Source organism: Rosa chinensis, chromosome 4, assembly GCF_002994745.2.
Source record: "Rosa chinensis cultivar Old Blush chromosome 4, RchiOBHm-V2, whole genome shotgun sequence".
NCBI classification, from domain to species: domain Eukaryota; kingdom Viridiplantae; phylum Streptophyta; class Magnoliopsida; order Rosales; family Rosaceae; genus Rosa; species Rosa chinensis.
This window is the reverse complement of record NC_037091.1, coordinates 5,890,662-5,960,835: the sequence shown is the minus strand read 5'-3', so window position 1 is coordinate 5,960,835 and position 70,174 is coordinate 5,890,662. Positions and strand designations below refer to the sequence as shown.

The window sequence follows — 70,174 nt, the reverse complement described above, 5'->3', positions numbered from 1 at the left end:
GGAGAAAAGATTCTTGTTACCTGTCATATGCTTGCTAGCTCCACTGTCAAGGTACCACACCTCCTCCATGTAGTTTCCATGGCATGCTGCGACTAATAAAGTGTCTTGCTCATAGTTTCCAATGTTGCTTTCATGCATAAAACCAGCTCCGACTTGCTTGTCATCTTCTTGCATGGACCAGTAATTTCGCTTGACATGACCTGGTTTATGATAATAAGAACCTCCAGAACGTCCTCTTTCATGATAGTAGCCACGACCTCTTCCTCTACTTGGAAACGTGGTGTCTGTATTCTTGTCACCTTCATATTGATTACTCGCCAAGTCTCTTCCAATTCTTTGAAAATTATAACCTCTTCCACGAGAATTAAAGCCTCTTCCTCTTCCTCTTGCTCTATCATCTCTTCCATTCCAATGTGGAGATCTGTGACCATGATTCCAATTGCCTCCCGTAGATACGACTTGAGTGCTTGATCTGGTTGAGAAGAGGCAGGTTTCCTCTTATTAATCTTAAACTCGTGAGCTTCCAATCTTCCTTGCAAGTCATCCAGAGTGAGAGTAGACAAATCTGTTGATTCTTCAATAGCAGCTTCAACATAATCAAACTTTGGTAACAAGCTTCGAAGAACTTTTTCAACCACCCTTGTATCTTGTAAAATCTCTCCATTTGAAGCCATTTTATTAACCACAGAGTTGACTCTTGTAAAATACTCCCTGATGCTTTCAGTCTCCTTCATCTCCAACTTTTCGTACTCCGATCTTAGAGTCTGAAGATGAACCATTTTCACCTTTTCTTTGCCTTTGTAGGCTGCATGAATGATGTCCTAGGCTTCCTTGGAAATCGCAGCTTGAGCAATTCTTTCATACACAGACATATCAATTGTCTGGTAGATATAGAAGAGTGCCTTGCTATCCTTCTTTCGATTCTCCTTCAAAACATTCCTCTGTGGTTGTGTTAATGCATCTTCATTTTCTGGTTGAATGTAACCATCTTCGACAACGTTCCATATGTCCAAGGATTTTAACAACACCATGACATTCTTGCTCCAATAATCATACTTTTCACCATTGAAACGAGGGATGAGTGAAAGCATATTGGGGTTGGAGTTATTTTCATTTGCCATGGGAGCACAACAAGCTTCTACAGCTCTGATACCAGAATGTAGAAGGAAGAGAACAGAGCAAGTGTTTTCTAGGAGAATTCTTATTTAAACTTCTTCTCTGTTACTTTCGAATAGCATGATTACAATAGACTTATATAGGCATCAAGAGCCTGACTTTAACACTTCTAACTGTAATGACATTAAACAACCAAACCCCTAGCTGCCAATGGAAAGCCAAAAGACTAATAACAGTAGTAACTGATGATTTGCAAATGAAAAGACAATAACTGACAGCAGCTTTATTCTTAAGAAAACCAAGAAACAAGTTTGGTTTAATTTTCCAACATTATTCTAGTTTGTCTTTTTTCATTATCAACTTCAGAATAAATATACTTTCCAATATATGTAGCCACCAAAATGGCTATATAAAGTTATAAACATATATCTCGATATCTAAAAATCATAACCACTCTCACTATGCAGCTTCAGTATTATTTAACTCCAAAAGTACTCTTGTATAAACCCACTGAACTTTTCTTGTATATGACCAGTGTAACTGGCATAGTTAACTTGTTCTGCATACTGGCATCTCGGTCAGCTTTGCATTCTAACCACTTTTCTTGTCTATATTTCAATGGGAATGCTTCTCCAATTGAGAAAGTGTTGCCAAAATGGCCATTAATTCAAGTGCCTAGAGAAAAAAGAGTTACTGAGAAGTATATTGTCATTAGCAGAGATTTAGACAGAGAGGTTGAAACATTGGGTTAAGCCGTACAATGGAATCTATTTGATTTTGAAGGTTACAACCATAAACCTGAAGAATATGCATTGTTTAATACCAAGACCCTTGTAAACATGTCACTGCAGTGATTTTACTTCCATGATTATGCTGCTATGACATGTACCCATACTTAATAAAGACAACGCTAGTTAGCACATAGATTTGAAAGAAAAATTCTCCAACTCTTTATATAGAAATACAACTTCAAACATCCAAGTGCTCATCAATGTCACATACATCATCATTGTGCTGTGAATGAAATTTACTGAAACTAAAGGTTTCCAAGACCAAATAGTTCTGCCGCTACGGTATGGCTGTGACTCTCATTTATGTCATATGACTCATATCATCATCATTATACAACATCACCATGCTATGAATGAACTCTACTGAAACCAAGTTATAGTGGTCATTAACAAAAACACAAAGAAATAACTACCCATATTACCCTAAGGGAGACAGATAAAGCTAAGGTGATCAAAGCGGATCCTCGTCCATTCCCAGTTTCCTCGAATTATGTAGATGCCAGGTACTATTTGGAGCCTATCACTCCATTGCAGGTCAGTGGCATCAATGAAAAAGGCCCCCCACAGGGGTGACGGCCTCTGAATTGGCACAGTGGGGGCTTATGCTCGCAAAACCCATGGACGGCACTGTGGGATATCACCAGATTTCGGTCACTGAAGAAGACAGACATAAAACCCATTCTGGTGTCCCGGGTTCGCGGGCTATTTGAATATGTGGTCATGCCATTTGGACTGAAGAATGCTGGAGCAACGTATCAGAAAGCCATGAACCTAATCTTCCATGATATCCTGGGGAAGATTTTAGAGGTTTACATCGATGACGAAGTTGTGAAATCTCAGAAGAAAGGAGACCACATTGCAGATCTCAGAAAGGTATTCGAGCGCATGCGACGACACAAGCTCAAGATGAATCCCGCTAAATGTGTTTTTAGGTTTCAAGCAGGAGATTTTCTAGGATTCATTGTCCATCAGAGAGGAATTGAGGTCCCTGAAGACAAAGCGAGCGCAATCATCAACGCATCTCCCCGCGAACGAAGAAGGAATTGCAACGTTTGCTGGGTAAGATCAACTTTCTGAGACGTTTCATCTCTAACTCTGCAGGTAAAATCCAGCCTTTCTCGCCATTGCTAAAGCTACAGGGGCAGAACGAGTTTGTATGGGAGCCTCAACATCAAGAGGCTTTCGACAGAATCAAGGGCTACCTGGCGAGCCTGCCAGTGCTTGTTCCCCCGAGGGCTGGATTTCCGTTGAAGTTATATATTTCAGCAGCTGAGGCTTCCATTGGCAGTTTGCTCGCCCAGGCTGATGAGGGAGGCGTTGAACACGCCATTTTCTACCTTAGCCGGACACTGACGGATTGCGAGACAAGGTATACTCCTATGGAAAAGTTGTCCCTTACATTGTACTTCTCAGCGTGCAAGTTGCGGCACTACATGTTATCCTTTACTACCTGCATCATCGCTCAAACCGACCTGGTCAAATACATGTTATCGCGACCTATTCTAAGAGGCCGCATTGACAAGTGGGTACTGGCCCTTTCTGAATTTTCGCTACAAGATGTACCTCAAAAAGCTGTAAAGGGACAGGCCATCGCAGACTTTCTGGTACATTATCCTATGTTGGATCTACCCGTAATGAAGGAGTTAGAGATAGCGACCGCAACTACAACTCCACCAGATTTGGTGCGCATTCCAGAGTACATTATATGGTATCAAGCCACAGTCTCCTTGCAGCCCTGGGTATTGTTTTTTGATGGCTCAAGAACTGAAACATTAGCAGGGGCAGGGATTTTCTGGAAAATCCAGCCGACGATCGTTTCTCTTACTCTTTCCAATTGGAGTTTAAGTGTACGAACAACCAGGCAGAGTATGAGGCCCTTATTATCGGGCTAGAAGTCTTACTGGAATTGGGAGTGCGAGACGTTTAGATCTGCGGCGACTCTCAGCTCGTGATAAATCAGCTTCAAGAAAAATATAGATGTGTAAGCTGGTTGCTCGTACCATATTTGAATCACGCCATTGAGCTTCTAGATCAATTTGATGACGCAAATTTAGAGTACATCCCTCGCGAGGGCAATTTCGCAGCCAATGAACTCGCTCAATTGGCTACAGGCATTACCTTGAAGTATGGGGTTCACGAGCGCATTCTGAAAGTCGAGCGTCGCACGCTGCCTTCATGGCTCGCGCGGCTTGATCTACCTGATGATCCAGTCGTCGTGGTGCTAGAACCTATTGACGTCGATTGGCGCATTCCATTGATTGATTACCTCAAACGACCAGATCCTACAGCCGACATGAAGATTCGCTTTCTTGCCTTAAACTACTTCCTCAGGGGTGGTGAGCTGCGACGACTAGGGGAAGATGGTATAGACTTCTGGTGTGTCTATAGCCGTGAAGCAAAGCGATAAATACGCGAAGCACACACAGGAATATGCGGAGCCCATCAAGCAGGACCTAAGATGCGCTGGCTCATTAGGAGACATGGTTATTACTGGCCCAGCATTTTGAAGGATTGTATTGCATTCGCCAGAGGGTGCCAAGACTGTCAAGCACACGGTCCGGTCCAGCATATCCCTAATATTCCCATGCAACCTATTACTAACTTGGCTTCATCACTTCTCCAAAGTACAGGTATTTATAGCTCCAGTTGCAGTAACCTCGACCGTGCGATGGGCAGTTGAAGTATTTTCAATGCCATCAATAAGAGTATCAATGGAATTGAATGCTGTAATCTCATAAATGAAGGAAGTTGAAAACTCGTGGGAAGCGGGGCAGCCTTCAAGGAGGTAACCGCCCCATTTGGAGATTATCCTTTCAATAGTTTCAATATTAATAAAGGTGCGATGAACTAGTTGAAATTTGGAGTGATATTTGGGCCAAGCAAAGTGGGCTAAATATTTAACTTGTTAATTATAATATTGTTCATACAAAAAGGGGCCTAACGCGAGAGGCCTAAAGTTTTCGGCCCGCATGGGTCAAACGAATTAGATGTTCGTCCAAGCGAAAACTGGCATCAGCAGCAGCTCGCTCCTCCTGTCGGGCTGCTTCCCGAGCTTGAGCTAGGTTCTGGGATAATGTTTCGAAGGCCGCTAGGGGTTGCTCTAGCAAGGGTTCCTCTTGCTCAAGTCGGGTCGTCACAGCGGTCAATTGGGCTTGAAGTTCTTGGATTTGGGACCGAAGATGATTTTACGTGATCCACAAGTCTCTAACAAGGGTAGCCCTATCTCCTAGGAAGTCGCGAGAGGTGTCCATTTGTTGAGCGAGGCCCCAGTAGTGGGCCTGGGCTTGCCTGGCTGTGCAGTCTCGGCCGCTCTTTCATTAATCCACTGAGGAAGATTCTGTAGCAATCCATCCATCTCGGTGAACTCGTTCTCAGTGATGACTCACTCGTGACTAAGAACCCTCAAGTACTCTAGAGCCCTGACGGATGCACCAGGCAGCAGGATGTCAGGACTCAAAAGACGTTGGAGTCCGTCCTTGGCTTCATCTATAACTCCCGGAGGAGTCACCTCAACTACGCGGGCTAGCCTTTCCAGTCTTGAAGGAGGCTCAGGCATTGTATCTGCAGCAGCAGCAGCAGCAGCAGCCTCAAGAGGCTTCACAATAGGAACCACTTCCGGCCCCGGTTTGATATTCATCCCTTCTCCTACTTCAGTAACATGGGGGACAGGCTTTTGGTTAACCATATCTTCACTGGCTGGCTCAGCAGGATTGGCGCCAAGTACTTCCGCAGCGACAGCCACTTCCTCGACAGGACCAAGATTCTATTTTTAAGGAAGAATCATTAGAATGCCCAAAGAATAAAATAAGAATCAGGACATTATGCTTGTTAAGAGAAGGTACCTCTGCGGCCGGAGGTTCGTGGAGGATTGCTATCGGCACGGGTCCTTGAGCTGCCTCAACTGGAATTTGGTCAGGCGCTATCTGTGCTAGGGCATGTGCAGCGATTGCTTCCTCATGAGATGCATCCGAATGAGGTATTCTTTCTTCCAATTCAGGCGATCTATCATTTATGACCTGCACTGGGATTGGGGCCAATTGCACATCACTCGCGATGATGGCAGAAGGTGGAGGATTATCGGAACCCGTGAGCGTTTGGGCCTGTGAAGCAGATGTGCCTTTACCAGCAACTGAAGAGCCTTCCCCAGTTTGTCTTGAGGACCGGCGACGAACCTGCAAGCGAGGATTGTTATATGAGTGCACGAAATGAGAAGTAAATTCTAATGTGCATTTCTAGTTTCGTACCAGTCGATTAGCGATTAGTTCATCTTCTTCCCACGGGTCAGGTCGAGGGTCAGAGCGATTGCGCTTGTGGGCCAAGGCAGCTGCAATCTGCTAGAATCAAAAGATTAGACTTGGCTTAGGAAGAAAGCATTGTTTTAAGAACAAGAAGGTTCTTACCGTCTGCGGATTATCATCGTCGGAAGGGGAATCTTCAATTTCAGGCTCTGTTATTACCGTCTTCTGCTTTCCGGACTGGCTAGTGGCTGGAGAAGCACTAACTGCGCGACTGCCAGAAGGTGGTACATTTCCCTGATGTAGCAAAGATTGAGTTAAAGGGGAATAGTGAAGGAAGGAATAGAATATAAATCAAGATACTCACCTCTGGAGGGGGCTCGTGAATTACGATGCCAGCCTAGGCCTGGTGAGGGGCTCGCACCTGTTGCATTTCCGGAGGAGGCAGAGATCGTGCAGCTGATACGCTAAAAACAAGCGCTCAACTTAACCCTGCAAGATGTAGTCGTTAGCGATATAGAGTAAGCAAGGATCGTTCGATGCCAAGGATTGAGGGTAACCAATTAATCACAAGGAAAAATAAAAATAAACTAATCTAAACTAATCAAAGAACACAAATCAAACAAACAAAGAAACTAACTAAAAGAAAAGAAAACAACCATAGAATAAGGAGAAGAAGAAAGGAAGCAACGAAATAAAAGAAGAAAAGAAGAATAAATGTTTTGGGGTTTTAGGGTTTACGAAAATTAAAGGAAAACAAAGGAAACAATTTCGATTTTAAGTTGAAAAACAATATGGAGAAGACGTTAGAGACTCGGAAATCCACCACCAATTACTTTCGAACAATGTTAAGTTAACCTAGTTTCAATTACTAAGGTGTGAACAGTAATCAACCAAGAAACAAGTCGGAGCAGATCATGTCCCTTATTAATGTTTCCCTAATTACTTAGTCTACGTGAACGCACAATAGCTAAGCCTATCAAACATGCAATCAAGGTATAGAACGCTATCCTATCAACAACACATATAGTGTCAACATATTTGAAGCATTAAGATCTCATGGAAACGATTGATTATAGAGTTGCAGTCTAGTGTGGAACGCCTACCTAGCATGCTCTTCTAGTTGTTTAAAACATCAACTTTTGTTCAAAGCCTTGCATACTTGTGGATTAGAAAACAAAACGATTAGGTGAATTATTTTCTAAACCTAGCTCCAATTACATGCATAAATCCTATGTTCGCGACCATAAAACATACACATGCAAAAGTTTTCAATCAATCAGAGATAAACAACCAACCCACACCATAGATCAAGAAACTAAGTTTAATCAAACATATGTTCTACATAATTGGGGCTTCAAACCTCGCCCCTAACAAAAATAACTAGCCACACATGGTCTTAAATTCAACAATTAAAAGCATGAGTATTCGATTACAAGAGGATAAAAACCGTAAAGAGCAGAGTATGAGAGCCACGAATTCACTTTTAGGCAGCCTTAGATGCAGGCAATCCTTCAAGATGGGGCACGGCAGGAGCTTGATGGAGATGGATGGTGATGTGCACGGTTTTCCTTCTTGAAGACTTGGGAATTTTAGACTTTGTGTGCTAGGGTTTTGGGAGCAGAAGCGGCGCTGTAGGATGGTTTTTTTCAACGTGTTATACTGCTCTATATATATAGAATACACAGCCCTAGTTTCCTTTCCCAATTCTGCTTTGAAAGCCTCTCCTAATTGCTTGAGGATCACTCTACTTGGTGCATAATTAAATGATTTTCAAGCCTTAGTAATCTTCCCAAAATCTTGAGGAATCATTCTAGGACTCTCCTTCATGTTTGCAGCAGCAATAACCTTCCAAAAATGCCCCCAAAATTCGTCCACAAAAGATTTCTGCCAAACAGTCCTGTTTCGACTAGGTTTCGATTTCTTACTCTGAAGCTTCCTTCTTGGACAAGGAACGACTTCGTCTTGACAAGTTTCTGGATGGTTCTTGACTCCCACGTGTTCTATGACATCATATCATCTAGAATGATCGATAACCTTCTGGAAAAACTCCAAGAAAATCGCCGGAAAAGATCTCTCAAAAAGCTTCGTGAAAAGCTGACAGTTTCTGCCTTATCGGGAAGCATACTTCGACTTTGATTTCCTACTGCCTCGTTGATGATTTTGACCTGTTCTTTGGCTGTAGTTGAAGTATAACATCATGTCTTCAAGGATCGCTGGTCCTTTCTTCAAATGTGAAGCTGGAATGATGCAATAATTTCTCCTCAAAACCGTTCCCAGAAAGCTGATTCTGAAACTGCAGTTTTCTGCTTTGCAGCAACTGTTTTGCACAATGAATTCCGTGGACTTTCCTTGTAATTTCTGGCCAAATGGTTGATCAAACTTGGTCCTCTGCATCAGTACTTCATGTTTCATGGCTTCGTTGCTCCCTTTCAGCTCTTATTTCTCTTGAATCACTTCACGAACTACCTAAAAAGAAAACAAAGTTAAAACTGACTTTTTAAAGGAAATAGCTAAGAAAAGTGTAAGGGATTTCACACTATATTCGTCGCATTTATGCTCCTATCAAATTCCCCCACACTTAGCTTTTGCTAGTCCCTTAGTAAAATCAAAACAAAGAAAATAAAACAAGGACTCAAAACACAAAACAAACTATGCCTTCAACATTGTTGTCTCAGTAATCTCTTACTTTCATAGCATCAAGATTAGCATGCAACCAAGAATCAATCATAAGTAATTCAAGAGTTAATTAAAACATATATTCCACATATAAACATGTAAGATACGGATGTGACAATGGTGGTGGGTGGAGCTCAGCATGTATCCAACAAGTATGATTCAAACCTCACACGATTCACCACTCTTTCTTCTCTCCGATCAAGGCTAATGCTTAAAAGCTTTTTCACTCAAATATATGTGAGAGATGATAATATTTTCGACAAACTAAAAGCTCACATATATAAACAAAGAAAAGGCAATGTCGAACTTTATATATATATTTTTTTCTTTTACGATCTCATGAAGGATACCAACTACTTGCCAGACGGACCGAACCATATGCTCAACTCTTGTAACCAATCTCCACAGATCAAAGGCTGCCCATCTTAAGGATCAAAGAGGTCTTAATTCAAGGTTGTAATGGGGCCAAGGTTTAGGGGTTTAAGAAACGAAAGGGTAAGGAAAAATCACAAAGTGTTCTAATAACCTAGTGGAGCTTTCATTGAAGCATTGAGACGTCTTCCTTTAGTCACCAAGGCATCTTGCAACGTTGAACTTCTTGTGAAATAGGACAAAGACCAAATTCATCGTACTTAGGCCTTCACTTCAAAACAAACTCCTTATCCACAATGGGGGGACTAAAATCCATAAATACTTACACTTTTTTTTTCCTCTTTTTTTTTTTTTTCATTGCCGTATACATCTTTTTTTTTTTTTTTTTTTTTTTTTTTTTTTTTTTTTTCGGCATACTATTTTTCCTCTTTCTCATGGACAAGTCTTTCCCCCACACTTATTCTTTCTCATCATCTCCTTTGTAGTGCCTTCAAAATCTTATCTGTCTCATGAATTAGCTCCACTAAATCCTTAGAACAAGGGTAGGGATATAACTATACTAAGGTTCAAAGGTTAGGATTTTGAGGATGAAAGAAAAAGGTTTAAATGTAGGCTCAAAGGGGTTAACTAGAGGAGTCCCACGACGGGCACAAATATGGACACAGGCTATTTTTGGCTATGGTGGAATTTCCTAGGTGCCTTTATCCTTTCCAGAATCAGGGACATGTATTGATAAAAGTTTCAACTAGTACAAGAGCAAGTTCTAGTAATCTCTAGAGTCCGTCAAACTTAATCTGTGGCAAGCAGTCAATCAAAGAGAAAGATAATGAGATCACTAAGCATCGCCAAAAAAATAAGAGTATAATTTTTCAATAAACACTCACAAAGAATGGAAAATAGGCTCAAGTTCTCACAAGGGTTATTATGAATCACACTCATCATCAACATGCTCATAATTCTGTACCAAGGTCAACAAAAACCACATCTACTACACATTCATATGCTTTGTATATATCATAATTAACCAAAGAATTATTTTAACATCATCTCAATATTGTGATCCTCTTTTATCCATAATTTCAGAGATTAAGTTCATCCTAGACAGTTGAAAGCAACCTAAGACTCGAAAAACAAAACAAAAACAAGAACTAAAAATGCTAAAAGAAAGAACATAACTAAAAAAAATTTTTTTTTTTTTTTTTTTTTTTTTCAAGTAAGACTCAAATTCCCTTCCCCCACACTTGAATCATACATTGCCCTCAATGTATGGAAAACTAAATCAAACAATGCATAATAGAAGTGTAAAGAAGGGAAATCAAAAAGAAGAAAGATGAGAAGGTTGATAGAAAAGCTCCCCCTTGTAGACCTCCCAATGCTCACGACCTTTGGAGATGACAACAAAAGACCCCAACCTCAAGACCATAAGGTCTTGACTTCCTAACGTAAGCTCCGTGCGAAGTCTTGTTGCATCTTTGGAAACCAGAAGTTTGTGCCGGCAGCCCATGGTCCAGGTTCCATAATGTTTTTATGCAGCTTCAGATGACGATTATACCACTTGGGGGTGAAAGTGGACATTGCGAGCTTTCTGTGCATATGTGGAACACTTCCTAACTCCAAGCGGTTTGAAAGTTATAGCCCTATAAAGTTAGAGAAAAAACAGAAATTGGAACAGAAATCCGGGCAAAGTGACCTTTACCCACTCAAACCTTTATTCCGGGAGCATCACTGGGTCAATGGACGAGATTTTTGGTCTGAAGGTAGTATACATATAGAGCTTTGAGTCCATGTAAAGAACTCCTCATTTCATCCACGGAAATATGCCCAGTTTTTCTTTTTCTGTGACACAACTGCGCAGTTTTCTGTTTTCCTGGGCTGACCTTGCTGCATTCAAACTGGAACTGGGAACACATATAAACTCCGAATCCAGTTCTGTAAAAACTTACAGAAACTAGACTCAAATATCTTTCGATTCATATATGGCACGTCTTCTGGTCCCTTCTGAGCTAAAAAAGGTAGTTGTCTAAAGTAGACGGACTGTACGGTCAGTACTCTGTTTTACAGAAGGAACACTTTTCACACCTCTCTACAACTCTATGACCTGCACACAAACGAAAAACATAAAAAGGAACTAAATAGAAAACAAAGAAAGCAAAGAAAACATCCCTTGGGTTGCCTCCCAAGAAGCGCTTGGTTTAAAGTCTTCAGCCAGACGTAGTGAATGCTTTTAATCTATGAGAGGAGGTGTGTCATGAAGGTCTTCTTCCTCTACGTTGCTCTCCTTAAAGGCTGCGTAGTATGGCTTCAATCGATGGCCATTCACCTTGAACTCATGGCCTGTTTGCTCACTTCGAATTTGCACAGCTCCGTGGGGAAAAACGTAAGTAACAACAAAAGGACCAACCCATCGTGAGCGAAGCTTACCGGGAAAGAGTTTGAGACGAGAGTGAAACAATAAAACTTTTTGGCCTGCTATGAATGTTTTCCCACGAATCATCTTGTCATGAAAGGCCTTAGTTTTCTCTTTATAAATCCGGGAACTCTCGTACGCATCATTACGTAGTTCTTCCAACTCATTCACTTGAAGCTTTCTATGAATCCCAGCGTCATCTAAATCCATATTAAAGCTCTTCACAGCCCACCAAGCTCGATGTTCCAATTCCACGGGTAGATGGCAAGCTTTTCCATACACCAACCTAAAGGGACTCATTCCTATTGGCGTCTTATACGCTGTCCGGTACGCCCACAAGGCATCATCTAGCCTTTGACTCCAATCCTTGCGACTTGGGCTAACTGTTTTCTCCAAAATCTTCTTGATTTCACGATTTGACACTTCTGCTTGTCCACTAGTTTGTGGATGATATGGCGTTGACACCTTGTGTGTCACATTATACTTTCTAAGCAAGGCTTCAATGGATCTATTGCAGAAGTGCGATCCTCCATCACTTATGATTGCTCGAGGCATTCCAAACCTAGAGAAAATATTAGATCGAAGAAAATCTGCAACAACTTTGGAATCATTAGTCCGGGTGGCTTGTGCTTCCACCCATTTTGAGACATAATCCACAGCGAGAAGAATATAAAGAAAACCTTGAGATGAAGGAAAAGGTCCCATAAAATCGATACCCCAAACATCAAAAATTTCAACAACCAAAACATTAGTTAGAGGCATTTGATTTTTAGGTCCTATGTTTCCGGTTCTTTGGCATCTATCACATGTCATACAAAAAGCATAAGCATCCTTAAATAAACTAGGCCAATAAAAACCAGATTCCAACACCTTAAGAGCAGTTTTCTTAGAACCAAAATGACCCCCACAATTTTCAGAATGGCAAAATGTCAAGATATGAGTAAACTCCCTTTCAGGCACGCAACGTCGAATTATACCATCCGCACAAAATTTCCAAAGATAAGGATCATCCCAAACATATTGCCTAGCATTCTTTTTAAGTTTTGCATGCATAGAGCTTGACAGCGTGTTTGGAATTTTTTTAGTGACTAAGAAATTGACTATGTCTGCATACCAAGGTTCACTTACCTCAATTCCGAAGAGTTGTTCATCCGGAAAAGTTTCCATAAGAGGTATGGCGTCCTCACCATGTACAAGGCGGCTCAAATGATCTGCAACAACATTTTCACTCCCCTTTTTGTCCTTAATTTCGACATCAAATTCTTGTAGAAGAAGAATCCATCGAATTAGCCTCGGTTTCGCTTCCTTCTTTGAGAGTAAATACTTCAAAGCTGCATGATCAGTATAAATAACAACTTTAGTTTGAAGTAAATAAGATCTAAATTTATCCAAAGCAAAAACAACAGCTAATAATTCTTTTTCTGTAGTCGAATAATTCAATTGAGCATCATTCAAAGTCCGAGAGGCGTAGTAGATGGCATAAGGCTTTTTCTCTTTTCTTTGGCCAAGCACTGCGCCTACTGCATAATCAGAAGCATCACACATGAGCTCAAATGGTAAGGACCAATCCGGAGGAAGCATGATAGGAGCAGAGGTCAAAAGCTCCTTTAATTGTTCAAACGCAACTTGGCAGTCCGCATTCCATTCAAACGTCACCTCCTTTTGCAAAAGTCGACATAGGGGTCTTGCAATTTTGGAGAAGTCCTTGATAAAGCGTCTGTAAAATCCTGCATGTCCAAGAAAAGAACGAACCTCTCTCACAGAAGTGGGGGAGGGTAAGTAGCGAACAAGATCAACTTTAGCTTTATCTACTTCTATTCCCCTAGAAGAAACAATATGCCCTAGAACAATACCTTGAGCAACCATGAAGTGACATTTTTCCCAATTTAAAACAAGGTTAGTTTCAATGCAACGTTTCAAGATTAATTCTAGGTTTCCTAAGCAATTTTCGAAGCTATCACCAAAAACACTAAAATCATCCATGAAAACTTCAATTATTTTCTCAATATAATCAGAAAAAATACTGAGCATGCATCTTTGAAACGTACCTGGGGCATTGCAAAGTCCAAATGGCATTCGACGGTAAGCAAAAGTGCCAAAAGGACAAGTGAAAGTTGTTTTCTCTTGATCCTCTTGAGCTATGCATATTTGATTATAACCAGAATAACCATCAAGGAAACAATAAAAAGAATGACCAGCTAACCTTTCAAGCATTTGATCGATGAAGGGTAAAGGGAAGTGGTCTTTCCTGGTGGTGGCGTTAAGCTTCCTATAATCGATGCAGACTCTATGGCCAGTCACTGTTCTTTGGGGCACAAGTTCATTCTCTTCATTCTTCACGACCGTAATTCCGGATTTCTTTGGCACAACTTGGACTGGTGAGACCCATTTACTGTCTGAAATAGGGTATATGACGCCACAATCGAGCAATTTGATGACTTCCTTTTTCACAACTTCCATCATTGGAGGGTTAAGACGACGTTGAGCCTCTCTAGTTGGTTTGGCACCCTCCTCAAGAAGAATTCGATGCACACAAGTGGTGGGGCTTATTCCCTTGATGTCAGCTAATGTCCATCCAATTGCAGTCTTGTGTTTCTTTAGCACTTTAACAAGTTCTTCTTCTTGAGATGGCGTCAACTTGGATGAGACTATGACAGGCAATGTTTTGTCATCTCCCAAATAAACATACTTCAAATGATCCGGTAATGGTTTGAGTTCAAGTGTAGGGGCCTGAATCACTGAAGGAAGAGGTTTATTAGTAGATAACTGAATTGACAAAGGGGAAGGAGGTTTACCTTCATAACGTAGATGAGTTTCAACGGAAGAAACGTCCTCAAATATTTGAGGGTCCAACGTTTCCTGAAGTTTCTTCATGGGAATTATGACGCCATCATGGGTGTAACCAACGCCTTGCTCAATGGTTGTGATCAACGTATCTTCTCTTATTGCTTCCAAAACCTTCTGTGCAAGAGTATCAAGTATGTCAATAGAAAAACATGAATCAAATTCAATTGGATACCTCATAGCCTCAAAGATGTTGAATCCTATCACATCTCCATCAAATTCCATGGTTAGAGAGCCAGCATAGACGTCAATTTTTGTCCTAGCAGTCCGCATGAAAGGTCTACCCAACAAAAGTGGCGTTGGGTTTATGGTGGATTCCTCCATGTCCAAGATATAAAAATCCGCGGGAAAGATCAAGTGATTAACCTGCACAAGCACATCTTCCAACAATCCTTTCGGAAAGGCCTTAGATCTATCCGCCAATTGAATAATTATGTTATCAGTTTTAAGTGTACCTAGACCTAAAGATGCATAAACAGAATAAGGCATAACATTTATAGATGCACCTAGATCTAACATGGCATTCTCAAATCTAGTGTTACCAATAACGCAAGGAATGGTGAAGCTTCCAGGATCTTTGCATTTTGGGGGAAGTTTCCTTTGGATAACCGCTGAGACATTCTCATTCACCTTCACAACCTCCTTTTCTCGAATTCTCCTTCTTGTTGTACAAAGTTCCTTCAAAAATTTTGCATATTTGGGCACTTGCTTTATAGCTTCAAGAAGGGGAATGTTGACTTGCACCTTTTTAAAGGTATCCAAAACAGCCATGTCGCTTTCTTCTTGTTTGGACTTAGCAAATCTGCGAGGAAAAGGCATAGGAGAAAGGAAAGCATTAGTATTAACCGGAATTGAAGAGTTAGACACTTTACCTTTGGTTTCTGGTTTTGTTGGGGATTGCAATGAGCCTTCAATCCTGGACGTAGCAGGGTCTGGGATTGCTAAGTCAGTTTCAATCCTGGAAGTCGCTGGGCCATTGTTTTCCTTCCTCTTCGAAATTGGTGTTTCCTGTTCTTCATCAATGTGCACTGTGGTGTTCATTTGTGCCTTGGGGACGTCATTGATGATCCTTCCACTTCTAGTGGTGATGGCATTGGCAGATTCAAAGCCCCCCTTTGGATTTGGAATAGTATTACTTGGCAGCTTACCACCTTCAGGGCCTTTTGTCATAAAATCAACCACGTGACCAAGCTGTTTCTCCATTGCGTCCATCCTCTTTTGCATGAGATTCTGACCTTGCATCAAATTGTTGGTTTGATTTTGCATTTGATTTTGGTTCTGCAACAAAGTCTGAGTAGAAACAGTTAAAGTTTTTATAATCTCATCATAGTTATTAGAAGAAGAAGATGAAGAATTCGAAGGATTAGAGTTTAGAGGAGCCTGTGGCTTTGGGAAGAAGCCTGGAGGACGTTGATTGAAGGCTTGAGAAGCTGGTTGGGCGTTTTCATTGTCCTTCCAACGAAAATTGGGGTGATCCCTCCATCCAGGGTTGTAGGTGTTAGAATATGGGTCATTCCTTGGACGTTGGTACCCTTGTTGGAACCCTAGGGCGTTGACACCTTCAAAGTTTCCTCCTTCCATGAGTTGAGGGCATTGATCAGACATATGCCCTTGCATTGAGCACACTCCACATACCATAACTTGTCCCTTCATTCCCTGAGAAACAATAGAAGTAAGCCTGTTAATTTTATCTTCCAATTGAACCAATGTACTTACCTCATTAACTTTTTCACGTGTATGGGTGGACTTGGAACCGCCATATTGTTGTTGATTCAGGGCCCTATTCTCAATTAAGATCATTCCAGCTGCAGGTTCCTTGTCAACAAATGATCCTCCTGAAGCTGCATCGAGCATATCTCTTTCCAAGTTGGTGAGACCATCATAGAAGCAAGTGAGCAAGGTCTCATTCTTCATGCCATGTTGAGGGCATTGAGTGATGAGAGTTTTGAACCTTTCATAATACTCTGCATAGGACTCATCTTGCCCTTGTTGAATTCCACTTATCTTCTTCCTAAGCATGATGATCCGAGATGTAGGGAAATATTTTTCCAAAAATGCTTTCATCATGTCTGCCCAAGATGTGATGCGTCCACTTGGCAACTCATAAAGCCATTGCTTTGCCTTGTCAGCCAACGAAAATGGGAAGGCTTTCAACTTCAAGATTTGCTCATCAGCTCCTTGTGGCTTCATGCTTGTGCAAATGAACTGAAACTCCATTAAATGCTGATTGGGATCTTCCATAGAGTGTCCATGGAATGTAGGAAGACGATGAAGTAGCCCAGACTTCAACTCAAAGTCAGCTGTTGCTCCTTCAACTGCATCAGGGTAGGTTATACAAGTGGGGACACCACCTGGTGGAATCACAGAAGTTGAAAGTTGCCTAATGGTGAGAGCCATTGGTGGAGGTGTTGGCGTTGAAACTTGCTCTTGAAAGAGTGATGAGATGTCGTACACTTCTTCTTCTTCTTTTGGTGAAGACGAGCTTGCTTCCTTCAACTTGTTTTTGCTTCGAATTGTTTTCAGAAGTTCAGGATCAAAAGGAACAAGCTCGCCTTTTGGATTTTTCCTTGTATGCATAAACGAGTTGAAGTGCCTGAGGAACAAACAAGAATGGCGTTAGAACCCTAAGAAAAAAAAACGAAAAACAAGGGGAAATAAATGTAAGGGACGAAATTATGAAAAACTAACACAAAACAAATTTTATTTCAACTAGAACTCGTAAATCAAGTTAGAAAAGAAATAGAATTCTAATCGTTAACAAAAACTTTCTCTCTACGTCGTTCGGTAACTCCTTTCCAACACGACCAGGTAGGTAAGGAACGATTTTGGTGGAGACAAAGCTCACTTGAAAACACTTCTCGTATCCAGACCAATCCTAGACATCGTGTTGTAATAAGATGCGCCTAGAGGACGTAGAGATAGAGTCAACGTTAAAAACAAGAATTCCAAAACTATTCAAGTATGATTTACAACTTCTAACCGAAACTTGAATTAAACTAAAAATTAAAATTGTGAAAAATAAGTATTTTTCAATCCCCGGTGACGCGGCGCCAAAAATTGATACGCTAAAAACAAGCGCTCAACTTAACCCTGCAAGATGTAGTCGTTAGCGATATAGAGTAAGCAAGGATCGTTCGATGCCAAGGATTGAGGGTAACCAATTAATCACAAGGAAAAATAAAAATAAACTAATCTAAACTAATCAAAGAACACAAATCAAACAAACAAAGAAACTAACTAAAAGAAAAGAAAACAACCATAGAATAAGGAGAAGAAGAAAGGAAGCAACGAAATAAAAGAAGAAAAGAAGAATAAATGTTTTGGGGTTTTAGGGTTTACGAAAATTAAAGGAAAACAAAGGAAACAATTTCGATTTTAAGTTGAAAAACAATATGGAGAAGACGTTAGAGACTCGGAAATCCACCACCAATTACTTTCGAACAATGTTAAGTTAACCTAGTTTCAATTACTAAGGTGTGAACAGTAATCAACCAAGAAACAAGTCGGAGCAGATCATGTCCCTTATTAATGTTTCCCTAATTACTTAGTCTACGTGAACGCACAATAGCTAAGCCTATCAAACATGCAATCAAGGTATAGAACGCTATCCTATCAACAACACATATAGTGTCAACATATTTGAAGCATTAAGATCTCATGGAAACGATTGATTATAGAGTTGCAGTCTAGTGTGGAACGCCTACCTAGCATGCTCTTCTAGTTGTTTAAAACATCAACTTTTGTTCAAAGCCTTGCATACTTGTGGATTAGAAAACAAAACGATTAGGTGAATTATTTTCTAAACCTAGCTCCAATTACATGCATAAATCCTATGTTCGCGACCATAAAACATACACATGCAAAAGTTTTCAATCAATCAGAGATAAACAACCAACCCACACCATAGATCAAGAAACTAAGTTTAATCAAACATATGTTCTACATAATTGGGGCTTCAAACCTCGCCCCTAACAAAAATAACTAGCCACACATGGTCTTAAATTCAACAATTAAAAGCATGAGTATTCGATTACAAGAGGATAAAAACCGTAAAGAGCAGAGTATGAGAGCCACGAATTCACTTTTAGGCAGCCTTAGATGCAGGCAATCCTTCAAGATGGGGCACGGCAGGAGCTTGATGGAGATGGATGGTGATGTGCACGGTTTTCCTTCTTGAAGACTTGGGAATTTTAGACTTTGTGTGCTAGGGTTTTGGGAGCAGAAGCGGCGCTGTAGGATGGTTTTTTTCAACGTGTTATACTGCTCTATATATATAGAATACACAGCCCTAGTTTCCTTTCCCAATTCTGCTTTGAAAGCCTCTCCTAATTGCTTGAGGATCACTCTACTTGGTGCATAATTAAATGATTTTCAAGCCTTAGTAATCTTCCCAAAATCTTGAGGAATCATTCTAGGACTCTCCTTCATGTTTGCAGCAGCAATAACCTTCCAAAAATGCCCCCAAAATTCGTCCACAAAAGATTTCTGCCAAACAGTCCTGTTTCGACTAGGTTTCGATTTCTTACTCTGAAGCTTCCTTCTTGGACAAGGAACGACTTCGTCTTGACAAGTTTCTGGATGGTTCTTGACTCCCACGTGTTCTATGACATCATATCATCTAGAATGATCGATAACCTTCTGGAAAAACTCCAAGAAAATCGCCGGAAAAGATCTCTCAAAAAGCTTCGTGAAAAGCTGACAGTTTCTGCCTTATCGGGAAGCATACTTCGACTTTGATTTCCTACTGCCTCGTTGATGATTTTGACCTGTTCTTTGGCTGTAGTTGAAGTATAACATCATGTCTTCAAGGATCGCTGGTCCTTTCTTCAAATGTGAAGCTGGAATGATGCAATAATTTCTCCTCAAAACCGTTCCCAGAAAGCTGATTCTGAAACTGCAGTTTTCTGCTTTGCAGCAACTGTTTTGCACAATGAATTCCGTGGACTTTCCTTGTAATTTCTGGCCAAATGGTTGATCAAACTTGGTCCTCTGCATCAGTACTTCATGTTTCATGGCTTCGTTGCTCCCTTTCAGCTCTTATTTCTCTTGAATCACTTCACGAACTACCTAAAAAGAAAACAAAGTTAAAACTGACTTTTTAAAGGAAATAGCTAAGAAAAGTGTAAGGGATTTCACACTATATTCGTCGCATTTATGCTCCTATCAGCAGCATCCTCAGAAAAGCGAGCGAACAGCTCGATGTCGGCAGCATAGGGGTTTTTCAATTCCCCAAAGATGTTCGCGAAGAGTTCGCCATCCCGTTGACTCCAGCAATTGACAGAAACTTCTGCCCACCATTCCTCGTATCCTTCCTCAGTCCCATCCACGGCGTCGATGACCTTAGCCCAATCGGGAAGATCAACCAGTGCGAGCATGCTTTGTGCCGGCAAAGGTCCGGAGGGGGGCCCTAATCTATGCCAAGAGGTGTTGTAGTTCCAGGCATCGTATAGAGGGAATGGAACTAGTTGGACGAGACAGAATTGGCGAGCTAAGTGGTTAGGAGCGTAAAGCTCATAACTAAGGGAATCTTCTACCCAGTACTAAATCGCAGTAGGGCATCTCATCCAGAAGGTACACATATATAAAGCATTCGGAGTAAGGAGGAGATGAGTACCTTTCCTCGCGACTGAACCACTGACCCAAGAGTTGATCAGCCGGTGGAAGCAGCGGAATGTCATTGCGACGAAAAAATGGAAAATAAGTTTGGATCTAGAAGTCCAAGATCCAAAAGGGGCCAGAGATGCTTGTCTCAAAAGGATGCATAGTGGCCTGGTACAGAGTACGATAAAGGGCTCCTAACACAGGTTGCCCAAGCCCGACACTGCGGCCGTTGTAGAGGGCCGTTGCCAGAAGAGTCCAAGTACCAGTGGGCTTACAGGAGGAAGTACAGAAGATGAATTTATAGAGCCAATACTCCAAGAAAGCAATTCCGCCTGTCGCATTGTGCTCCCGGCTATAATAAGACAGCCACTGTGAGCGCTGCGACCATGTTGGGCCATGGTCGAGGTGAAGGTGATAGAATCAAATTGACCATGCAAATCAGGCTCGCCATCGATGGGTAGGCCAGTGATGGCAAGAATATCCAGCAATGTGATACTCATTTGGCCAAATCGAAAATCAAAGGTGTTCGTGGAGGTATTCCAAAAACAAAGAAAGGCAGTGAGCGGTGAACGATTACCACCGCGTGGAAGGCGAAAACAGAGATCAATAGTATGAGTGATACCTGCAGCGTTCTAGCGAGCCAGATCTCGCGTTCGTGCTTCGCGATACCAAGAGAGCTCCGCCAGGCTAATGGAGGATGGCCAGTGCCCTATTTTGGCTCGATGATTCTGGGCACCCCAACTATTGAAAAATTGAAGTCCCCAGGAGTCCTTCGGAGGACCGGAATAGGATGATGAGCGGGCAGGCCGTAGAAAGCAATGGTGTTGGCCGGGATAGAGTCTCGTGGCGCTGGGCCTAATCCGACGTGATGGTTCGGGAATTGGAGGAGTAAGGGCCTATGGATAGAGGTGTGGAGACGAATGCGGGCACCGATGCTGGTTCCCCAAGTATGGGCAAACTTTTCATTCAGTTCTTCTTCTTGATCAATGACTATCTTCTTTGGGGGAGTCATTTCTGGGTTTCTGCGAGGGAAATGTTGGAAGTGAGAGAGTTTCTGGGTTTAGGAGACTAAAAGAGTTTCCGATATGACAGGTCTGAAGTGGCTGCGGGTTTAAATAAGAAGTTTTGTGAGGGAAACGAAACGACAGAAAGGTGTGATACACTCAAAGCAAGCGCATAATTTAACCCTATAAAATGTCATTAGTAGTATAAGCAAGTAGGGATCGTTCTATTCCAGGGATTGAGGGTACACCTGTCATTGTAAAAACAAATTAATAAAAGTAAAAAGTATTATTTACAAAACTAAAACAAAGAAAGAAATATATACAAGTAAACACAATTCAGGGTTTTAGAATTAAAAATTAAAAATTAAATAAATAAAATAAAGAAAATGTAAAAACATATATACAATGCTGGAACGCAAGTAACAAAGATCAAAACCACAATCATATGAATGAAATCCAATCACAATTCCTATAGTTGATCTTCTATGTCATGAGAAAGAAGTTGACCATGTGAAACGTTAGAAAGCAAACGATTTCCCATTTTTTCCTTTCCTTCAATATTTAATCTAAGTGAAAGCACCTAAATTAAACATATTGAACATGCAATCATAGTCTAGAAAGCTAGCTACTCAAGAACACATTCAATGCATGAAGAACAAAGAAAGGATGTCAACCAAAGTGCACAACCTAGTTATGAATAAGTTCACCTATTTGCAATCCTCCTTAATTGATTTCGACTTTTGTCCAAAGCCTTTACTACTTAAATCTAGCTCCAATTACATGCATATATCCTAAGTTGGCCACCAAAGAACACATACACATAAAAGTTTTCTGTAAAACAAAATCAATCAAGCAATCTCACATATGCAACATTTAAATCAACATATAAAAATTACAACTTTATTTCAAAACATAAAAATAGGCTTTAAACTTTGCCCTTAACGTTTATGTCAACTAGAAATCAAGTTCATACGAAATCAAAACAAAGAAAACCAAAAAGGTTACAAGGAATAAGATAGAATTACACCATGAAGGATGAATGGTGGAAAGCTTGAGACGTTGGTCTTGGATCTTGAAAGCAAGGCTCCAAAGCTTCACGACACAAGGTGGATGATGGCGGCTAGGAGGCTTCATGTCTTCTTCTTCTCTTCTACTCTTTGCTTGAAGACGCAGAGACTTGAAACTAGAGGATGGAGAGAAAGCTTGACGTTATGGAGAGAATTTTCTGAATGAAGAGGTGTGTCTTGTGGTGTAGCATAGGGGGGTTTATATAGGGGAATGGCCAAGCTTTGCCACACATCTTCGACCAATCACGTAGCGCCACGTCAGCTCTGTGTGTCATCCAACCAATCAAAAAGCTTCAAAATCAATCCCTAATATATTGTTGCTGATTTTCCCAAGATTATTTCTGATTTTTCTCTTAATTTTAGGCCAAATATCTAGGCACGAACCTAGACAATGTATCTGGATGCATTTTGGACATTTTCTCCCTTAAATCTCTCCATGGCTTTATCCTTAATGTCCTTCCCTTGATTTTCACATTAAAATTGCAGATTTTATTCTCTAATTTCAGCCAACATATCTTGAGGGAATTGAGGAACGAATCTGGACTTGTTTTGAACCTTTTCTTCCTTGAAATTCTCCCTTGATATTCTCAATGTAATCTCCTTGATTTCCCATGCAAAAATCAGATTTAATCTCCCAAAATATCTCCCACGTCATCATGTTGTCTCCTAATGCCTTCAGGTTTCCTAGCCTCATCAAGATTCCTGTGTTGACTAGGATTCCTAGTCGGACCAGGAAAACTCCATTTCTTTATTTCAGCTCATTTCAGCTCCATTTATTCCAAGGTACCTAGAAAATAGAAACTTTTATTAAAATTACTAAAAATAGAAACTTTCTAAAGATGGAAACTTTCCTAAACAAGAATGATTTATTTAAGGAAATAACTAAATAAATATGAGGAAATAACAATTAAAACTTCGCATTAAAATGCTCCTATCAAGGTGTTTTCCCAAGCGAAAGGACGCGACCCTCATTAATGATATCGTTTCAAGCGATCGGCACGATGTTTTAGTCCCCTTCAATCAGTTACATCTTCGCGGGCCTGATTTCGGGGCCTGGGGGGCAATGTTTGAGCCCAAAAGTGTTTTTGGCAAGATCCTTTGGTAGATTTGACCCAATGGGCCGATACCTGCGGCCCAAAAATAAGCCTACTTGGGTTTGTGATATAGCTTCGCCCATTCAGCGATCCATAAGAAAAATGAAACCTTATTAGAATCAAGTAGCAGAAATTGAATAGGAAACTTCAATCAATAATCCTTCTACCAGCGAAGCTAAAGTCACGCTTTAGCAAAACCCGTGCTTTCTCCGAACTTCCCAGTGATTGCTCTGCTCAGCCTGCAATGTTGAGTATCGATTCGGTGACGCGAAGAGATCACATCCAAAGTCCTTACCCGTAAGGCAAGAAGTCCTTTCTCGGAAGGCTAGAGAAGAACCTTGTGGTGAGGTTGGTGCTCTCCTCGTCCACAACGCTTGAAGAAGAAGTCAAGTCAAGGAACTCCCCCGATGACTGCACCTCGCGGTGCTGGCATGCCTGCGCACAAGTTCAAAAGAGACAGTTTGCATGCCAACTGGTTTTGGAGCCAAACAAAAGGGATTGCTAATTGGAGACATTGAAGATAGTGAAGAAGAGCCCTAACGGTGGTTGGGTTTAACGGAGAAGGCGGCGGCGGCGGTGCACATTAGAGGGGTGGGAGTAACTGTTCCGTTAGCTGCTAGAGTAGGAATCGTTAAAAAGGGCGGGGGCTTTTCCCTGTGCCTGAGAGAAGAATGAAAAAGACAAACCCAGAACCCCCAAATTATTGGGAATTTATAAAGTGGGTATGGGTGTCTGGGCCTGGGCGTGACTGTGGGTTATGGGTCGGGGCTCCGTATATGGACATAATTATAGAAATATAGAAAAAGGAAAATGGACATTTTTATACCGAGGAAAACTTCCTGATCCTAATCTTTGATTTTGTTTTTTAAAAAAGAAAAAGAAGCCTTTGTGACTTTGTCCATGTTGTTGGAAGTCTCTTTACAAAATGCATTTACGACGAATGTCTGTAGATTTTAATCGCAAAAATACTCTCAACTTGTCAATCGTCCTATAAAATAGTAAAAATACTGCTATACGCGGTTGCCAGCGCAGGAGAAGAGTACAGGTTTGGTATTGGTATGCAGTTAAAAAAAAAAAAAAAATCGCAGGAAGAGTACAGGTTAGGGATTGGTATGCAATTAAAATAAGAAAAAAAAGGTTATTTATCATATTAAAAGTAGACTTCAGACCAAAAAAAGAGTCGACTTTGGGTTAACTTGATGTTTCCTAGCCTACATAAACAACAAGTACTCGGAACAATTTTCTGCAACCCTTAATTCCGTTATCAGTTTCTATTCCAGTTTAGGTTCCAAAAGTAATCAATTTCGGCAAAAACCCTAGTCTATACACTGACCTTCTTAGGCTACGAAGGTCTCTCTCGGGTACAAATATTATTGTTTTCATTTCTCATTGCTAAACAGGATGTCACCCCCTGACATGCATCTATTTATTTACTCTTCTTGTGTGATTTTGATTCTATATATATGCCTATGCAAATTGTTTCAGGCCTAGCCTTCCAATCATAAATAGCACTCATATATGGCGGGAAATGGTGAAGGCTGTACAGATCATATCGTCATAGATGTCGATGACGGCAAAATATGCAAGAAATGCATCTTCAAAGTTCCTATGCTGCTCCGGAAACAAAACTCAGACGCGTATACACCGCACGTTGTTTCAATTGGACCTTTTCATCATCAAGGAAAGGGAGGCAAAGATGAGGGCAAAACAGGCAACAAGGAAGAATTTCAACTCGTGGAACGAGTGAAAAAGAGCTATTTGAATGAAATTCTCTCTCGCATGGATATGACTTTGATAGAGTTGACCGCAAAAGTTACTGAGCTCTCAGATGAAAAGAAAGAAGGCGGATTTAAGGTACGCGCCCGTGATCTTTATGCAGAACCACTTGATCATATTTCCTCCGAAGACTTGGTGGAGATGATGATAGTTGACGGTTGCTTTCTAATTCAACTGTTTCGGAAGTGTAACGATTCAAAACTCAGGGCCTTTGATGACCCGGTTTTCAACATGGATTGCATGTTCCACTTCCTCTGCCATGACCTTTTGCTCCTAGAAAATCAACTACCTTGGTTTGTTATCCACAAATTGTATGGCCTTACCCATGATTTATACCCTGTTGAGCCCTCCCTCTCTATTCTCATCCTTAAAGCCTTCACCATGATACCATCACTGAAGCAAAGTTGCGCAACCTACAATATGCATCTCCACAAAATCAAGCGTCATTGTGATGCTGATGTTCTGCACATACTTGATCTGGTAAGAGCTTCGGTAGTTATTCCAATGAGGAACATAGACGAGAGAGCACGTGGAGCAGTTACTAGAGATGCTATATTCGATCCAGATTGTCATCAAATGCATACTGTGACCGCTCTCTCAGAGGCAGGAATTATATTCATACCGGTCATAAAGGAATCCTTGTTGGACATACGATTTGAAGAGAGGGTAGCGACGAATGGGGTTCTTAAGATTCCGCAGCTAAACATTGGAATGTCGTCCGAAACATTATTCAGGAACCTCATTGCTATTGAGCAATGTTACCATGTTTATTCAAACGAAATTACATCATATGTCATCTTGATGGATAACCTTATCTCCTCCTGATTGAGCCCAAAAGTAACTTTGGCGAAATCCTTTAGTGGATCTGAGCCAGTGGGCCGATACCCGCGGCCCAAAAATGAGACTACACGGGTTGGGGTTGTGATGTTGCTCATCCCGTGTTTCATAAGGAGATATCATCCTTAATTGCATGAAGATATGAGCGCTCGGAAGGGCGTGAAGATATATTTGCAATTAATACGTGCGTATCCTACTGCTCGCATCTAGCGATCACATCTAGGATTCTAAGAGGTAATTAATCTTTACCTATATTCTAGCGACGACAGAAGCGGATAGTTATCACCCACAATAATATCAATACTATTAAGAGTTTTGATTTGATTCAAGGCCAATAACTGTGGCCCAAAATATAAGTATTCCATTCATATTAGGAAAGTGAATCTGCAATAGCCTATATATAGAGGCTAAGCGCGATACAGAAAATGGACCTTTTTCAACCTTTGATCTCTCTGAGCAATCGATCCCAGCTATTACGAAGCCTCCCCCTCAACCTCGTTGAAACCCGGTGACCGCCAGCCAGTCCTAGTCTCCTCGCGAGCCGACTGTCAGCCTCACCAGTTCAACCCGGCGACCGTACTTCCAGTCCCAGTCTCCCCAGGAGCCGACTGCGAGCACAACCGCCACTGTTACTTCCAGCGAAGCAAGGGTAACGCCCTCGCAACCCAGCGAAGCTAAAGTTACGCTTTAGCGAACCAGTGTTCCTCTCAAACTTCCCAGTGATTGCTCTGCTCAGCCTTCAAGTTGAGTATCGATACGGTGAACAAAAAGAGACCACAACCAAAGCCCTTACCCGCGTAAGGCAAGAAGTCCTTTTTCGGAAGGCAAGAAAAGAACCCTGTGACGAGGTTGGTGCTCTCCTCGTCCACAGCGCTTGAAGAAGAAGTCAGGTCACGGGACTACCCCAACGACTGTACCCCGCGGTGCTGGCACGCCTGCGCAACCACTCGCCCAAAAGAGACTGTTTGCACACCAGCTGGTTTTGGAGCCAAACATTTTGGCACGCCCAGTGGGACCTCAAACTAGGGTTTCTTTCTGAACGCAACCATTGGGAAGCCCAGCGATAACCCTTACCGAAAAGGTTACGCTAGCTGCCCAAAGCATAAGACCTCCAGCTACAGATCGCATTCTCGTGCGGACTGTCGTGGTCTATCTGAGGAACAAGTGACGCAACGATTCTCTCTGCATACTCAATCATCCAGTATGTCAACTTCTCAAGGTGAGAATCGCTCGGCCGTAACTGAAGGTCAAAGCGTCAACACTAACCAGGCCAGCGAGCCTGTCAACCCCTCCATTGTCAACACCGTAGTGGGGGGCGAAGAGGAAGAGGCTTTCGTTTCGAAGCCTATCCCGGAAGGAGCAACCGTCGATGAGACTATTGCGATCCTTATGGAGAATGTCGAGAACCATCGCAAGAAGATGGACGCGGATCTCGCCAGAGAAACTGCAAAATCAGAAAGGCTCCTCCGCGAGTTTGAGCAGCACATGACTCTCTACGCGGAGAATACCAGGCAGCAGGTCACACAGACAGAGAGCGCCTTGAAAGTGCAAGCTATAACTATCGCTGCCGCACAAGATGAGCGTCATAAGACAATTCTGAACGCTATAGCGGACCATTCCAAGCAAACCGCATCAAACATAGCCGATCTCCGCAAGGATGGGGCTAACTTGGCAACTGAAGTGGCTATGCAGAGAGCCAAATTGAACCATGCGAAGGAGGTGATGCACACGGCTTTAGGAGACCCTAATACTATCCTTGGCTCTCTTGGCCAGCAGTCCGGTTCAGGCAAATACGTGCCACCAAATCAGCGCGACAAGGCCAACCAAACCGTCGGTTCTTCGTCGACGTTTGTTGCTGCTACTCCAGCGAAGAACAAGGAGTAGGCCTTGGTTATTCCTGGCAGCAAGGAAAAGACTGCTTCATCAAGTGGACAGGCCGCCAAGAAACATCAAGCCTCGAAGGGTGTAGGAGCTGCGCCAGAGCCTACAACTTTCGTCCAGTACGACAGTGACAGAGCGGAAGTAGTATATCAAGAATTGCCAGGAAACTATTATGCGCTCGACCAAACTGGCACTCCGATCAAGATAACCGCTCTGTCAAAGGAAGAGATTATCCATGCAGTGACTCTCCAGCCAAAAGCGGCTGCCCGCATTGTCCATGTTGGGGAAGGATCAACAATAGTAAACCAGGCAGCCCCTGGACAAACTGTTCACCGAGCTGCGGTGATACCCCCTCCACCTCCGGGTCCGGAGTACGTGAGACGTGAGGAGGTAGAAGAGATGATCAGATTGGCAAACCCTAGGGCCCAGCCAGATGGAGTGTACGATGGACCTTTCCCGCCACACATCATGCAAGCACCTTTCCCTCGAGGTTATAAGAACATTATTTTTTCTACTTTTTCAGGGGAAGACACGGAAGATGCGGCCACTCATCTTGCCAGATTTAGGGTGCAATGTGGCCAATATCAGAATGATGACGTCCTCAAATGCAGGATCTTTGGCACCTCCCTATCCGGCGCTGCCTTCAGATGGTTCTCTAAACTTAGGCCAGGGACAGTGACGGATTGGCTGGCGATGGAACTACTTTTCCGGGAAACATTTGGGAATATTGAACCTGAAGTAGATCTGGCCTCTCTTACTCAGATGGCCCAACAGCCTACAGAATCAGCAATCTCTTATCTTCAGCGCTTTCAAATCCAGAAGGCCAAACTGAATGTCATTCTGCCCGAGAAGGAGTTGGTCAAGTTGGCGGTTAAAGGCTTGGAACCCCGGCAAAGAAAGAAGCAGCATGGCAGCATGATACAGTCGATGGGAGAACTCATCACGGAAGTAGGCAGTTTTGAGCATCTCCTTCGAGAGACAGATGCAAGGAAGAATGCTTCCAAAGGAACGTATGTGCCCGGTAAACATCGTACGGTAGCGGCCCTGAGCTACCAGCCGACCACTTACGACCCTTATTATCATCGCGGTGCTGGAGAGGTGAGCCAGGACGCTGACGAGGATGAGGATAATGATATAGCAGCCTACGAACTAACTGGGAAGAAAATCTCGTCTTTGAAACAGTTGAAGATTTCCAAGGAGCCTGTTAAGCTCAAGTCGATGGCCTTCACTAAGCCGGAGTTCGCGGCGTATACCTACGATGCCAACAAAGCGCACGAGATTCTCGACGAAATGATTGCTGCGAAGATGGTGAAGACTGATTTTGGGCCGTTTCCGCGGCCAGACCAGTTAAAAGGGAAGAAATACTGCAAGTTCCATAACCTGTGGAACCACAACACTGCGGACTGCGTAAAGCTCAAGGACCAAATTCAGGTATGGCTTAATAACGGTAACTTGCAGGTCGAAGCTCCAGTCACCGCGGCGGCACTTGTGGATGTGGACCCCTTCCCTGATACTGGGGTCAATATGGTCAACGTAGACTGGAACAGAAAGCAGCAACGGAAACCAGCGCTGGATTTGGCCACGAGCAAACAGGGTCATAAATCCACCGTAGGCGAGACATCTGTTAAGGGAAGAATTGCGACGACCAACCAGGCCTCACCCGTGGTTCTGTGCTCGCGCTGTAAAGAGGAATGTGGTATCTAAATACCGCATGAGGAAGTCGAGCAGACATTTCGCTTTGGTTCCCTGCCACCAGTCAAGTGGGCTTCCCCGCCGCGGAACTATCAGCCTACCAGCCCGAGAGAACGGGAGAAAGTGACGTCACCACCATCCCCCAGAGACTCCAATTTATTCCTAAAATTAAAAGCAACCGCGAGCGAACCAAAACAGGAAAAGGTCATAAGCGGCTGCGAAGATGTTTTGACCAAGCCCTATATACCACCTGCAGCAGCCAATCCTATCAAAGAGGGCAGATGGTACACCAGGGAGAAGGGGAAAGCAGTGGAGATTAGCCCGTCCAGAAAGAGGAAGCTACAGCGCAGGTTCGGTGAAGCCAAGCGCACTCTAGAGGCCTTAGACCAAGGCCTAATCAAACCTTCCCAATTGGTCAGGTCGCCTGAACAATACCAGAAAGAAATGGAGGCACTGGCCGCCAAACCACTGAGACCTCCCCGTGGTCTTGACAAACAAACAGATTCGCTAATGGGGGCTTCAAAGCCTAGTATGTTTTGCAGGATTACTAAAGAGATCTCACCGCTGCCTACCCAAAGGAACAGCTCGCCAACCCAACGACCGCATGTCAGGCGCAGACTCTCCCATGAAGCACCGGCGGTCAAGGCTTCAGTCTTCGACAGGCTGGGGGGCAAGGACAGAGTGGCTAGCACCTTGCAATGGCGACCTAAGAAAGTCCAAAGTGTGGTAATTTCCGCCCCAAAAGAGAGTAGGGAACCGGAAAACCCTAAGCCGCTGGTAGGTGAGCAAGAACTCGAGTCACAAGGGCCTGAGCATTGCCAGGTAAAAGGCCTTATAGAAGAGTCGTTAGTAGATCGCTTGGCTCGGCAGTTCCAGACGGATATCCCGTTGGAAGAACCCAAGATTGATCTGGATGTCGACGTGGAGGGGATTGAGTCAGATAATGTTTCTTGCAACATGGTTTACGTGCTCCCCGCGAAATATGCCTTGCCGGTCGCTGCTCAGTATTGTGTGGAGACGGAAGAAGAAGGTGCGCAACCGCTGCAGGTCACTTCAGCAGCCGCAACACCGGTAGAAGACGGGGCCTTACCAGAACCAACGGGGCTTCCAGACAAGGGATCACTCATGCACTTCTCCAGACCTACACCAGCCATGGTCCAACACATGCGGCCGCTATACATTACGGCAGACATCGGTGGTACCAAAGTCAGCAAAATCATGATTGACACCGGAGCGGCCGTTAATGTTGTCACTACTTGAACCATGCACCTGCTCGGAATCAAGCGGGAGAAAATCCAATCCACATCTCTTGCGCTCAAAAATTTCGCAGGAACTGTAACCAAAACCCTAAGGTTATTGTTCTTGCGTATTAAGGTTGGACCAGCAGAGGAGGTTTATGCTTTCTTTGTGACGGATTGTTATGCGGCCTACAGCGCCATTTTGGGCAGGGATTGGATCCATCGGAGTTACTGTGTTCCGTCAACACTTCACCAAGAGTTGGTTATGTGGAATAGAGAAATAGACACGGCAGAGGTGGTCCCAGCAGATCCCCGTCCGTTTCCGGTCTCCGCAAATTACGTAGATGCCAGATACTATTTGGAACCTATCACTCCATTGCAGGTTAGTGGCATCGATGATAAGGGCCGCCCCACAGGGGTGACGGCCTCTGAACTGGCACAGTGGGGTCTCACGCTCGCAAAAGAAGGCTTGGAGCGGCCCAGTCATGCTGTGCCCAAACCTTTAACTGATTAATGGATTACGACCTCACTGAAGAGGGAATGGATGCCTTCCACTCGATACACGAACGGTTGTCATCATACATAGTGGAAAAAGAGGCTTACGATCGTATTGCGACCTTAGAGGTCATCAATGAAGAACTTGCTGATCCGGAGGATGACGAGGAAGTCCATATTCAGCTCGCTCCGGCGGCGCTGGACGATACACCTCCCAAGGTTAAAGACCCTACTGAGAAGGTCAACCTGGGTACTATAAGCGAGCCTATGGAAGTATCCATCAGTGCTTACCTAGAGCCTAACGAGAAACAGAGGCTCATCGAACTATTGCTAGAGTTCAAGGATTGCTTCGCGGAGAAGTATGAGGACATGCCCGGCCTGTCACCAGACTTGGTTTGTCATCAATTACCAACTCTTGCTGAAAAGAGGCCCGTCAAGCAGGAACCGCGACGAATGAACTCCGAGACCCAGATTCTGGTAAAGGAAGAGGTAGAGAAAATGCACAAGTCAGGCATCATAAGGGTTGCCAAGTATAACCAGTGGCTATCTAATATAGTACCAGTCCGGAAGAAAAATGGCAAAATGAGAGTCTGCGTTGATTATAGAGACTTGAATCTCGCCACACCTAAAGACGTTTACCCCATGCCGGTAGCGGATATGTTGGTGGACGCGGTGGCGGGCCATGAACTGTTGTCCTTCATGGACGGCACCGCAGGATATCACCAGATTCCGGTCGCTGAAGAAGACAGACACAAGACTGCTTTCCGCTGCCCGGGCTTCGCGGGAGTTTTCGAATATGTGGTCATGCCTTTTGGCCTGAAGAACGCTGGTGCGACGTATCAAAGAGCCATGAACTTGATCTTCCACGACATACTGGGAAAAGTTTTAGAGATATACATTGATGACGTAGTCGTTAAGTCTCAGAAGCGAGGTGATCACATTGCGGATCTCAGGAAAGTGTTTGAGCGCATGCGCCGACATAGACTCAAAATGAACCCGGCCAAATGTGTGTTTGGGGTTCAAGCAGGGGACTTTCTGGGGTTTATAGTCCATCAGCGAGGAATTGAGGTCCCCGAGGACAAGGCAAGCGCAGTCATTAATGCATCTCACCCACGGACGAAGAAGGAATTACAGCGTCTTTTGGGTAAGATTAATTTTCTAAGGCATTTCATCTCTAATTCTGCAGGGAAAATCCAGCCCTTCTCACCTCTGCTGAGACTACAAGGACAGAATGAATTCGTGTGGGAACCCAAGCATCAAGAGGCTTTCGACAGTATCAAGGCCTATCTGGCAAACCCACCAGTCTTGGTTCCACCTAGAACCGGGGTCCCGTTAAAGCTATACATCTCCGCGGCCGACGCCTTCATTGGTAGCTTGCTCGCTCAGGACGACGAGGACGGTGTCGAGCACGCTATATTTTATCTCAGCCGTGTACTGACAGATTGCGAGACAAGGTACACCCCTATGGAAAAGCTGTGCTTAACCCTATACTTTTCGGCGTGCAAGTTGCGACATTACATGTTATCCTTTACTACTTGCATCATCGCTCAGACCGATTTGGTCAAATATATGTTGTCCCGGCCTATCTTGAGAGGCCGCATTGGTAAATGGGTATTGGCACTGTCAGAGTTTTCTCTCCAGTATGTACCCCAGAAGGCGGTCAAAGGACAGGCTATCGCAGATTTTCTAGCACATCATCCTCCGCTAGAAATACCCGTACTGAAAGAGTTGGAAATTGCCTGCAACACCAGGACTCGACCAGATAAAGCAAGCATCCCTGAATACGAGCTCTTATCATTGGACTCGAAGTCTTGTTGGAAATGGGCGTCCGGGACGTTCAGATTCGCGGCGATTCTCAGCTCATTATCAATCAACTTCTGGAAAAATATCGCTGTACGAGTTGGCTGCTCATCCCATACCTGAATCGCGCAATTGAGCTTCTGGACCAATTTACAGATGTTGATATGGAACATATACCACGTGGACGTAACTTTGCTGCTAATGAGATCGCTCAGTTGGCTACAGGTATTAGCTTGAAGTACGGAGTGCGCGAGCGCATCCTGAAAGTTGAGCGTCGCACACTACCTTCATGGCTTGCTCGACCTGATCCTCCAGATGATCCCGTGGTTGCGGTACTAGAATCCATTGATGTCGATTGGCGGATTCCACTGCTTGAATACCTCAAACAACCAGACTCCAGCGCTGATAGGAAAATTCGTTTCCTCGCATTGAATTACTTCCTTAGAGGCGATGAACTGCGCAGAAGTGGAGAAGATGGTATAGATTTTCGCTGTGTCTACGGTCGCGAAGCCAAGTGATTGATGCGCGAAGTGCACACGGGGATATGTGGATCTCATCAAGCCGGACCTAAGATACGTTGGCTCCTCCGACGTCATGGTTATTATTGGCCCAGCATTTTGAAAGATTGTATTGCATTCGCCAAAGGCTGTGCGGACTGTCAGGCACACGGTCATGTCCAGCATGTTCCTAACATTCCTATGCAACCTATCACTAAACCTTGGCCTGCGCGAGGCTAGGCACTGGACTTGATTGGGATGATTCATCCTCATTCTTCCCTACAGCACAAGTTTATCATCGTCGCCACTGATTATTTCACGAAATGGGTTGAAGCAGAGCCTCTGAAGGAGGCCTCCGGCGCTACCATTCGCCAATTTATTTTCCGTAATATTCTCTGCAGGTTTGGTATCCCGGAAGTGCTGGTGTCGGACAGGGGGGCAGCGTTCATGGGAGGCCCCGTTGAAGAGCTGGTGAATGATTTTGGCATTCAATTCACACATAGTACTCCGTACTATGCTCAATCTAATGGTCAGGCGGAAGCGAGCAACAAGACAATCATCACTTTACTGAAGAAGATGTTGGTGGAGAATCCTCGACAGTGGCATGATACTTTGTACGAGACACTTTGGGCCAATCGCACTTCTAAACGTAACCCCACCTCCACGACGCCGTACGCGCTTATGTTTGGACATGACGCCGTCTTACCATTAGAAATTAATGTTCATTCCTTACGAGTCCAAGAACAGCATCATTTGATTGGCGAAGATTATGTTCAAGCAATGTGGCAGGAGCACGAAGACTTAAGCGAGCAGCGTTTGGCCGCTTTGGACAATTTGGTGATGGAAAAACAGCGTATCGCCCGCGCCTATGATAAGAGGACGCGGGGTCGCAGTTTCAAAGAAGGTGACCTCGTTTGGAAGGCCATTTTACCCTTAGGGGAAAAGGTAACCGGTCGCGGTAAATGGACGCCGCGATGGGAGGGACCCTTTGTTATTCACCGAATATTGGAGCGCGGTGCTTTTCACCTCAAAGACATCGACGGCGATATCCATCGCAACCCTATTAACGGTCGTTTTCTGAAGAAATATTATCCCAGTGTCTGGGAGTTTGATGATCCTCCTGACTCTGTTCTTGCTCCGACTGGGGGGCAACCTTAATCTTCATTGGCTCGCAGCGTTCTGTTTACTCGGCCTTCTCTCTGTGGCCTTTTTGTGTCTTTGTATCTACTCCCCGCTGAACATTGGGGGGCATCTCAATACCTATTAGGGCCTATACAAGAGGCTTTATTTTAGACTTATCTTGTAAGAGCCTATACAAGAGGTTTTGTTCATGATTATAGTCCATGTTATCAGTTACTTGGTTTTTATTCATTGTCTTGACAAAACGTGTTAAGAATAAATATAAGGGCCTATACAAGAGGCTTTATTTTAGACTATTTCTTGGCCTTTTTGTTTGTGCAGATTTTTTAATACAGATTTCTGAGTAAATCAAGCATTTTATTCATAAAGTGGCTTTGCGGCCAGAAGCATACAACAGAATAGAGCAATACAGTTTCACATGCGATTACAAAAGAGGCTACAGACATAAAAGTTCAAAGTGTTCGTTGTGGCCGTGTGGAGAAGGATCTGGACGCTACTACCTCAGAGCATTCTTCCCCCTACGATCAGATCCTCCTCCCATCTAAGTCGCCGCTGCTGTCATCGATACTGGAGGAAGAAGGAAACAAGAGGGCCTTCATTCTCCTTCCCGGGACTTCTCCTCCAGGTAGGAGTTGGGCTCCAAAGCAGGCGCGACTCACAACCACATCTACCTCCTGGGGTAAATCAGAAAGTGCGTGCCCAAGCCCCAGAGGTAGACCGCGGAGGCAGAAAGGTAAGCCTCAAAGTGGCCTTCCTCCCTTCCTCCATTTGCTCCGCGCGGGCAGTCTGAAAAGTTGGACTCCTCAGAATGTGGTTCTGCCGCGTTAGGAGCGCGGCATGTTCTTCGCTTTAACTGAGACTGGCAAGTTCATCCAGATTTTCAGCAACCAAAGACATGCCGCTGGACCTGAGATTAAGCCATGAGGCCTACCCAGGTCTTGAGATTAAGCCATGAAGCCTAAGAATCTGTGGCTAAGGGTGAGATCACGGTGCGAAGATTTTAGAAACTGGAGGAAAAGCAACAGGGCTTGCGAGTTTATCTTTGGAAGAAACATGGTGGTTTGATTATCACTCTTCTTTGGATGCTGGTATTTATAGGGTCGATCTCACACCGTGCGATAAGCAGTTGAGACGCTTTCAACGCCATCAATAAGAGAATCAATGCGGTTAAATGCGATTATCTTGGAAATGAAAGATATTGAAAACGAGTGGGAAGCAGGACGGTCTCCAAGGAAGCAACCGCCCAAAATGGGATTATCTTTTCAACGGACTTGCTTTTCATTAATTGGCAAACCTTAAATGATATGTGGGCCGAGCAAAGCGGGCTGAATATTATATATATATTAAAAATATCCTTATACAAAGTAAATGGGCCTAAAACAAGAGGCCTAAAGTTTTTGACCCGCACGGGTCAAGCGAAGCAAGTGCTCATCCAGACGAAAGCTAGCGTCGGCAGCAGCGCACTCTGCTTGTCGAACTGCTTCGCGCGCTTGAGCCAGGTTCTGAGACATCGCTTCTAGCGCCGTTAAAGGCTGTTCTATCTGAGGCTCCTCTTGCGCCAGTTGGGCTGTGACCGTCACTAATTGGGCCTTGGCTTCGATTAGTTGGGCTTGGAGGTCCTGAATGTGGGTCCGAAGGTGGTTCTGTGAGAACCTTAGATCCCTGACGCGAATCGCTTGATCACCTAGAGAATCGCGAGATACCTCTGCTTGTTATGCAAGGCCGCGATAGTGAGCCTGAGCCTGCCTGGCCTGCGCGGCCACGGTCGTTCTCTCATTGATCCGTGCAGGAAGGTTTTGCAAGAGCTCATATATTTCAACAAATTCATCTTCAGCGATGGTACGTTCGCGGCGAAGTACCATCAGATATTCTTGAGCTCTGGCAGCTGCGCCCGGCAGTAAAAGGTCAGGACCTAGGAGTCGCTGCAGATTGTCCCTCGCTTCATCTGCGACCCCTGGAGGAGCTACTTCGAGTACGCGAACAAGTCTTTCCAGCCTATTGGGAGGCTCAGGAGGAGGAACTTCAGCGATGATGTCGGCGTCAGCGATAGCAGCGGCAGGGCCTACTTGAGGTTCGACGATCGGGACCGCAACTTGTTCTGGGACTGCATTTATATCAGCACCTATTTTTGGAACCTGGGGGGCAGTTTCTTGATTCGCCATGCCTTCATCAGCGGGCTCAGCAGGGTCAGCGACAGCGACCTCCTCGGCAGGGACGTCACTCTGCAATGAGGAAAGACGGTCAGGTATACAAAGAAGAACAAGGACTAAGGCACCAATTTAGAACTAAGAATACCTCGGTGACAGGGCCCTCGTCTGAGACATTTACTGGCGCGGGTTCTTGAGCTTCCTCACCAGGATTGCGATCAGGTGACGCGAGCGCTGGTGGTGGTGTAGCGATCAGATCCTCATGTGGTGCGTCCGGAAGAGGTGCATTCTCTTCTGGTTCATCGGAACTATCCTCTATGATTTGCACAGGAATAGAGGCTGAGCCACTATCAGTGCTGACAGGCGGTGGAAGATTTTCAGGTCCCACAGGGGTTGGCGCTCGCGAAGCAGTTGCTCCTTGAGTGGCAGCTGAAGAGGCCTCCCCAGCATATGTGGATGGCCTGCGACGAACCTGTAAGGGAGAAGAGTGTGAAATATGGGCAGAAACAGGGATAATTTCTAACATAGGCTCTTTGCCTCTTACCAGCCGGTCAGCCATTGGTTCATCTCCTGCCCAGGGGTCAGCGTGAGTATCTGAGCGACTACGCTTACGGGCTATAGTAGCCATAACCTGTGAGAAGCAAGAGGTTATCATTTAACTCACGAAGTTGGTTCTGAAGACAAAGGGTTCTTACGGTTTGTGGATCGTCGTCATCAGAAGAAGAAGAGGAACCCTCAGCTGTAGCTTCAGTAAGTACTGCCTTCTGTTTTCCAGTCTGTCCAGCGGCCGGTGAAGCATTGTTTGTGCGGTGGCCAGGGCGCGGCGCACTCCCCTAATACAAGCAAGTATGAGTAAAGGAGGAAACAATGAAGGAGTTTGTAGAGATTAGAGTTGCAGTACTTACTTCTGGAGGTGGTTCACGAATTACGATGCCAGCCTGAGCCGGGCGAGGAGCTCGCGCAGGTCTGACCACTTGGAGGGGTCGAGGCCTGTTGGCATCTTCAGAAAAGCGAGCGAGCACTTCAATATCAGCGGGATATGGTTTCCTGAGCTCGCCAAAGAGAGTAGCGAAGAGTTCGTCATCTGGTTGAGTCCAGCAGTTGACAGAGACTTCTCTGCACCAAATCTCATACCCTTCTTCGGTTCCGTCTACAGCATCAAGGTTTTGGGCCCAATCGGGAAGGTCGACCAGCGCGAGCATACTTTGTGCCGGTGGGGGCCCGGAAGGTGGACCGAATCTTCGCCAGGCAGTGTTATAATTCCAAGCATCATACAAAGGGACTGGTACCAATTGGACAAGGCCAAATTGGCGGGCGAAATGATTAGGAGCATAGAGCTCATAGCTGAGTTCCTCAGCAGCAATCCGGATGTCTGAACAGGAGATGGCGCGGCGGAACGTCAGGCGAGCGCGGTCTGGATAACGAGGATCGCCAGGTAGGAAACCATATTGTAACACAGAAGGGAATCTTCTTCCCAGAATTAAATCACAGTATGGCATGTCATCTAGCAAGTACAGATAAGAAAAGCATTCAGAGTAAGGGGGAGATGAGTACTTGTCCTCGCGGCAAAACCATCGACCCAACAATTGATCGGCCGGCGGGGATTGCGGGATATCTTCACGGCGGAAGAATGGGAAGTAGGTCTGGATCCAGAAGTCCAAAATCCAGAAGGGTCCGGAAATGTTGATCTCAAAAGGATGCATCGTCGCTTGGTACAGCATGCGATAAATGGCGCCCAAGACCGGTTGTCCGAGCCCGATGTTGCGGCCGTTGTAGAGGGCCGTCGCTAAATAAGTCCAGGTGCCAGTGGGCTTGCAGGAGGAGGTGTAGAATATGAATTTACAGAGCCAATATTCAAGGAAGGCGATTCCTCCGGTCGCATTGTGTTCCCGGCTGTAATATGCCAGCCATCTTGGGTATGAACCACTATGAGCGCTGCGGCCTTGCTGGGCCATGGTCAAAGTAAAGTCGATAGAGTCAAATTGACCGTGCACATACGGCTCGCCATCGATGGGAAGGCCAGTGATGGCGAGGATGTCCAACAGAGTAATGCTCATTTGACCAAATCTGAAGTCAAATGTGTTGGTGGCGGTATTCCAGAAACAGAGGGAAGCAGCGAGTGGCGAACGATTACCACCGCGAGGAAGATGGAAGCACAGATCAATAGTGTGGGTGATACCTGCAGCATTCCAGCGACCAAGATCTCGCGCCCGCGCCTTGCGATACCAAGAAGTCTCCTGTGCACTAATAGAGGATGGCCAATTCCCTATCTTGTCTCGATGGTTTTGGACACCCCAGCCGCTAAAGTCTCCGGGAGTCCTTCGGAGGACCAGAATGGGCCGTCGGACAAGAAGACCGTACATAGCGATGGCGTCATCTGGGATAACACCTTGCGATGCTGGGCCTAATCCGGTGTGGTGATCAGAAAAACGAAGGAGTAGGGGTCGGTGAATAGTGGTCTCTAGATGAATGCGAGCACCGATACTGGTGCCCCAGGTCCGAGCACCCGTTTCGTTCAATTCTTCTTCCTGATCGATGATGATTTTCTTAGGGGGAGCCATTTCTGGATCGTTTACAAAGAAAAGGGAGCAGAGATGGGTCTTTCTGGGTTTCGAGTTTGAAGGAGTGTCTGATGTGACAGGGTTGCGGCTGTGCGTTTAAATAAAGAATTTTGTGAGGGAAACGATGCGATAGAAAGCGTTTCACAAACGAAGGGACGCGACCCTCATTATTGGCATCGTTTCAAGCGACCGACACGTCTCTCTAAGTCCCCTTCACTCAGTTGCACTTTAGTAGGCCTGATTTCGGGGCCTGGGGGGCAATGTTTGAGCCCAAAAGTAACTTTGGCGAAATCCTTTAGTGGATCTGAGCCAGTGGGCCGATACCCGCGGCCCAAAAATGAGACTACACGGGTTGGGGTTGTGATGTTGCTCATCCCGTGTTTCATAAGGAGATATCATCCTTAATTGCATGAAGATATGAGCGCTCGGAAGGGCGTGAAGATATATTTGCAATTAATACGTGCGTATCCTACTGCTCGCATCTAGCGATCACATCTAGGATTCTAAGAGGTAATTAATCTTTACCTATATTCTAGCGACGACAGAAGCGGATAGTTATCACCCACAATAATATCAATACTATTAAGAGTTTTGATTTGATTCAAGGCCAATAACTGTGGCCCAAAATATAAGTATTCCATTCATATTAGGAAAGTGAATCTGCAATAGCCTATATATAGAGGCTAAGCGCGATACAGAAAATGGACCTTTTTCAACCTTTGATCTCTCTGAGCAATCGATCCCAGCGATTACGAAGCCTCCCCCTCAACCTCGTTGAAACGCGGTGACCGCCAGCCAGTCCTAGTCTCCTCGCGAGCCGACTGTCAGCCTCACCAGTTCAACCCGGCGACCGTACTTCCAGTCCCAGTCTCCCCAGGAGCCGACTGCGAGCACAACCGCCACTGTTACTTCCAGTGAAGCAAGGGTAACGCCCTCGCAACCCAGCGAAGCTAAAGTTACGCTTTAATGAACCAGTGTTCCTCTCAAACTTCCCAGTGATTGCTCTGCTCAGCCTTCAAGTTGATTATCGATACGGTGAACAAAAAGAGACCACAACCAAAGCCCTTACCCGCGTAAGGCAAGAAGTCCTTTTTCGGAAGGCAAGAAAAGAACCCTGTGACGAGGTTGGTGCTCTCCTCGTCCACAGCGCTTGAAGAAGAAGTCAGGTCACGGGACTACCCCAACGACTGCACCCCGCGGTGCTGGCACGCCTGCGCAACCACTCGCCCAAAAGAGACTGTTTGCACACCAGCTGGTTTTGGAGCCAAACACCTCCAAGGAGGATATGGAATTACTTTGCAAGCAAAAAGTAATTGGTAGCTGGATGAGTGATGAAGAAGGTTATGAGTTCTTCAAAAACCTTTACAAGGACATCCCGCACAATAAATTCTACTATGCCGCTTTATGCAAGCAAGTGAATGATCGTTACAAACTGAGACGGTATCACATGGAAAGGAGATGCAATTTTTACCAATGTTTTAAAACGCTGAAGTACCCGAGGCGTTTTCAGGAGAGCCTTGCAGCCTTGAGGCATAAGGCACATAAGGCGTAAGCCTTCCGATATAAATTTTTGTCGTCACATTAAGAGCAACCAAAATAACACTATTAATTGTCATTCACTCATTATTAATTGCTGCACTAAACAATTAAACATAACTTCCTATCAATTACATATAAAATAACAATCTGGGCAGGGAATTTGAACAATACCAACCAACATATATGCATTCAGTCAATGATACAAAGCAACAATCTTAATGGTTCAGAACTTCAGATACAAGTCAATTATAGAAAGCAACAATCTTAATAGTTGTAACAATCAACAATCTTATATTCACAAAGCCTTTATAAAGCAGAGCCTAAACATTCAAACTTTCAAAGTGTGAAAATCAACTTTAAGGGAAAATTACCATCTCCAACCATAAAAACCAAATCAAGGGCACCAACACACATACCTTGACCAGGAACTTGGATATTACACAGAGGACACTCTGCTCCAAAATTGGTCTGATTGGGCAAACAGTTGCTGCAAGTAAAACCAAAAGCAACAAAAAAGGGAAATTAGGGCAAGAAGAAAGAGACGAACTTGCAGAAGAGGTGATTGCAGGGAAGCAATGTTGGTCGATTAAAAAACCCTAGGCTGCAATTCAACAACAAAATCAAATATCCAGACTCAGATTCAGATCACCGGAAACACAAAAAAATCAAAGATCTGTTGGTTTCTGATTAAATCGGAGACAGAGAAGAGAGGCGGATACGAACCAGAGAGGGCAAGTGAGCTCGAGGCCGAGCTTCTGGAGATGAAACGTGAGGGGGTTCTTGTTCATGGGCGAAATGACGTCGTCGTTGCATCAGCTTTGGAAGTGCGAAGGCTGAAAAGGGGAGGCGAATGATGTACGCTGCTCAATGTCGTGACCTAGATAGGTCTTTAAACCTCATAAACCAAAATGACGTCGTTCCAGAAAAAGACCCAAAAAAAAAACACTGCGCGTACGCCTACGATGCCTCAAGCGTCCCTTTTTACGCCTTTGGTGCCTTGCTCGCCGCCTCAGGAGCCTCGTCGCCTTCTCATCGAAGCTGACTCAATTTAGGTGCTGATTTTCACTTTTTAGGCCTTAGACGCACCTCAAGGCGCTTTTTTTAATTCACTGATTTTTACTTGCTTAAACTACTTTATGTGTTTGTAGGCATTATCCTTCTGCAGGTAATTCCCACCATGCTACAGACCACATTTACCATTAAGCAGTACTACTATCCTCAGAAGTGATGCATCTTGCGACCTTTTGTGGGAAATTAATAAATATTTTTAGAACATTGTATGTAGTAGCACGGATATGTTAGCTCAAGAACTCTCTGTGACTTTAATTTTTAGGATTAATTTCAGTTTACCCCCCTGAGATTTGGGGGTGTCATCATTTCACCCCATGTACTTTCAATTTTGAATTTTTACCCCCTAAACTTTCCAATTTCAATCAGCCGTGTCCAATTTCTACTATTCCGTCTAATTTGGACGTTAAGTTTGACTTTTGAGGGCTAAAATGGTCATTTCAACATAAAAAAAAATAAAAATAAAAAAATTTCTGTTTTTTTTTTTTCCTGTTTCTTCGTGTTATTTATTTATTTTTTATTTTGTCTTCAACCTATACACCACAAGTTATAATAGGTTTATAAAAGCAAAAAAATACTCTAGGTAGTTGAAAGTCGCTAGCTGGTCTACGATATTTGTGACATATTTCCGATAAAGTGAAGAATTTAGGATATATCCCTAATAAAGTGAAGAAATATCTGTAAAAAATAATTTTACACTTTATCTGAAAATAAATATCGGTAAAAAATGATTTTACACAAATATTTCTTCACTTTATTGGGGATATACAGATATTTACAGATAAAGTGTAAAATCATTTTTTACAGATATTTCTTCACTTTATTGGGGATATATCATAAATTTCTTCAATTTATTGGAGATATATCACAAATATCGTAAACCAAAAATGATTTTACATAGATATTTCTTCACTTTATTGGGGATATACAGATATTTATTTACAGATAAAGTGTAAAATTATTTTTTACAAATATTTCTTCACTTTATTGGGGATATATCCTAAAATTCTTCACTTTATCAGAGATATATCACAAATATCATAGACCAGCGAGTGGCTTTCAACCACCTAGAGTATTTTTTTTGTTTTTATAAACCTATTATAACTTGTGGTGTATAGGTTGAAGAAAAAACTAAAAAAAAAACAGAAAAATTTTAATTAATTAATTTTTTATGTTGAAATGACCATTTTAGCCCTCAAAAGTCAAACTTAACGTCCAATTTGAAAGGAATAGTAGAAATTAGACACGGCTAATTGAAATTGGATGAAAAGTTGAGGAAGCTGAAAGTGGAAGTGCTCAACTCCATCTCTGAGCCCCTTTATTATGACCAAGTTTGGCTATCGCAACGTGCTTCTACTATTTGCTACAGATACCAGTCATGGAAGAGTAAGTAATTCGACTACTAAAGGGTTACGGGTTACCTAAGAAGTGTACTTTGAGTCACGATTTTCGAGGTCTTCGCAATTGCAGGTATTGATCAGCTTTAATTCAATTATTCAGTGCCTTCCTAAACGACAGATGCTTCCAACAACTTTCCCTCTTCGATCTAGAATTAATTTCTAGATCCTGGTTATAAAAGGAACTGGTTTGCTGCAAAAAACACACTAACCCAAACCAAACTCCAGGGGCGGATCCAGGATTCCACCTTCAGTGGGGCTTGGATTTCGTAACAAAGTGAAGAAAAAAAATAGTAGAGAACCTTGACGGTGCGAGAGAATTTTATTAATAGAAAAAATGATACACCTAGTCGGTGGGGGGGGGGGGGGGGGACATAATGAGCCTTACCCCTCCAATCCAATTATAATTCACATATGTGTAACACCTAAAATTACAATTATGTGAGCAATGTCATTACCTTTATTTTTTTTCAAGCTTTCTCAAACGAATTGTAGCCCTCTGCTTCTGAGGTCTGAGGCCTTCTCCTCATGAATCATGAATCATACAAAGTTACAAACTGCAATTGAAGAAGAAATCAACATTAAACGGAAACCAAGTTATCAAACCCATTTCTAACAACCCAATCACTCAATCAGTACCATTACCTTTATTAAAATCAAGTAATCAACATCAACTCATCAACATCAATACACCATGTCACCATCAGTTAATCAGTATCCATACTCCATACTCCATAGGCCAAGCAATTATATCATTTCTGCAAATCAGCAATTTAGCAATTATACCATCAACATCAATAGGACAGTAGCACCAACCGAAATTGAAACCATTGGCCATTACCCATTTCAATTTTCAAGTTTTCAACTATAAAACTTAAAAACCAACAAGAACTCAGAACTGATATAGACATATAGTGATATAGATTAAATGGAAGACAAGAATCACAACTTCACAAGATCAATCATCAAATGGAAATCAGGAAATCGATTATTTACTAATAAAAACTCAGAACTTCAGAAATCAGAACTAGGGAGAGAGAGATGGTGAGATACCACGGAGACAGGCAGACGGCCCAGATGGGTTGCTGGTGGGCTGGTGGCGGTGGGGAGCTCGGAGACCGGACTACTCGAGATGGGTGCTGGTTCTAGGCTTCCAGCCTTGCACTTTTGCAGATCGCCGGGTCACTGAGTCGGACTGCTCTGCACCTCTGTGCTCCAAGACTCCAAGTCGCGGTACAAAAAAAAAATACATATGTATATACCTTTTTTTTTTTTGGCCCAAAAAGCCTGGTAGGGCTTGAGCCCTACCAAGCCCGTGGTTGGATCCGCCCCTGCCAAACTCAATCAATTTCTATCGATTCCCCTTCTCACCATTGATCTACTACTGCAAAGTTCATCGAACTGATTAGTTGGGGATTGATCATATATAGCAATCATGTCCGCAAATCATAGAAGTGGTAGAGATCATACAATTATCGATATTCCCGATGACCACGAGAAAAGGAAGAAATGCATCTTCAGAGTTCCTAACGTGCTCTGGAGACAAAATCCAAAAGCATATGCACCTGATGTTGTTTCAATCGAACCTTTTCATCATTATCTAGAAAAGCGAGGGAAGAAGGAAGGTAAAGGAGGTAAGAAATGTTAGTGTGAGTCATAGTTCCCTATTAGGAATAGACTAACAAGGGAATATATTATTGTAACTACTTACCTTGTATATGTTGTGTAGTACAGTAGTACACAATAGTTGTAGTACATTGTAGTACGATTGTAATCTGTTTATATACACCACAGAATGAGTGTAATAAGATATTAGAAAATTCGTTCTCAATCTTGTTCTATTTGACTTGGTATCAGAGCAAAGATCCGAAATGACTTTGTCTCTTTGTTTTAATTTCAGTTTTTTTCCAAATTTGAGGAGTTAGAACCCCGTTGTTAGGGTTTTTCTTCACCTCTTAACGACGTTACTGTCATCGTCGTTTGTCTGCTAGGCATCCGTCAAAGAACGACCAGTGTCTTCTTCTTTGACTTCGTCGACATCATCTCCAGATTGGGTTCACATCATATCCGACATCAGACCCAATCTTGTAGACCAGATCGCCTTCGTGTCTTGCTCTGCTCAGACCCAACAATTTACTTTGGGCACCCAAAGATCAACTTTGATCTCTAGATCGTGTTCCTCTGTTCCTCCGCTGCGTTGCACCTGATCGTTTCCGTCCAACGTCCGTCCAAGAATGACCAGATCGTCTTCTTCTTGAATTTCGACGTTGTCAGTCCGTCTGTCCAGACCACCTTCATCTCCCTCATTCCGGATTTGCTCCCTGATCAGACCCAATTACCTTCCTCATCAGACTCGATCTTTCTGCATCAGACCCAATCATCTTCTGCATCAGAAATTGTCGCACGCCCAGACCCGCTGGTTTTCAGATCACCGTCGGTCTTCCGATTGCCCAGAACAGTAGCGTTCTCAGACCTGCCGGTTTCCAGCCCCGTCGTACTCCCTCCATTGCCCAGACCCGTCGGCCTTTTGCTCGACCTGTCAAACCCGTCGGTCTACGCTAGTCTCAATCCCTTCGTCGCCTAGAATTTTCGCTTTGTTGCCCGACCTCATTCGCTCTCTCTCTCTCTCCAGTTCAGACCATCCTCTAGTCTTCACTTTGTTCTCAGGTCACTGTTTCAACCTATGCAAGTTTTAAAAAAAAAATCATTAATTATTGCACGGTTATTGCACAATCGGTTATTGTTACTTTCAGAATCTCCTGTTCTTGTTATTCCGCTGCATACTCTGTGATTGTGTGATTTTACTATTATATTATTGTAATGGGTGGTGATGACAGTGAAGGTCAGAGTTCCAAGGTCAATGATGTCCAGAAGGTTAAGGTGTCTGTGCAAAGTTCAGATGGAGGTTCTTTTGGGGATTGTGGTAAGATTGGTATGGCTTTAAAGGTTTCTAACTTTGTTGGTTCTGATACATGGATTATTGATTCTGGTGCCTCCGATCATATGACTTATGATAAATCGTATTTTACTGCCTTGTCTTCCCCACCAGTGTCCTATGTCACCAATGCCAATGGTGAGGCTTTTCCTGTGTTAGGGTCCGGGTCAGTGCGTATGACTCCCACTTTAGAGCTTCATAATGTGTTATATGTACCTGACTTGCCTTATCACTTGATATCTGTTCCACAGTTGAATACTGAGTCTAAATGCTCCGTAACCTTTTATCCTATGTATGTGATTTTTCAGGATCTTCTCACCAGGGAGATAGTCGGTCGGGGGTATCTGAGGGACAGGTTGTTCCATCTGGATCCGACATACGCGGAAGAGAAACCAGGAGCACAGTCCCAAGTCGCTTTGACTTCGAATTATGATAAGATAAGTGAAATTTGGTTGTGGCATCGCCGTTTAGGGCATCCTTCTTTTAGTCTTATGAAAACAACCATGCCTACTATGTTTATTGGTGTGAATGAGTCTGCTTTACGTTGTGAAACATGTGTTTTGGCCAAGAGTCATCGTGCTACTTATTCTCCTAGAGTGTCTAATAAAAGTGTTATTCCTTTTAAGTTGATTCATTCTGATGTTTGGGGACCTTCTAGAGAGCCCACTGTCTCGGGTATGAGATATTTTGTGTTGTTTATTGATGATTGTACAAGATTGTTATGGGTTGCCCTTCTAAAAACCAAGGATGAAGTCTTTCCAGCTTTCCAAAATTTCTGTACTCTTGTTCAAACACAGTACCATAGTACCATTAAAGTCCTTCGTTATGACAATTGGGGGGGGGGGGGGGGGGGGGGGAATATGTTAATCATGTTTTCCAAGAGTTTTTTAGCACCCATGGGATTGTTCACCAAACCACATTTCCACAAACACCTGAACAAAATGGAGTGTCTGAAAGGAAAAACCGTCATTTACTTGATATGGCTCGTGCCCTTCTCTTTAGTCCCATATGCCTAAGTATCTTTGGGGCGATGCTGTATATGCTTCCTCCCATCTTATCAATCGTCTTCCCTCTAGTGTTCTACAAGGGAAAATTCCATTTGAGGTTCTTGCATCTCGTGTCTCCTTACCTTCATTTCATAATCTTCCAACTCGTGTCTTTGGTTGTGTTGCTTTTGTCCATGTTCCTAAGAACCAGAGGTCTAAATTGGATGTCCAGGCACTTAAGTGTGTGTTTGTTGGCTACGGAGGGTATCAGAAAGGGTACAAGTGCTTTCATCCACCTACCAGGAAGTACTATGTCACTATGGATGTCACTTTCTTTGAGGACATGAGTTATTTTACCTCTTCAGATACAGCTCTTCAGGGGGAGAATTCATTTTTGAAGAGTTGTATCATGGAGAGGGGGAGGAATCAGAAGGAGAAGAAAAAGCAGGTGGTATTTTAACGGATCTAGTTGAGACCATTAGCTCGCCGCCAGAAGCAGAAGCTCCAAACATCCAAGCACCAGTTTCTATGGCCGAAAATGATGTTGAAGATACAACTCCAAACATGTAATAACCCGAAAATTAGTGCCAACTATAGAACACTATATTATTAACTATATTCGAAAAATCTTTGTTATTGAGCTCAAGACTCTCATCTATGTTATTTTTTTTTTTTTTTGCATGTCATTTTAGTACTAATTACTGCAATTTTTTTTTACCTTAAGAAAGCACTAAAATTCTTTACTTATTAATTGGGTAAATGTGCATATGGATGTGTATGTGTACATATATATATATATATATATATGCATATATATATATATATATTTAGCAAGTGGATTTATGCTTTCTTTCTTTTTACTTTTTTTAATTTTATTTTATCCTTTTAATCATTTAACCTAAATAGTAATTAGTCACTCACCTTATAATAATTTGTCACTTACTTATTTTATGCTTAATTCTAGCCTATTTAAGCATATGATCTCTATCATATTTCCTACAAGCTTAAAAATCAAGTGCAAAACTGATTTGAAGCCTCCTTAGTTGTAGAGAAAACTCAAGATTCCCACACAAATCCTTCGTCCTTTTTCTCTTTAGAAGCTCCCTTTGTTTTTCTTAAAGAAGTCCAAGCTTGAATTCAAGACCAAAATCTTCACCTCACCCCTGATTTTCTTAAGTAAGTACATGAATACATTTTTATGTTCTTTTGTCTTTAAGATTTATCAAACTACATAATCAATGATAAGATGGAAAATGATCTGCTTTGCTGCAAACCAGTATTTTCGTATATAAAAAAATCTGTTTTGTCAAAACTAATTACAGTATTAATTTCCTCATCAAAATTTCTTCAATTTAGGCTTTTGAATCACTAAAAAAGGTTAAGAAATGAAGAAGTTATGGCTAATCAAAGTTTTCAACTTTTAAACTTGCTGGAAATCTCATACAGCCATCACAACTTCAAAAATTCATATCTCCCTCATTTCTTATCAATTTTCTACAAACTTTATATCAATTTGAAGCTTAGGACCTCTACTTCTGATCTGGAGAGTTTGAGAAGTAATGGTAAAATACACAGTACGTAATTACTTAGACATCAAAGGACATTATCAAAAATATCGATTTCTGCACTGTTATGGTTCTTCTCCATTTCTGGACTATATCACTCTGATTTGGACTACATGACTTATTCCATTGGATTCCTTGTGAGAAACCCTTTGAATTGGTATACTCATTTGACTAATTCGGACTTGTGATGGACAACATCACACATCTTGAAGTTTGATGACTCTAATTGGAGAAACATGAACATGGTTAATGAACTTCAATGGATTTGGACATAAGGACTGAAATACTAACTATAATTTAATTTTGTTAAATTGTTTATAGTTAGTTATTTAATGTTTGTGCTTTATTATTATCTATTTTACTTTATTTCAATTATGTATAAGCTTCTTTTTAATTATGTTGTTTGCTAGTGAATTTACTTATTTGTGATATACAATTATGTTATACATGTTTTCATATGAGATTATTCCTAAGTATATGTATCTATATGTGTGTGTACATATACATATATTACGATCTATAATTCATAAAGATTGTATGTTGTGAATTTGATTATGTCTAAGATACTTATTTGTGATATACAATTATGTTATACATGTTCTCATATGAGATTATTCCTAAGTATATGTATCTATATGTGTGTGTACATATACATATATTATGATCTATAATTTATAAAGATTGTATGTTGTGAATTTGATTATGTCTGAAAAGTACAATTATGAAGCCGGGTGATTACAACAACCCCGTGCTTAAGTGAATTACTGGTAAATGTGTTTTGGTGCTTCGTGGTGCTTCGTGGTTATGCTTAGTGGTTATGCTTCGTGGTTGTTAAGCTGTGGGCCGTAGTCCCTTCAGATAGTGCACTATTATACTCTTAGGAATGATGCTTACTTTGAGTATACATACTTTGGTAGTGTCCTTGGTATGCTGCGGCTTACCCGTGCTTTGGTATTATGGACCCTAGCACGTGGATTTATGATTTGTTACCAGTCAACCTGGCTTTCCCGTGTTTTGGTATTATGGACCCTAACACGTGGATTTATGATTTGTTACCAGTTAATCTGAAAATTAACTAAAAAGAGAAGTGTACTTATATTATTTTGATCAAATATCTATGAGAGTTTCTATTGGGACCTCCAAATCTGCTCACTTGACCTCACTCTATTATGAATTATTAAATGACATATATAACCCACTATAAAATGACTATTAAGGACAATAATTATACCAAAAAAAAAATGGTTATATTTATTTTCTCTAGACTTTCCAATTCAATAATATTAGATTGCATTCTTTATTATTTTCCCTATTTATTTTCATTTTCCAATTTCACTACATACTCATTAAAGCATTCATATATATATATATATATATATATATATATATTAAGAAATAAAACTATGATTAAGATAAAAATGTATGATATGTATATTGAACGCATATTGGTTAGAGAACAAAATAAATTGTATTATGCCCTAAATCTAAATCTATCCATTATATTTGTAAAAAGAAGAAGAAAAAAAAAGAGCTAGCAAATAAAAATAAATAAAAAATATTTAAATAATTAATCATGAGGTACAGAAAATAGAGAAACATTAAGAAAAAATGATTAATCTTTATTTTTTTTGAACAGCCAAAAAAGAAAAAGTAAATAAAAAAAATCACATAATAGTTCATGTTATTTTATTTTTATTAATTTTTAAAACTCAATACCTTGTGTTTGATTATTCTTTTTTATTGGATAAGGGATTTATGTTGTCTGATTAAGAAATGGAAATGTAATTAAGATTTATAGAGTAATTAAATCATTGAAATGACTAAGTTTTTTATTATAAAGATCTTAGTTTGTTTGTAAATTAATTATATGAGTGAGGTTATTTGAGGAACTTTAGTGAGGTTTAATGAGTAAATTTAGTATTTGAAAATTTGATAGGAGGTGTAGAAAGTATAGAGGTCAAGTGAGTAAATTTGGAGGTTCCAATAGAAAAACTCAATATCTATCTATGATATATTTTTAATATGTGATGGTGTGAGTAAAAAGAGAATCAAGCATGTATTGCTTAAAGTTTATTTCACATATTAATACTACAATATTTGTTGGTTTGATAAGAAGATGTGACTATGTGATTTATTACCAAACCATTCACACGAATGAATATATTTGTATATATGTGTGTGTATGTATTGTGTGTATATATATACATATTTAAGAATTTGTATGAAAATATAAATGGTTCTTGGTACATTTTAATTGGTTGTTCAGTTTTGATTTCTTATAAGACACATTAATATAAGAATGTAAGTTGTGTACTTACTGGGCTTGTGTTGCTCATGATGCTACACCTTCTTGTTTTCAGGTATTGAGTAGATGCTTGGGGAAACGGGATGAACCTACTAGATAAAATAATATTTTTCTACTACTATTTCTAGTAAATACCTGTACTGATTCGAATTTTGCTTAACTTTGGTTATGTAAATATATTACCGATATTTGTTTTCTAATAAAAGTACTATTCAAACATGTATATAATTTCTTTTACTTCTTGTTGATTTATTCAAGAAGAAAATTTTATTTGTTTTGACTCACGTCACAAATTCACGAGCCATATTTCAGTACAATATTGGCCTTGGATTTGGGGGCGTGACAAAACATCCAAGCACCAGTCTCTATGGTCGAAAATGATGTTGAAGACACAACTGTCCCTCCTACCATTACTTCTACCCCTAACCCACAGCTTCCTTGTACTGAAGATCACTCATTTGAGGTATGTCCACCCACTAGTACTAGTAGTAATGAGTCTAATGTTGGGCAATATGTGTTACCAAATAGGACCACTCGGGGTCAATCAGCCAAAAGATATGAACCTACCCTTACTGCCAAATCAAAATACCCAGTAGCCAATTATATGTCCACTAGGGAGGTTGTCTAAGTCATATGAATCTTTTATGAATCAAATATCTACTGTATCAGTACCTAACAAAGTGCAGGATGCATTGGGGGATCCAAAGTGGAGGAAGGCAATGGAGGAAGAGATGGAGGCGTTGCAGAAGAGCAATACTTGGCAACTTGTGCCTCCACCACAAGGCAAGAAGGCTGTAGGTTGTGGTTGGGTGTTTACCGTGAAGCATAATGCAAATGGATCAGTGAATCGGTACAAAGCACGCCTTGTAGCAAAGGGGTTTACTCAGACGTATGGTATTGACTACGATGAAACGTTTGCTCATGTTGCCAAGATGAACACTATTCGGGTTCTGCTTTCATTCGCTGCTAGTTTAAACTGGCTACTCCGACAGTTTGGTGTCAATACTGCATTTCTTCATGGAGAGTTAGCCGAGAAAGTGTACATGAGCCTTCCACCTGGGTATGTAGTTGCTTCTCCTGGTGATTTTGTATGCAGATTGAGAAGATCTCTGTATGGTCTTAAACAGCCACCTCGTGCTTGGTTTGGAAGATTTTCACAGTTCATGCGGAAGGTTGGCTACAGACAGAGCAACTCATACCATACCTTGTTCCTTAAGCATCAACAAGGGAAGGTAACAGCTCTAATTATTTATATGGATGATATGGTAATCACTGGCAATGATACTGTTGAGATAGATAGACTACAAAGACAGCTAGCCTCTGAGTTTGAGATGAATGACTTGGGTGAACTTAAGTACTTCTTAGGAATTGAGGTAGCCAGGGGGAGAGAAGGAATCTATCTGTGCCAGAGGAAGTACGTTCTTGACTTGCTGACAGAGACAGGTTTGTTGGATTGCAGACATGTTGATAATCCTATTAAGCAGAACTATTGTTTAGCTGAGTATCCAGATCAGGTACCTAGTGATCGAGCTCGCTATCAGAGATTGGTTGGGCACTTGATTTATTTGGCTCATACTAGACCAGATGTTGCATATGCAGTGAGTGTGGTGAGTCAGTTCATGCATAACCTGAGTGAGAGTCATATGGATGCTGTTATGCGAATTTTGAAGTACTTGAAGTCAGCTCCAGGAAGGGGAGCATTTTTTTCTAAACAGAACAACATTCTTGAGGTTTGTGGCTTCACAAATGCAGATTGGGCTGGAAACATTACATACAGAAGGTCAACATCGGGTTACTTTACCTTTGTGGGAGGTAATTTGGTTACATGGAAGAGTAAGAAACAGAAAGTTGTGGCACGATCTAGTGTTGAGGCTGATCATAGGGGTATGGCTCATGGAGTGTGTGAATTGTTGTGGCTGAGAAATTTGGTACGTGATTTGGGTTTCAAACTCAAGAGTACCATGCAGTTGTATTGTGACAACAAGGCAGCCATTGACATATCACAGAATCCAATACAGCATGATCGTACTAAGCATGTGGAGGTTGATCGTCACTTTATAAAGGAGAAGCTAGATGCCAAAATTATTAGTTTTCCTTTTGTTCCAACTAAAGAGCAACTTGCAGATGTACTTACCAAATGAGTTTCCAGGAAGGCGTTTTATGACTCACTAAGCAAATTGGGCATGGTTGATGTATATGCGCCAACTTGAGGGGGAGTGTTAGTGTGAGTCATAGTTCCCTATTAGGAATAGACTAACAAGGGAATATATTGTTGTAACTACTTACCTTGTATATGTTGTGTAGTACATTGTAGTACGATTGTAATCTGTTTATATACATCATAGAATGGGTGTAATAAGATATTAGAAAATTCATTCTCAATCTTGTTCTATTTGACTAGAAAGGCAATGGCGAAAAATATTTCCAACTCATGGAACGAGTGAAAAATAACTATTTGAAAGAAATTCTCGCACGTATTGAAGAATATAACTTTGGAAGAGTTGACCGCAAAAGTTAATGGAGGTGGGTTTGATGAACGCTTGCGCGATTTTTATGTAGAACCACTTGATCATATTTCCTCTGAAGAGTTCATCAAGATGTTGATAGTTGACGGTTGCTTCCTAATTCAACTGTTTCGTAAGTATAACGATCAGAAACTCAGGGACTTTGATGATCCAATTGCATGTTTCACCTCCTATGCCATGACATTTTGCTCCTAGAGAATCAACTACCTTGGTTTGTTATCCACATTTTGTATGACCTTACCCATGATATATACCGTGATGAAGCTTCCCTCTCTATTCTCATCATGAAAGCGCTCAGCATATATACTCCCATCATTGAAGCAAAGTTTCTCATCTTATAATAATGAGCATCTCCGCAGACACAAGCATCATTCTGATGTTGATTATCTGCACATACTTGATCTGGTAAGAGCTTCCATAGTTATTCCATTAAGAACCATCGAAGAGAGAGCGCATAAAGCAACTGGAAACCCTGAAGAACATGAAGTGCACTCTGGGAATCTACTTGAGCTGCAGCTCATGGAACTAGTGAAAGAGAGCTATGTGAAAGAAATTCATGGAACTAGTTGCTTACTAAATTGTCTGCCGTTGAGAGTGCGGTTGCCGTACGAATTTGATGTAGATTTGGGTCAAAGATAGCTTTATGTTCTTCAGAGTTTCTAGCTGCTCTATGCTCTCTCTGTTCTTTGGTCGTTAATGGAAATACTATGGAAACTCTTACCAGATCAAGTATGTGCAGATAATCAACATCAGAATGATGCTTGTGTCTACGGAGATGCTCATTATTATAAGATGAGAAACTTTGCTTCAGTGATGGTATCATGGTGAAGGCTTTAAGGATGAGAATAGAGAGGGAGGGCTCAACAGGGTATAAATCATGGGTAAGGTCATACAAAATGTGGATAACAAACCAAGGTAGTTGATTCTCTAGGAGCAAAATGTCATGGCATAGGAAGTGAAACATGCAATCCATGTTGAATAATATTGGATCATCAAAGTCCCTGATGGAGTTTCTGATCGTTATACTTTCGAAACAGTTGAATTAGGAAGCAACCGTCAACTATTATCATCACGATGAAGTCTTCAGAAGAAATATGATTAAGTGGTTCTGCATAAAAATCGCTCGTGCGTTGCTCAAACGCGCCTTCATTCTTTTGATCTCATTAAGCTCTCACTTCTGTGGTCAACTCTTTCAAAGTTATACTATTCATATTTGAGAGAATTTCTTTCACATAGCTCTCTTTCACTCGTTCCATGAGTTGGAAATTAATCTCCCTCGCCTTTGCCTTCCATGAGTTTGGGATACCTTCCATAAGTCTAGGATACAACAATTTGGAAGGAAATATTTCAGCACTGAACTTCTCCAAATTTAGTCAGCTTACTAAACTAGATCTAGGGAAAAATTACCTCACCGGTATCATTCCAAGAAGCCTTTATTCATGCAAGTCCCTCAAAGCAATTCGGATAACCAATAACAAGCTAGAGGGAGAAATACATCCTGATATTCTATCGTTCAAATCATTGTCATTCTTGTCGCTTGGTTGTAATAGATGGACCACTATCACAAGGGCAATGAAGATATTGATGTATTGCAAAAGCCTAGTATTCTTTGCCTTTGTTGGAGAGGAAATATCTCACATTGGAATAAAATATAACTTATAAGTGAGTGAATCTCACCCAATTGAACCGAGTCCTTTTGTGATTAAAACTCAACATGAACCGAGTCCTTTTGTAATTAAAACTCAACAACCACATATGTGGTTAAGTTGGGATAGTATTGATACAATGGTGGGCCACGGGCCACGCTTGTCGCTGTTTAACATGGTATCAAAGCTGGTCATTCTCCAATTGCGTCTCCACGTAGGCACGTATCATGAGCCCAAATTCGAGTTCCTTGTATTGCCATCGAAATTACCAAGTGTCAAATGTGAGTCTTGGATTGTATTGACCAAGTCTCCGATATGAGACTTGTGTCCCAATTTCCAATGTGGAAATTTGATTAATTAATTTCACGTGTAGACCTAGAGTTAGGTTGCACGTGAGGGGACGTGTTGGAGAGGAAATATGTGACAAATAAAATATAACTTATAAATGGGTGGGTCTCACCCAATTAAACCGAGACCTTTTGTGATTAAAACCAAACACCTAACAGGTGGTTAAGTTGGGATAGTATCGGTACAATGGTGGGCCACGGGCCACACTTGTCGCTGTTTAACAGATGAATAATAGATTGAAACATAACAAGCATATCGTAATTCTTATTTTCTACTGCCTTTCCAAGTAGCTTTGTAGGCGAGGAAATGCCCGATAATCTTGGCATGGTTGATTTTGATGGATTCCAAAACCTTCAATTTTTAAATTTCCATAATTGCCAGCTCACTGGTCATATACCTTCATATTTATCTAAGCTCAAAAAGCTATAGCTCTTGTATCTCGGAAACAATAGATTCACAGGGTCAATTCCTAGTTGGTTGGGGAATCTTCCAAGGCTCTATTCTATCGGCCTGTCATCCAACCTCCTCTCAGGTGAGTTTCCCAAGGAACTTTGTAGACTGCAAATGTTGGTATCGAAAGGAGCTGCAGCTCAAGTAGGCTTAGGCCTCTTAACATATTGGGGTACCTCGTATAATTAGAGGGGATTTATGCAATGATTTGACCTTGGTTTACCCTAAAAGGGTACCTCGCTCGGGGAAATGATTTTAAGGCATTGATAACTGCTTTAAAGCTAGTTCGGTTCAGGTTGACAGATTCAGTCCGTCCCTTGGTTTAAGCACGTTAGATGCCTTAACGATCATCAATTTCACTGAAAATTTACAGAGATGATCTATACAGTAGTACCTAAAAACTGAACGGTTGAGATGTGGATATGCGACCGAAAAGTGACCGAAACTCGAACTTCACAAATTAATTTCAAAGCGGAGCTCCGCTCTGGATAGGATATGTATACACACACACACACTTTTCTTTTGTAATATATATATATATATATATATATATATATATATATAGATAAAATCTGTTTAGTCCATGTACTTTGCCTCTCTCATCGTTTCAGTCCTTGACATTCTAATTTAATCTTAAAACTCCCTGATCTCACAGTTTCCCTCTAATAGGTCCATTCTGCGTCAAATTAGGAGTTGGCCTTGGGTGAAACTTCCAATATACCCCTCTGTTATTTTTTTCCTTTTAATTTTTTTTCCTTTTTTTCCTATTTAATTTTTTTTTCTTTTTCATTTTTAATTTATTTTCTTCTTTTTCTTTTTTCTTTTTCTTTTTCCTTTTTCCTTTTTCCTTTTTCCTTTTTCCTTTTTCCTTTTTCCTTTTTCCTTTTTCCTTTTTCCTTTTTAATGACAATCATATCATGTTGCATCAGTAGCGCCATGTCGGCGAATCAATCCAGATCGACCCAAAATCCCAATTATTATTCTTCATGTCGGCGGCCATTTTTCTTTTCCATCACTATTCTTCTTCTTCACTTCTGGTTTTGGTCAACTTGGCCATCAAAAACCACCATTTCAACCAGACCCAAAATCCAAATCGCCATTTTGAGCAAGACCAAAAAACCTCAGAGTTGGAAAAAATGGTAGTTTTCAGTGAAAAGTTTCCAAATTGAAGCCTGATGTGGAGAGAGAAAGTGGGATTTGAGTGGGAGAGAGAGAAGTAGGCTATGAAAACAAGAGGGAGTGGTTGAGCGGCGAATTTCCGAGCTGCTTGGGATCTGTTTATGTTTGAGAGATGGCGTCGGTGACGATGGAGGCGAGAGCGGATCGCTAAGAGACAACGGAGGGAGACGGCTTCAGAGAAAGTGAAGAAGTGATCGATCAGCTCCTAGCCTCTTGCTTTTGCTCGATGTCCATCTATACACCGCCAAGCTAGGCCTTTGCTGGGTTTGGTTTCAATTTGGGGAGAGAAACAGATGGGTTGTGGAGTTTGATCGAATGTGATTGGTGGGTTGAGGAAGGAGAAAGTTGGCTGAACGAAAAGGAAAAAAGAAATTAAAAAGAAAAAAAATTAAAAAGGAACAAGAAAAAAAGAAGAAAAAACAAAAAAGAAATTAAAAAGGAAAAAGAAAAAAGAAAAAAAAGAAATTAAAAAGGAAAAGGAAAAAAAGAAATTAAAAAGGAAAAAAATAACAGAAGGGTATATTGGACATTTCACCCAAGACCAACTCCTAATTTGACGCGGAATGGCCCTATTGGAGGGAAATTGTGAGGTTAGGGAGTTTTTAGATTAAATTAGAATATCAGGGACTGAAATGATGAGAGAGGCAAACTATAGGGACTAAACAGATTTGATCCCATATATATATATATATATATATATATATATATATATTAATCGAAAGAGGTTAGTCGAATTTTATAATTCAGCAAGACCAAATGACATACCCCTATGAGGTCGACAATAAAGAGCCGTACGTTTGGACTTACAAAGAACCTATTCTAGACAATAGAAACTTCGCATTCCAGACTACACCTACCTTTTAGGAAATTCACACACCCTTATTCTAACAAAACCTAAATACTCAGAATTTGTTTAAATAAAAGTTACAACCGAGCACTAGATTTTGCGACCTATAACATTTAGGCACTAATACGGGCCATAGAGACCCAAATCTATCAAACCCACAAAAGATGGGCAGCCCAGTACCAGCAGAGCACTGCTCAGTATAGCCTAAGCCCATAAGCCTAACACAAGGAAACCCTAACATCATTTTCTGTTCACCAGCCGTCACCATAGACCACCCTATCACCGCCAATAGTGCCACCTCCATCAGAGACCCCCGCTCAAGTAACCCCAAAACCTGATCCTTTAGCTCGACTTTCACCTTCAATTCCGCCATGTGAGAGGCATCGACACCCACCAAATGCCCCTGAATCCTTGGCCTCTACGACCTCCAACACACAACAACCCTTAAGACTGCAACAATTAGATCAATTGGGGACCAAGATCACCCCCCTCCCCCAATTCTAGATCTGGTCAGCCATCAGATATGCTCCACCCTTACCATCGTCAAAAGTAGGGGTGGGCGCGGGTCGGGTCGGACCGGTTTTGGGCCAAAACCGCATCCAACCCGTATTCTTCTGTGTGCTGAATATTAGGACCGGCAACTGAATGTTAATGGACTAGGCCGAAAATTCGGGTGACCAGAACTTTCAAGTCTGCCCGGTTCGGTTTCGGTTGATCGGCGTCGTCGCTCATCGTCGTTGGAGAGTCGGGATCGTCGATGCAGATCGAAGGTTGAAGAGTCGGGCTTGCGTTGTGCAGATTGAAGGCGTCGGCAGGCGGCGTTGTGCATATCAAAGGCGTTGGTAGATGGCGCGGCGTGGTAGTTGTTGGTCGGTGGCTGAGAGAGAGAGAGAGAGAGAGAGAGAGAGAGAGAGAGAGAGAGAGCGGCTAGCCTCGAATAGGTTTGGGTTTTCTTTATGATCAGGTAAGGTCAAGTTCACATGAAACCCAATCAGAAGTTGACACGTATTAAAAATAATAAAAATTAATATTTTATATAAATTCGGCCGGTTCGGTTTATCCGGTCAGTTCAGAGTAAGAACCCGGTTCTGGCCTGGTTCTATCCTGTCCGGTTTGATGCATTTTTCTTAACTGTTTCTTCCGATTCAGTAACTGAAACCCATTTTCTGCTCCCGGTTCGGTTTCTGCCCACCCCTAGTCAAAAGCAATAGAGAAAGGTCAACCAACAATCGTAAATTTTGGAGATCGACGGAAAGGCCCGCCTTTGCCATCAAGATTTGGATCGTAGAGGAGGGTGAGCCCATCCTTCTTGTAAAAAGATGTGTGTGTGGGTATACTTTTCTTTTTTTCATTTTTGGTACAAGCCCTCAATATATATTTGCCAAATAAAAACAACAATTATTGCTATTTTTTCCAAATCATAGAGCAAATGATCTCATTCCATAAACACGACAGTTGTCGGTTGTCACCATCCACAAAAACGCTAAACAAAAGAAAAGTAACCACAGAACAAACAAAATGAGTGTCCGATTGCCACCCACACAGTCCCATCTAACTCATCTAAGAAACCCAACGTGCTTCTTTTGCTAACTAACAAACCCAGAAAGCCATGCCTCTCAGATTATCTGTCTCAGCACTCACCGTGCTCTTCTTCTTCTTCTTCCTCTGTTCCTTCACTGCAATCTTAGCCCACAACAATGAAGACCCAACAATCAAAACAATGGAGGACTTCTCAGGCTACCCAATTCACGAGTCACACTCTCACCTTTCTTCACTATCAGTTGACGCTCAAAGTTTACAGAAACAGGTACAGAATTCAAATTTGAAGACTTTGGCTTATTGGCTATCATCCAAGTGTGTTCATTGATTCATGTGTGGGCTGATTCTGTGAAAGTTTTGATCTTTAGATTGATGAACTTTCGAGTTTTTCGGATACACCTGCCCCATCAGTGACCAGGGTCTTGTATACTGAGAAGGATGTCTTGGCGCGTAGGTATGTATGTCACTCTTGAATTCTCAATTCAACTAAGCTTTGATTTCAACCATGTGTGTGTTTTTTCTTTTCTTTGGTATACTGTTTTTTCATTTTAATGAATGGCTAAGATCTTGATTGAACATGTTAATTGCATTGATTAAATCTTATTCTTGCAAAAAGTATGTCTGTTAGTTTGAGTGGATGATGCACTGATTCTTTTGATAATACGAAATTCAGTTATATATTCAAACTTTCGGTTACTGAGTGTGTTCAAGTTAAAGAATGTGACATAGATGTTGTATGGATAGATTGTAAGAAGTATTGAATTGCAAGTGTATTTTCATAGGATAGCTTATATGTTGGAGTTGAAGACTTGAAGTAAATGTTAAAACTTTGCTTGAAACTTTGCTCTTATATGATAAAATCAAGTTCTGAGTATAAGAACACAAAGGCAGGCACACAGATGTTGTGATTTATGTTGAGATGTAATCTAACTTCATTAGTCACTGATATTGTTTTCTCTTTGGACAGATTCATTAAAAACTTGATGGGACTCTCTGGTTTGTCCGTTAGAGAGGATGCTGTTGGTAACATATTTGGTCGATGGTGAGTGTACTATGTTCGACTCTTTGACTTTGTTGGGTAGTCAAGTCTCTGATAGATTTACAATCTTATGCAATGTCATCATTCACATTAGTCCTAGTCCAGCTTCTTTTCTGACTATCACTCTTTGTAGGTAATACAATTGCTCCTTTGCATTGAATTGATCTGTAAAGCACTTAATCTCTACCTTAAACCCAATACATAACAAAGTGCTTTCATTTGATGTCCACAGGATATCCTAGACCCCCTTAATGGACGAGTATTGGTCAAGTAGTTGCATATCTTTATGGATAGAATCATTAATATCTTCTTCATATTAAATGTAAAGTATCCAAAAGTTTAACTTAGGTAGAATTAAAGTGGTACAAAATACTTTGTTTTTCTAGCAATAGCATGAGGGGACAAACTTTATTATAGAAATCACAACCCTTTTAGGCTCTGTACTATATGGATGGAATCATTTCTGTCCTTACAGCAGCCAGCAGGGTCAGTCAGTGGCTGAGTTTTAGATCTGCATTGCAAGATTTATATTTGTACTGATGTCTGTGTATATTGTTTGCTTCTTATGATTTTCTCATCACAGCATGCATGCCCAGTTGGGGATTAGACTAGCTCACGAATATAGTCTTAATAGAAATATTCTTAATCACACCTAACTTCTTTAAAATGATACAAATAGCTCTGACTCGCTTAACATGATAATAAAAGTTTCATTACCTATTAGTCATGCGGTTTCTTTTCTTCTTTTTGCTGTAAATTTTTTCTTTCACTGTTAGCTTTGAGTTTCTTGCAAAGTAGTTGAGTTTTTTCTCTATTTACTCCTAAATTATTGAATTATATATCTGAGAAACCCTCATTAGTCATTACTTATATTAAGCTTAGATCACCATCTCTGCCTTATATAGCTGGGTACATTGTCCTTTCTATGATGCTTTTCATTCAGTTGGGTTGATTATGCTCTTGGTCTTGCTTTCCTGTATGCAGGGAAGGCTCTAATCCAGAGCTTTCTGCCGTTGCAACAGGTTCTCACATTGATGCCATTCCATACTCTGGAAAGTATGATGGAGTTGTGGGTGTTTTGGGTGCTATAGAAGCGATCAATGTACTAACAAGGTTTGCAACTTTCTTGAGTGATTTTTACATACATCTTGGAGATAAAAAGTAAATAAATAAATAAATAGATTGCCATCTCAAGTCATGTGGGAAAGCCTGGAACCTTAGCATGCTTGGTTATGCACTGGGCAATAGTGTATCCCTTCCAACATTTGAAATGAGCATGTCTATCACAGAAATACTTGAAGTTGTTGTGGGTGATTTAGTCTTTTTCCTATTACTTTAGAGACTGATCTAATCAACTCTTGTAGGGGAATTAATTACATCATGCTTTCTTCTAAAGGACCAGCAAGAAATTGATACATTGGTCATGTTTTAATGGGAAGACCTCTTCATCCAAACTCCAAAATATTTGCCAAAAACCTTATACCATTAAGTTACAGCAACATGGTCTTATGGTCTATGGGTTTTAAACCTTCAGTGGATCATCTTCTAGGTGTAGATTATTTTTCCAAGAACTTGATGACAAATCATCATATATAACTTAAATTATTTGCAGTCTCTGGTGAAGGTTATGAGGATTGAAGCTTCAAAAACATGTTCTCTTATGAAATGAGAATAAAGTAGATTACTTTAGCCTAGGAAGTTTGGTAATGGAATATATCCTTATGAAACGTTAAGCTCTCATATTCCATATTTATTTTTTCAAGGTTTCACGTAGTTGCAGTTTTTTTTTTTTTTTTTAAACACTATATTGGTTGACTGTTGGCAGGTCCGGGTTCAAACCTAAACGATCACTAGAAGTTATCATGTTCACCTCAGAAGAGCCTACACGCTTTGGAATAAGCTGTCTGGGAAGGTTCGGATCCGCACCTGGTCACAGTCTTATTCACTAGAAGCTGTACTAATGTTCTGATTTCATGTTGAACTTGTGTGATATGTCTTTGTTTTGTGCAGTTCCCTACCACCGGTTTTATTCTGGTAATTGCAGAGTTGTTCTTTGGTTCTTCTTTTGCAGTTTCAACATCTTTGAAATTTTCTTTACCCTCCCCCCTTCTCCTTTTATGCTCATTTTAAGCTGCTTCCAAGATTTTTCAACTGTCATGTTTTAAATGATGCACTGCATTTCATCCTCCCCATCCCCCCAGAGTTAAATTCAGTAGTATTTTGCAGCTCCCTTGAATGAGCGAATTTACATTTTCTTGATATACTTGTAATCAAACAAGAAGATTAATTGTTGAATGAATCACTTGGAGCAGAAATGATGCTGGACTAGCAGCTGCAGAATTAGCTCTAGCAGTTGAGAGACATGTATTAGAATCTGGATCTATTGATACTGTTGGTACAGTTGGTAAGTTGTGTTTCTGTTTACATAGGTGTGAGAATATGGCGCAACTCTTTGGCTCACTTCAATGATTCCTTTTGCAAAAGGTATTCTGGAGCTACACCCCGGAGCTATCAACAGCATCCCAAGCAAATCACATCTGGAAATCGGTATGCTTTGTGTCAATAACTTTTCCAGCATGACTTATAATTAATACCAAGTATATTGACAATGACTGGTTTGTCCCTACAATACTTTGTGGTTGTTACTTTATTGATGTTTCAAAAAATTATCTTATATATGAACCTGCTACGATGTCTCTTCCACAATGGTCATTGGTCCATTGGATTTTTGCTCGCTGTGTGTGTGTGTGTGTGTGTGTAGAGATCTCTTTATAGCATTGTTTCATTCTGCAGACACAAGAGACATTGATGAAGAGCGAAGTGTGTGTGTGTAATATCCTCTAGAGATCTCTTTATAGCATTGTTCAATTCTGCAGACACAAGAGACATTGATGAAGAGCGAAGAAACACCGTAATTGAGAAAATCCATCAATCTGCAATTTCTATAGCCAGAAAGCGGCGAGTCACTCTATCCGAATTCAAAATCGTAAACCGGGATCCACCTGCACTTTCTGAGAAATCAATACTTGACGCAATGGTAGCTTCATCAAAAGAGCTCAACTTAACCCATAAATTGATGATTAGCCGAGCCTACCACGATTCATTGTTCATGGCCAGGTAAGAGAGAGCCTCTCATAGGTTGCATGTTTTATGTACACATGGCTTCTCCAATATCTCGAGATTTGCCATTTTGTTATTAGACTGATTGTCAGATTGTGCCAGTTTAGCTCTTTGCTGTCTCTTGTTTGTACTCTGCCAAAGGCTATATAGGATTATGTGAAACTGAAAGTAGTTGACAATTTACCTAATTGAAGCAGAACAAAATACCGTAGTTCCTTTTCTCCCACAAGAAGATTCTGATAATGTTTTCATATCCTTGCAGAATATCCCCAATGGGCATGATATTCATTCCATGTTACAAAGGTAGAATCTCGATTCCTCTCTCTTTTCCAACAAATTGCTAGTCTAATAAGATTTTTATCTTTAAATGAACATTTCAAATATCTGAATTACTACTTGAATCAGTATTTTCAATTGGCTAACGAAACTTTTGGTTTCACAGGTTACAGCCATAAACCTGAAGAGTATTCCTCTACTCAGGACATATCGAATGGGGTCAAGGTATTAGCCCTGACCCTTGCAAAATTGTCATTGCAGTGATGTAACTTCCACTGTTGTCATTAAGTAACTAGTTCATATATTGCTGTTGTGTAAAGATTCCAATTACCCCCTATGTTGTGCCGCTATGACTTGTACTATTCAATAAAGAAAATGCTAGTTGGCATATGAATTGAATAGAGAATTTCAACTGTGCATATGTGATATACATCATCCTATTCTGAAAGAGAATGTCATATATATCTTCATATGCTGAAAGATCAAATTTCCTTAATCCATAGATTCTGTCTGCAATGGTATTGCTGGGGCACATTGAAGGCTCTATGCTGCAAGAATACCTGTCACAGGAATTGTCAGTTAACAATCAACTGTATTAGAGTTCATATCAAGAAACTATCATAACCCCATAACCCAAAACCGCTGGACGATAGTCACATATCATCAATTAATTTCATGTCCAAAAGGACAATAGTCCAAGCTATTGTAACTGCGGTCCAGGAATGAGACTATCAGAGGAGACTCCTAGCGGCTAGCGCTACTGATGGGAACCTTGTGGAAGGAGTCAAGCTTCTTAATTCTTATACGACAAATTTCATATGCTCTAATATATGTGCCTAACATCGATGTTGCAACAAAGCTGCACATGACGAGCTAGCAAGCTTTAAGCTTAAGAGAAGACTATCAAACTTGAACTCGTAATTCTCCTGATTAGTTATACTGATTTACACAAGTTAATTTACGCACTGTATTGGATACAATGCAATGTATTTTCTGACCCCTATTCTATTCAAAAAGGGAAAAAATGATAAAAAAAAAAAAGGATGGTACGTAGCTGTGGATGAGAATTTTACAGTAACCTTGATAAATCCATTTTTTAAGGTTAGAGGGAGGAGAGAGAAAGAAAACTCGGTTATTTGCCTCCCTCCATTGACCCCTTCAAAGGAATGCAAAGCAACATGGGCAAAAGGATGTGACAACTATATTTTTAAGGCTACAATATATATCAGCAGATCCAGTATTAAGTATTTAAATGCAAATGATTGCATTTTTTCAGTCACATATGGCCAGTCTGTCAACTGGCTTTTATCAGACTTGGTATAGATGCAACATGGACTTATATTAATATCCCTATCGCAAGGAAAAGATGGCGCCATATTGAAGAAGTAGTTCACGTTGATAATAAACTTTATTCTATTGATTATTGGAGGCAACTTTTGTCTATTGATAGTACTGCTCAGAGCAACTTGGATGATGAAGAACCGGTGGCGCGCGGCATTGAAAGAAAGAACGGCTACGTCTTCTCCGGGAAGAATTATTTGGTGAACTCGGATAAGAAAGATTTGTTGATGACCCAAAGGTATTTTGATTTTGATGAAGTTGATGACAAACGTGTGACAACAAAATTCAAAGTTTACGAATTGGATTTCGACAAACATCGGTGGGCCAAGAAAAGAACCGTAGGTGATTTTTCTCTCTTCCTCGGAGATAACTCTTTAATTTATGTGACAGCTTCAAGCTTTTCAGGATGCTTATCAAATTGCATATATTTCAATCATGAATTCATGATGACGATCATGAAGTGAGTACGAAGGTCTTCATGATTTTGGTGTGTATGATTTGAAAAGTAAGACCTTTTTACCGATAGACACCACACATGCGGCAAAACTAGTGAAGAATAGCAAGCAACCATCAATCTGGGTTGTGCGAACCTTTCAGTTTGATATTTCCAGCTATTTTGTTTCCATAATATAATGTTATTTCTTAAACTTGTAATTCTCTTATTTTTGTAAGTATGGTCATGAGCAGAGAAAAAAATAGGCTTAAGAGAACTACATGTTCACACAAATATATCTCTTTATAGCCGTCTGGAAAATATATATAGGTGGATATGATTGTTCTTTTTCGTATTAGGGAGATTACTGTTGTTAGAGAATAAAATCTTACTACTTGGCTAGAGCCTAGATGTAACTCAACCTTCGAATATTATAATTTGCTATAAAACTTTATGCTCAATGCAAAGTGTTTTGAGTGTGGTGACTGGGATGAAACACTGATCCCTTCGTGAGAATGTATAAAAGTTTACCTTCCTTAGTGATCCATTCATGATTTCTTCATGTTGCTAAATCTGCAAAGGATCGATATAGGAATTTGAATGGTTTTGCGGAGGTGGCTTGGAAGCTTTGGTATAATAGGAATAGAAGATTAAATGGTGAATTTACTCGATCGTAATGCTGCTGATGAGTGGTTTAGCGTCTTTTTCTCTCCATTCTTACTCCTTGCCATCATGGGGATCCTGATTCATGATAAGCGTGAACATGCATGTTTACCCCATTACCATAAGCTTCAAACTTTTCTTGGTCCTTTTAACAGCTTTCAAGGCTTTCTAACAGTGCTGTGAGCAGAATGGGATTTTCTTTAACTTCTGCAATGCTTGTAACTGCTGAGAAATCTCTTCTTCTCTATATCCTCCATCTATGATATTATGAGCTCCTCAACTTGCAAGATCACCGTCATGTACAAGTACTGAAATATTCATAAACGGTGACATCTTTGTGCTAGCGAAATATAGAGAACTGTACTAGTTTCATCAAATCTTTGCTTTTGCAATTCAAATCAAGGCCACTTGAAATTGGCACACTTTACTGCCCCCAAGTATATACATAGGTATGTATAATACTCAAGTATATTTTCAGGCAATCTTTGCTTTTGCAATTCAAATCAAGGCCACTTGAAATTGGCACACTTTACTGCCCCCAAGTATATACATAGGTATGTATAATACTCAAGCATATTTTCAGGCATTCACAACAAAGGACATAGCGAAGCAACAAAGAACGAACCTGGAAATCGGTTTGCTTTGCCAAAGAACTGCCATGTTTTGCAGGAGATATCCTTTTTTTAATCTATGATCAACGAACATGCAGAGACATATTCTTCACAGGCTGAATGAAGCCCCCCTTGCGAACCTCGCCAAGAGTAAAAGATGCTGCTCTCTTCTCATCCAAACTTTGGCAATGCATCTCTTCAGCATCTGATGATAATGATAAAGTGGTAGAATATTTCTTCAACCTCGGTTGACAGCTCTTTTTGGTGAGTTTAGGCCTTTCTTGATCATAATAAAAAAATTCTTTTAGTTTATCAATATAAATGGAAGACATGTACAGAATGTATAATGACTCAATTTCTAGCTCCATGGCCTCTTTGAAGCAATAATATTCAAAATTCAAACTAGTAACACATATCCATATTGTTTTTCACCATTTTGGCTCTTCTCCATCGAAACAAGATGCTTTTCAAGCTGAAAAATGGAGAATCTTCGGCTGATACCTTTGGATTCTGAATGATTTCATGGGTTATGCATGAAATTATGACCATATATGCCTCCTGTATATACATTTTATAAAAACATCTATATGATTTAAGCCTCTTGTATTCATGGATAAGGGTACATTTAGTAATAATTTGAATACCACTTGCTGCCATGTTTCAGCTACGCACATCAGATTTGGCCAAGAAAAGATGGTGCTGGTTTGCTCCATGTAGACTTCTGTTCAAAATTTATTTTCATAACCACGGACCATGGCCAATCAGTTTGGCTGTAATTCCATAGAAAGCACCAATTCATGCATATGAAGATACCATATGCAGAAAGGCTTGGACTTGTGCACAACAGCATATTTTTCTTTTCTCTGAATGCCACAACTTGGCATATGAACGCATTTCTCTTTTCTCCTGCTCCTATATATTTTAGCCCCATAATCAATTAAGAAGCATGAATTGATTAAGAAGCGTGGCACAACTGGGAGCATGTTGGCTTGGCCATTTTTTTTTTCTTAAAGGATTTAAGCTCAGCTACTAGATTGGCTAAAGCGCATGCTGAATAATTAATATAGCGAGCAAGTTGGCTATATGGTTGTGTATTAAAGTCACCTATTCACCACTTCAGATGCATATGTTTGTGCAGCTCGAATTTCTCAGACCAGGTGTTTGCTTTTCTCTTCTGCGACTTCAATTAGTTCAATGCACTAATGTTTTCTAAAGCACAACTGCAGAAATCTACCGACATATAAGAACTTCACTTGCACGTATGCAGCAGCCTGGTAGATATCTTCTTCTTTTCAATTGAATCTTATATAGTTGACATCATGGTGAATACCTTAGAGAAATAACTTCTAGCTTTGAACTATCTAAGACCACTACTTTCCTTTCACACTTCCGAGAAGCTCTATCATTTTGTTTCAATTTCTCAGCTGTTCATCTGTGTAGCGGATTCAACTTGATGTCCTGGTGATCATATGGTCTTATTCTAGTTTGTCTTTTTTCATTATCAACTTCAGAAGACCATATTTATACTTTCCAATATATGTAGCCACCAAAATGGCTATATAAACATATATCTCGATATCTAAAAATCATAACCACTCTCACTATGCAGCTTCAGTATTATTTAACTCCAAAAGTACTCTTGTATAAACCCACTGAACTTTTCTTGTATATGACCAGTGTAACTGGCATAGTTCACTTGTTCTGCATACTGGCATCTCGATCAGCTTTGCGTTCTAACCACTTTTCTTGTCTATATTTCAATGGGAATGCTTCTCCAATTGAGAAAGCGTTGCCAAAATGGCCATTAATTCAAGTGCCTAGAGAAAAAAGAGTTACTGAGAAGTATATTGTCATTAGCAGAGATTTAGACAGAGAGGTTGAAACATTGGATTAAGCCGTACAATGGAATCTATTTGGTTTTGAAGGTTACAACCATAAACCTGAAGAATATGCATTGTTTAATACCAAGATCGACCCTTGTAAACATGTCACTGCAGTGATTTTACTTCCATGTTATGCTACTATGACATGCACCCATACTTAATAAGGACAACGCTAGTTAGCACATAGATTTGAAAGAAAAATTCTTCAGCTCTTTATATAGAAATACAACTTCAAACATCCAAGTGCTCATCAATTTCACATACATCATCATTGTGCTGTGGATGAACTTTACTGAAACTAAAGGTTTCCAAGACCAAATAGTTCTGCCGCTACGGTATGGATGTGACTCTCATCTATGTCATATGACTCATATCATCATCGTTATACATCATCACTATGCTATGAATGAACTTTACTGAAACCAAGTTATAGTGGTCATTAACAAAAACACACAGAAATTACTACCCATATTACCCTAATTCAGTGAAGTTTCTGATGATTAAGACATTATGTAGTATTAAGACCACAATGGATCTATGATAAGATCATTTATTTACAACGGAATGGTATACAAAGTCAACAGATCTTAATGAATATAAAATATTATGGCTATACAAACCGTTGAGGGTAGTTCTAGATCTAACCGCCCAAAACGAACTAATGCCGGGAGTTTATTGAAACCATTGAATTCAGAATATGGTAAAGTAGCTCCTGGTTGGGGAACTACTCCTTTGATGGGTCTTGCAATGGCTCTATTTGCAGTATTTCTATCTATTATTTTGGAGATTTATAATTCTTCCACTTTACTGGATGGAATTTCAATGAATTAGATTTACAAGAACCATCAACTAGCTTTTCAATCCAAAGTGAAGCGTTTAGTTTTCTGATTTTTATCCCATTCTATTTTGGTAGTTCGACCATGGATTTTTTTTTTTTTTTTTTTCTGTATTTCCGAAATATGAGTGTGTGACCCTTGTTGATGATAGGAGCAATATGGTAGAGGACCCTCATTGATGATAGGAGCAATATTTGCAACGTTTTTGATGCCATTCTCTTTACATTTTACTTAGTTATTCCCTTAACATTATCATTTCTAACTTAGTTTGTTGTACTTAGGTACATATGACCTCCAAACGCATGAAATGAGCTATCAAGAGCTATAAATGAAAGAAATGAAGGCAAGGAGGAAATGAGGCGCAGAAAT

General features: G+C 41.3%; 2 protein-coding genes and 1 non-coding gene across 3 annotated transcripts; all 3 read left to right on the top strand.

Moving 5' to 3' along the window:
• The first annotated feature begins 16,356 nt into the window (after positions 1-16,356).
• On the top strand, positions 16,357-16,463 carry LOC112201205. Its single transcript, XR_002936661.1, has one exon. It is a non-coding gene; the product is annotated as a small nucleolar RNA R71 (small nucleolar RNA).
• An 8,532-nt stretch (positions 16,464-24,995) lies between these two features.
• On the top strand, positions 24,996-25,811 carry LOC112198678 (UPF0481 protein At3g47200). The gene has a single exon (XM_024339809.2). The coding sequence runs from the start codon at positions 24,996-24,998 to the stop codon at positions 25,809-25,811; it is 816 nt and encodes a 271-aa protein (XP_024195577.2).
• A 33,766-nt stretch (positions 25,812-59,577) lies between these two features.
• On the top strand, positions 59,578-64,457 carry LOC112196053 (ureidoglycolate hydrolase). Its single transcript, XM_024336330.2, has 10 exons — positions 59,578-59,871; positions 59,972-60,057; positions 60,571-60,645; positions 61,627-61,755; positions 62,468-62,554; positions 62,955-63,046; positions 63,127-63,189; positions 63,519-63,759; positions 64,025-64,065; positions 64,205-64,457. Exons 1-10 carry the CDS (start codon positions 59,674-59,676, stop codon positions 64,300-64,302), a joined length of 1,110 nt encoding a protein of 369 aa, XP_024192098.1. The 5' UTR covers positions 59,578-59,673; the 3' UTR covers positions 64,303-64,457.
• Positions 64,458-70,174: the final 5,717 nt, after the last annotated feature.

Bases quoted from the DNA above. Each gene is read 5' to 3' on its own strand.
- LOC112198678 (XM_024339809.2), top strand. From the start codon at position 24,996: ATGACTTTGATAGAGTTGACCGCAAAAGTTACTGAGCTCTCAGATGAA.
- LOC112196053 (XM_024336330.2), top strand. From the start codon at position 59,674: ATGCCTCTCAGATTATCTGTCTCAGCACTCACCGTGCTCTTCTTCTTC. The intron at 60,058-60,570 runs GTATGTATGTCA...CTCTTTGGACAG, and splicing joins AAGGATGTCTTGGCGCGTAG to ATTCATTAAAAACTTGATGG. The intron at 60,646-61,626 runs GTGAGTGTACTA...TCCTGTATGCAG, and splicing joins GGTAACATATTTGGTCGATG to GGAAGGCTCTAATCCAGAGC.